The sequence below is a fragment of the Patagioenas fasciata genome, chromosome Z (genome assembly GCF_037038585.1).
Source record: "Patagioenas fasciata isolate bPatFas1 chromosome Z, bPatFas1.hap1, whole genome shotgun sequence".
NCBI classification, from domain to species: domain Eukaryota; kingdom Metazoa; phylum Chordata; class Aves; order Columbiformes; family Columbidae; genus Patagioenas; species Patagioenas fasciata.
This window is the reverse complement of record NC_092560.1, coordinates 50,068,237-50,129,184: the sequence shown is the minus strand read 5'-3', so window position 1 is coordinate 50,129,184 and position 60,948 is coordinate 50,068,237. Positions and strand designations below refer to the sequence as shown.

At 37.5% G+C, this 60,948-nt stretch overlaps 2 protein-coding genes and 1 long non-coding RNA gene across 7 annotated transcripts; 2 read left to right on the top strand and 1 right to left on the bottom strand.

Annotated features, from left to right (window-relative positions):
• Window positions 1–3,354: 3,354 nt before the first annotated feature.
• Window positions 3,355–32,393, top strand: LOC136114927 (uncharacterized). 4 transcript variants are annotated; one of them, XR_011736386.1, is made up of 5 exons: window positions 3,355–3,773; window positions 9,869–9,915; window positions 26,043–26,241; window positions 26,642–26,798; window positions 31,396–32,393. It is a non-coding gene; the product is annotated as an uncharacterized lncRNA (long non-coding RNA). The 4 variants fall into 4 exon arrangements; XR_010653157.2 differs by lacking the exon at window positions 9,869–9,915; XR_011736385.1 differs by lacking the exon at window positions 9,869–9,915 and having other exon boundaries at window positions 30,260–32,393.
• AP3S1 (adaptor related protein complex 3 subunit sigma 1) lies at window positions 21,779–55,842 on the bottom strand. 2 transcript variants are annotated; one of them, XM_071801899.1, is made up of 7 exons: window positions 55,595–55,746; window positions 53,192–53,283; window positions 51,152–51,263; window positions 43,568–43,639; window positions 32,439–32,546; window positions 29,375–29,416; window positions 22,963–23,081 (listed from the first exon to the last, which is right to left on the bottom strand). In XM_071801899.1, exons 1-6 carry the CDS (start codon window positions 55,661–55,663, stop codon window positions 29,381–29,383), a joined length of 489 nt encoding a protein of 162 aa, XP_071658000.1. In that variant the 5' UTR covers window positions 55,664–55,746; the 3' UTR covers window positions 22,963–23,081; window positions 29,375–29,380. The 2 variants fall into 2 exon arrangements, with proteins under 2 accessions (XP_065716725.1, XP_071658000.1); XM_065860653.2 differs by lacking the exon at window positions 29,375–29,416 and having other exon boundaries at window positions 21,779–23,081; window positions 55,595–55,842.
• Window positions 55,843–55,885: 43 nt separating this feature from the next.
• ATG12 (autophagy related 12) lies at window positions 55,886–59,277 on the top strand. Its single transcript, XM_065860652.2, has 4 exons — window positions 55,886–56,129; window positions 56,283–56,419; window positions 57,909–57,971; window positions 58,110–59,277. The coding sequence occupies exons 1-4, from the start codon at window positions 55,961–55,963 to the stop codon at window positions 58,167–58,169; spliced, it is 429 nt and encodes a 142-aa protein (XP_065716724.1). The 5' UTR covers window positions 55,886–55,960; the 3' UTR covers window positions 58,170–59,277.
• Window positions 59,278–60,948: the final 1,671 nt, after the last annotated feature.

The window sequence follows — 60,948 nt, the reverse complement described above, 5'->3', positions numbered from 1 at the left end:
CAGTATTTTTTTTGAGATCACTGTGTAGAGTAACACCACTCATATTTTGCTGATAGTCTCATTGTTTTCTCTGCATCTTCATCAAACTGGAGATAACATATTTCAAAGTAAAGATGACCCTCATCATGTGGTCAGGACACCCCTATTTTGCACAGATGGCATAAAACCATATTGAGCAAACATTTCCACTGAACATTGCAGAGGCAAAGGTTGAGACATCTTATCTACATTGAACAAAGAGTATTACCCTTCTTGTCTTCTATTCAGTGAGATATATGTATCCCATTTACTCCAGGAGATAAATTTCTGCTCTATACTGATACGCAAGAACAGTATTTATTCTGTAAAGGATGAAAAAGCACTGGTCAAAAATAATCACCTTGTGTTTTATTCATCACTTTTGTCCTCCAATCTTTTTTCTGTGCTCACTTCAGCATGTTGCTAACCCATGGCTTAGGCCCTGAGAACTTCTTTAGCTTGACAGCTCATTAAAAACTCTTCAAAGGCACCACTTTCTCTGTGTTTGTGTGAGGAGATTTTTGGGATTCCCAAAGCTCATAGGTGGAGCTGAAGAACAATGAAAACCTGACCCATGAGCCATGATCTAAAAAACTCCAGTTTCTTTTCTCTAGGTTTGTTTACTGGCATCATGCAACATGGACTAGCCAGTACAGATGTTTTTTGAACTCCCAGGATTGTTGACTTTTCAAAATATTAATAACCCCAAGTGCAACCTTTGACCCTTCTGCCAAATCTGGCTCTATTCTCCTTCATCCTTATTCCCCTTTCCATATTTTTGTTGTTAGAGATGTATTTTCTTTCTTGAAGTTGGTTACAATCAAGAGTACATTAGAACCCAACCCTTTACAATAATCTTTCCAATCTCATTTTGAAAGATATGGAAATCTCAAGTGTTGAACCCTAACATCTTGTCTTCATTTGGATTTGAGAAGCATAAAGGGCAAAACACAGACCTCACATCAACTGAGTCCTTTCCACAAGTTTCTGGATTTGTAATCCCTGAACAATGCTGTCATAAGACACCAAGAGGGTGCAGACTAGTCAGGAAACAAGTACAGACAGAAGTGCAATTAATATGGCATTATATGGGTGTACAGTATCTAACCACTGGTTCTCTGGGCCAGAAAGATGTTGTCAAATGGGAAAAGCAACACAGAGCACAGTGGACAGTACACCTTCCAAAGAAAGATCTCCACTCATCCTACCCTTTCCATTACCCCTTCAGGAGCTACCTCTCCTGATATGCCACTTTCTTACCCTTTAGTAATTAAGTTTCCCTTAAATAATTCTGTTTGAATGATAATGCACACCAAGTTACAGTGTTTTACTCCATTCTCAGTTTCCTTACTTCCATCTGTTCACATTCTGTACACTGTGGGATCAATCCTATTGCTAGAGAATCTTCTCAGACAATTAGCAATTTTTCAAAAGAATATTAGGGGAAATACCCCAGACAAACTTGTTGGACCAAATGCAACTACTCAGGACTCTATCTCTCAACACAACAATTGCATATATTCACTTGATGGTTTTTATTTTTCAGACTGGGAATATTTTCAAAGTTTAGTTAAAACAATGGTATTTAAAAAAAAAAAAGGCAAGTGAGCCAAATCCCTGCCAGCATGCCAGTTTTTTTATACTGCTTAATCAGACTTCTTCTTCACTCACGTGATAAACGAAGCTTGAACTGTATCCCCAGAATTACCTCAGTACTCTCCCCAAATTCATTGTGTCATCTCTGAAGAAAGTGGTGTGACCATCATAGGCAAGAACTAATGACTTCACCATGGGAAACGGTGATTTCATTTTAACATTACTACTGGCCTTCTGGAACTGCAACCAAGCTGACTGTTGCCCAACAAATGTGTTTATTGTTTATTGCTGTCCCTGTTGCCATGCTGTATCCCTTCCTGTCATCAGAGATGGTTGTATAAGACAGGTTCCCCGCTACCGCAGAACCCCACAGCATAGGGAAGATAGGGCCAACATTAAAGTTCAGCTGGGAGACATCTTACACTTGCACAGCCATCAGCTTTCCTTGCCTAAACTTTCATTAGAGTGTTGCTTACATATCCAGTACTAAAAAAGGAACTGAAAATGTTTATCATCCAAGTATCTAACTAGCAGTTGTGAAATAATAATACTCACCAGCAGTCTGAAGCAAGCAGCAGGACTCAAGAACCAAAATGAGCCAACTGCCTCATCTACCGTCAAACCTGCCACAGAAATGGTATCTAATCACAAACAAACACCTTACATTCAGGAGTCTGAGGTTACTCGATGTGGTTGACATAGTGGTTTGCGGTAACAGCATTTGCCATTGCCATGACTGTTGTGCCAAACAAAGAAGCTTCCCCGAAACGAGCAGAAGAGGACAGAGGTACTGTGTTGGGAACTGACTGACAAATTGAAAAGAAGTATGAGATGAAGGCACTGAGCAGTATGAATTTTACAGGTAAAAGGAAGATGTCCATATATCTCTAATCAGGGAATGTCATAGGTATTGCCAGTCGAGACACCATAAATTTCTGAGAACTCCTTTTTAAAAACTTAGTATTGCACTGCTATATTTCCACTGTTATTTTTCTTCTGGCTGATCCTGAAATAGATCTCAGTATGCCTTTACAAAATGTCACATATTTTGCACACACGTGATTATTTAAAAGAAAATGATTGAACAAGAACATACACTGCTGATTACAGAGATATGAAGATTCTCTTATTCTTCTTTCTAAACACTGTCAGAAAAGCACTCTTGTTTGCAATTGCATTGAAAGAGGCAGACAAGCAGCAAGACATTTCTGGAAATTTTAAGTTAAAAACAAGAATTCCAAGAATGCTCCAAACAATCGGAGAATGGTAACAATATATTTCCAACAGGAGGGGTAAAAGAAAAAGAAGGAAAGAAGGAAAGAAGGAAGGAAAGAAGGAAAGAAAGAAGGAAAGAAGGAAAGAAGGAAAGAAAGAAGGAAAGAAGGAAAGAAGGAAGGAAAGAAGGAAAGAAGGAAAGAAAGAAGGAAGGAAAGAAGGAAAGAAGGAAAGAAAGAAGGAAAGAAAGAAGGAAAGAAAGAAGGAAAGAAAGAAAGAAGGAAAGAAAGAAGGAAAGAAAGAAGGAAAGAAGGAAAGAAAGAAGGAAAGAAAGAAGGAAAGAAAGAAGGAAAGAAAGAAGGAAAGAAAGAAGGAAAGAAAGAAGGAAAGAAAGAAAGAAGGAAAGAAGGAAAGAAGGAAAGAAGGAAAGAAGGAAAGAAGGAAAGAAAGAAAGAAAGAAAGAAAGAAAGAAAGAAAGAAAGAAAGAAAGAAAGAAAGAAAGAAAGAAAGAAGAAAGAAAGAGAGAGAAAGAAAGAAAGAGAAAAGAAAGTAAATTCTGAACATCTGCTCGCTTATTTACATTATGTATTTCAATGTGTGTAGGAAAATTGCTGCTTCAAAACTAAAAGGGACTAAAGGTCTAATGTTACATCTTTTATGCTAAAAATTTCATGTAAACACATTCCTTTCTAGTTAACCTAGAAAGTCTTTGTGATTGCTTCCAAAAGTATCTTACATTTTTTCTTTTGTGTAAAACTGATTACCACAACCAAATGACTGCAGTATCAGATAATGCACATAAAGAGCTAACCAAGCATACAGAAAGGACCACCCCCTGCGAGAACCTCAGGGATCAGATCTTGACCATGCGATCCACTGGGACCATCTGGTGAAATGAAGAAAAGCTGTTCAAGTGGACAACATGCTGGGTTCCAGAAAAATGGGTGAGTACAAAATACATCAGTGATACAGGCTGTAAATAGCAAAATACAGCTAGGGGCTTGCATCTGGCATGCTGATACTGCAGCTTTTTCTTCTGTCTTTTATTTATTTGTATATTAGCATTTCTTTGATTACTCTTCAAAACTGAGAAGACGTGCTCACTCTTGCCAGCCATAGACAGCAATTCATAGTTACAGCTTCCTGGTTAGCACACCTACCGAGGCAAATCTTGCTGCATAGCAGTGGTAGAATATGTGTGTATTCAACAGCAAACAGGAATCATCAGTTTCTGTGAAAAATATCAAAATGACACTCTGAGTTACTATGAAGTAAAACATTTGAAAGTATTTGACTGTATAACTTCAAAATTATTTTGAAGTGTGTTTAAAATTGTTCACATTTTAATTTTATATAGATATTTTCTTTGTATTACTTTTTTTAATGTCAGTTATAAAACAGTGAAGAATTAAATACCTGAATATAATTTCACAACCTCCTTAATTAATTTACTGACTAAAATTTAATATACTTTATACCAAAATACATACAGTAATTCTAATAACAATAGTAATTATGAACAGATACATAACAAAATGACAACTTCAAAATAAATACTATAAAAACGAGGAATAATAACGTGTACAAAGCTCTAAATCTGAAACAAATCATTTAAAGTTCAGCAAAAAACACTTCAGCTAAAGTGAAATGACAAATATGTAGAAATGCTGGAATTTTTCACCAATTGGATTTATTGCTTCATCCAGCCCTGTGCTTTTTGGGGATGTGATATTTACAGGCAAGAATGTCACCATGTGACTTTTGGTATGTTAGCAAATCTTTGGCTCTGTAGTATCAAGGAGGGTGCAGTTTCATCTTACACATCTCTAGTGACAGCACTGGCTTTAAAGTTTCCCTTCAGTCTTGACTATTTATTGCTGCCCCCGTGCAGCTGTTCACCCCTTCTGTGCTGAGACAAAGTTATGGCCTGTGAGCATGATGGGGAAGAATATGAAACCCCCATATCCCTTAAAAGGGGAAAATTAGAGAGAGCAAGAAGGGAAGAAATGATGAACTGTTGATTGTGCACTTTCCACTAATATTTAATTAATTATATGCTTCTCTAAAGTCCATGTAAATGTTGTCAACGCCTGTACATTGTCACTCTCTGAATGCCCACAAGGCATGGTACTCTTCCCAGTTAAAATGTAGACATCCAAGGGCTGTTGACCCAGGACAAACCCTGAGTTAGCGTAACAAAACTGAATTCTTATCAATAATAGGATAAAGCCAAATTAGAAGAACTGACATGACTTTTCCTCCTAAACTTAATATTTATACTCTGTTGAATTAATGAATGAATGACTTGCATGGGGGATACACCCACTTCTGCTAGGCAGCTTTGGCTGAACAATACCCTTGTCAGTTATAATAACATATAACCAAGAAAGCATTCTCAGAGGAGCAGATGAGAAAAGAACCGAACCACCCTTTTCTTAGCTGCATCAATATTGCTATTTCTCCTGAGCCCAGAAAAGTCAAGAAAAAAACTATCCTCTACCTTTGAGATCTTTGACTGGGAAGCGCTGTAGGAATTCCCATAAATCATCATTGATTGTTAAATTATTGTATGCTGTTATAGAGCCTACAATGAATACTTCATGTAAAAGATGTTTGTATAGTCCTGAGATTTCTAAGGCAAAGGTAATAAGCTTAAGGAGCATTTTGGAGAGTCTTTCTCAACTGAAGAAACATGGTATAATGGATGGATGTTTATTTTTCAACTGAAGTCACTGTGAGATGAAATACTTTATGCCAAATGCAGATATAACAGAAACGGAAAATGTAAACCCTCTGCCTGTGAAAAAATGTAAAGGATTTATGGAATGGTTGGGAGGGCTTCTGCATAATGTATAGGCCATAACAAGCTTTTGGTTTTGATCAAGAGGCAGGATATGCTGAAACAGCCACAGGATCTTTGCCAGTACCTGGTAAGAAACACACATCAGTCAGTGGAGACACAATCTGACTTTACCATGTGTTTGGAGACATTTGGTCACAGACGTATTCACTTTAGCAGCATTTTACCACTTTAGCATTTATCATCTGGGGCTCCTTAATAGTGAGACCTTTACCCTAGTCTTAGATGTATTTAAATAAAAAAGATGCATGGCCAAACTTCTTGGGAAGATTATGCAGCATATACTGCCATAGAAGCATCACAAAAATGGCCACAATTTGTCTCACTACATATCAACTTGGTGTTGCATAAAATGGATGTCACAGGACAGATGTGAAGATTCAGAAAAATGCCCGAAAATGTATCAAGTAAAATGCCTGACGTGATCATCAGGTACATTCAGTTGCAACACCTGGAAAGACAAGAGGTTCCTTTGGGTTCAGTGATCCTATAGTTAAGTCATCTGGGTTTACAGGTGAGAGTATGATGGTAGTTGGACACAGCAGGAGGAGTTACAGACAGGAAATCACAGAAACAGAGTCTTGGGGACAAATCTTAGTCCAAGACTTACGTTCTGTTACTGTTATTCAGTAACCAATAAAGCCAAAACCCTCAAAACATAGCTAAGACATACAGTTACAGGGTACACTGTATTCCATGGGCCAGCAATTCTTTTCTGTGCTCTAGGGTAATGAAAAAGCAGAGACACTGTTTGAGGGTACATCACTGTGCTCCAGATCCTATAAAAAACTGAGGTAAAGCACAAGGTCGTTGTCTTGAATTACCCTTTCACACTTTTCACACTGCACCTGTCTCTGCATTTCCTCTCAGAAGACCCTTTTTACTTCCACTTTCTTTTGTGGCCTGTCTGCCTTGCCATTGCACTTTTTAATGGATTGCTAAAGCTGAACCCTCCTGAGGCTCGAGAAGGGCAGGAGAACCTCTGGTACTACCAGGCAGCACAGATCCTCAGACTGACAAGCAATCTGTCATGCACAAATGACAAAACCTAGGAGGTTCCTTTTACAAAGGAATAATGAATTGGATTATGATAAAATCTGTCCAGTTCTGAAGAGCATTTTATGATGCAGACAGAGCAAGTGGCTGCCCCTCTTCAGGCAGGCAAGTTGAAGTAATAATGGGTAGAGGCAACAACTACGAGAGGCTGCTAAAATGGCACAGTGGACACGGATGGTTCATCCATTTGTCAAACAGAAAATATGTGGTACAAAAGGAAAGAGAAGCACAGAAAATACAGGATTTGAGTATAGAAAAAACAGTTTTTCACCTGCAGAGAGTAGTAGATTTTGCTGTAGTCTTACTCAGAATTGAGTATCTCAGCTGAAATAGACAGATACTTAATTCTCTCCACGATAAATAGATAGATGATATATAGGTATTTAGTCTCCATAATTTTGAACTCATTTGATGGTAAAGAGCTGTCTATGAAGTAACTCTGTCATAAACAAGGGACAGAATCAGAAATATATTTTATCTGTAACTGCTGTAACAGCCATTATTAAAAGTTATTTTGTGAGCTGTAAGGAATGTATAAGTAAATTTGAATTTTTCAAGTTAGTTATTTTTACATGGTAATTACTTGTACTGAATAACTCATACTTTTGGATCCAGTTAAAACAGGCACTTTTTAAAGCATACAGTCTTGTTTCTTGAGACTTGAATATAATTGCCTTAGACACATGAAGTAAGCTCTCCCTATGTGATCAATATGAAAAGACCTCTTGAGGGTAATCAAGTTACATCACCTACAGTGATGTGGATTATATAAAAAGCAGGAGTAAAATTTTAAATCCTAGCAAGAAATAGTAGAAAGGACTTCAGATAAACCATTTTCTTATATGAAGAACCATAGTGATAGCAAAAATTACAGTGAATGAGAGGAAATAAATACATACAAGAAGAATCAGGATTAGTATTCATATAAGGGTTAAAGCACTCTTTTTCCTGTGTAGATGAAGATCTCATGATAATAGCATTGGCAATGTGGTTATGACATCATAGCTCCCATAAACATGATCTATCAGAATTTTTTGTAAATGATTGCATGTACCAATGTTTATTAACTAGAATACAGCTGGTATGGCTGGATAATGGAAAACAAATAAAACTTGCCAAACCCTAAATATGTTTATCCAATCCTAAATAATAACTCATCTACGAAGTCAGAGATAGTTTTGGTTACTCTGTTAAAGAGGGGAAAAACTTCAAGAAAAGGATCTGTAGAGCCGGAGTTTTGTTCTTTATACATCATGTAATTAAGACTAAGGAACTAAGAGCAGACAGTGAGTCCATTTATTTATTTACAAATGAGGCCTCCAGCTCAATGGCATGAGAGGGTAGCCTGTTGGCTTTTATGCTAAACTTCATACCCATTGAATTACCCAATGTTAGTAGCTGACTCATTTTTTAAATTTATCTGGGTTTCTATCCTACAATCATTACGTGCCATCTGAATGTCTCAAATAGCTTATGCTATCCCTATCAATGCCAAATGGCAGATTTTCTTACAAGTATAATCAGCATACCAGTCCAAGGAAGAAAGCTTTTTCAGTCACTCCTTCATGCTTCTGAACCTGTCAATTCACTTCAGCCTGTGTGGCAAACCTAGACATCTCAAAGATGTTTTATTACCCAGAATTTACACATCTACAGAGACAGAAAACTGAGGGCAAAGCTTGGGCAACAACTGTTCCCCATTCCCTTTGGTATGTGGTGTTGGGCCATTCATCCCACGTGTGTTGGTTCACCACTCAGCTCATGGCACTGCCTGGCTCACTCGCTCATTCCTAACTCCATCTTTGGCTTCTCCCCTCACCTCAGAAACACAGGGAACAAAAAGACCCAAACCAACAAACAAAACAAAACAAACAAAAAAAAACCAAATGAAAAAGAAAAAGACAAACAAAAAAACCCACACAAAAACCCAGACAAGAATGCATAGGGAAGTGCTGAAAAGGAGACACTCCCAGCACAGGAAGATCTCAAGTTACTGAGATGCAGATCTCATGGGATACTGGAAGGGAAGCTGGCTTGTTGCGGTGAGAGGTGTTGTCTGACAGAACATACATATTTGGAAGAAATCAAGCTTCATTAGTTCTGCTGTTCATGGAATAACTTGTCCTCCCTCCTAGTTTACTTATTGTGTTTCAGCAAGCACATGGAACATAACTACTCTAATAGCATCTTCTGAAATGGGCCAATATTTAGGACCTGCATTCTAATATAGATTCCAGATTTTTTTTTTTCTAGTTGTTATGCATTAGATGAAGGTGCCATGGGATACTGCTGCTCAAAAGTAATGCTTACCTAAAGCTGTCCAGATAAGAAAGGGTGATCATTCCAGTTCCAAGAGATAACACATACATGCAGCTGTAGGGGAAGGAAGATACAAATAAATTTACAAATTCCAAATAAGGAAGGCTTCAACTGGAAAAATGTCCCTTTTGCAACATTTAACTGCCTCCTCATCCTTAAAAAAAACACAGAAAGATAATTTCTCTCTTTTGCAGTCATTCATTTACCTCTATTTAATAGGTACTCCGTGAATATCATGCAGCTGTCTGCATTCCCTGTGCAGCTGAAAGAAATTGGTTTAGATATATTCAGGTTAATTTAGGGCTAGAAATATTAGTACAGGTTTAACCTTCTCAAAATCTGATGTACTCATTTGACACTTCAACCAACCTGTGTTTTGTTTGCCTTCACAAGCACCAATCAGCCTGGCAATGGACCAAATCCAAAGTCAGGATGCCCCAGTGCTTAGTGAACTGTGAAATGCACCAGCTCAGTGGGAGCTTCAGGGTGTGCAGCTCCTTCCAGATTCTCCTTTTTTGGTGTCATGGATGCTGGCACCTTGTCATTGAGTGGTTAACAGGACTGTACTTGACCATGTGATATGCTCAGGGAGACACATCCAATCAGACATTGCTTGTTGGGCTCTTTTTGATTCTTCACCCTCATTTCCTTCCTCAGCACCTCTAGTGAATATCTCCCCACACATTACCCCACTTTGGTGGATAGACTATCAGAAGCCCAGCTCTCCAAATCCACTGGAGGAGAAGCTGGGCTGTGAAATCCAGGCAGTAGGAAGGCACTCCAATCCTTTCTTTCTTGTTTTAGATCTTGTTTGACATTTTGGGTTTTCTGAACTCTGGAAGCCAATTCAGGTAAGTAGGTAGATGGAGACCTCCAATTTGCTATATTAAGGCAGAACCTCTTGTTACTACATTTTTCTACAGCTGAGCAGATTACAGGCAGAAGTTTTATCTGTGTGAAGACAGAACTTTAATTTAGACTGCTTCTCTGAGAACTTTACTGTCTGGAAACAGAAACTGCTACCTAGAAAAAAAAAAAAGGCTCAAAGCTACTTTATGAGCCTAGGCTTATGTCCATAGTAGTTAGGTGTTTAAATGTTTTTTAAACATGGCCTCACAGACTCGTTTAAAGCCTTCTTGTCTTTGCAGGCACAGCCATATTTTGAACCACTTAGGAATGTTATGATTTGTGGTTTGATACGGCCTGTGGTTTCAAAATGATACTAAACTTGTTATTGAGGTTACCCTGGAGAGACAGACAGATTTGTTTAGATCATTTCTTGCCAGTCTTTGCTAATCTTTGCACTCTCCAGAGGAGTTTGTGCGAACTGTAACATCTAAGAGGCTTCTAGAATTACAGAGGTCCCAAAAGAAAACAAGAGGACTCAAATACATGGAGCAATACTGGCAAATTTGATCACAGGGTTCAGTTCCCATCCTACTTTCAAGACTCTTTATGAAACTTGCACAACGCCTTAGTCCAGTTAAGTAAATACTCAGTTAAATAAAGCTACTCTGGCTTCACAGCAAGATCCAGCTTTCAGTTTTCATTGTCTCTGTCACAGTCCGGTGCACTGAGGTGCAACGATGTCAAGGAAGCTGCTCTGTCTCAGAAATGTAAACCACAGGTTCATTGGTTTCCTTCCCAAGGTTCAGCTATAAAGACTGATGGCTGCCACTGATTCTGTGTGGAGTCTCCAATGGCTGGCACGGCTGAAAAGTTCAACTCTATATTTTGATAAAACTAGCATGATTTTTTTGAAATCCACAATCTCTATGGTCAGAACTCTGTATTTCCTAATCCCATCATTTCCTGGTACCAAAGATTAAGGAAGAAAATTCTGCAGATGGTATAAACAGGCAAAATCAATAAAGAAACTGGCATGTAACCTCTCTCTACAGCCTTCATAACCTGGATTAAGTTGGATGGATATGAAGGGTGATATAGGGATATAATGTTTTAGAAAACCAAGGAATGGTAACTATAAACACAGACACCTTTCTCTCTGTACAACAATAAACACCACCTGAAATTAAGAATCTTTCCTATCTTTTGAAAATGTTGGATTTTACCATTGCATTATACAGAAAATAAAAATGCCCCACTTGTATTCGAGATGTTACATACTGAAACAATAATCTTTTATAGTCATTTTAATACAAAATAAATGAATGTGTTGGATGTTGTATGTTTTCAAAAGGAGAAAAAAAACATGCAAATTAAGTGAAAGTAAAATTTCTTGTGGTTGAACCCATGAAATAAACACAGAACATGTTTTGTTTGGATCTTGGGGGGAACAAACAGTTTTTAGGGTGGAGTAATCATATTGCACTAAAGAAAGCACTGTAATGTATTGCATTTCAAAATCACGTATTCATAAAATCAGGAATGTACTGACATCCAATATAATCAGTCTCAGTCACAAAAACTGGAAACAATTCTGGAAAGTGAAAACTTAAAAAAAATACACCTTTATTTTCAGAATGATTAGAGGAGGAAAAAACCCTGCACTGAATGCTGATGTAAACCTTTATATCACTAGGGTCTAATAGTGATATTATAATAGTGTTTTAGTGATATTATAATAGTGTTTACCATACATGAGTTTCTGATATTGAGTCTAATTCACACTGCCCATTCAAAATTGCTAGACTTGCAACATCCGGTATTGTTAAACCTCATTAACCTCCTCATGATCCGGGTCTTCATGATGCAGTATTTTACCTTAATTCCCACACTTGTGTTCCACTAGGAAAACATATGACAAAAATAGATGTTGTACATCATCTTTATTGAATATGACTTGGCAGACATTTTGCATGTTTTACTGGTAAAATTAAAAAAGATGGTATCTTAAGACAATTATAGTTCAGAAGTCGCTAGGAGGAGTGTCCTGCAGCTTTTCAAAATTTGCAAATTGTTCCTGTTCCATTCAGGGAGAAAACAAAGATCTTCTAAAATGTCCTGCAAAGAAACAAAGCATGAGGAGCTCAGAGAATAGCATTTTGTTACTGGAACTACGATTTGGCTGCCAGGCAGCAGTCCATGCACAGGTGCTGCTTTGGGAGCTCCTTTGGTCCTAGACAAAGATTGCATGCAGTGAACAGCCTCACCAAAAACTCCTGTCAACTGATTCACTCATTAACAGCTGTGGTTGCAACTAATCACCATTTTGCAAACCCCTTATTTTGCAAAATTCCTAACCTGCTGAATTGGTGCCTCTCTCCCAAGATAAACAAGCTGCTCTGTATTGATTTATGAGTGGTTGCATTTGGGAATTACTATGTGGTAAGGAATTATGACATTTCTGTATAAACAATGATGCTGAGCATGAAAATGCTATCCTCTGTGATCCACTGAAACACAAGATGGATCTCAATATTCCTAAAGGAGGAGTAAGTTAAGCTCATTAGTTTCAGGGATAAACAGTGTGTTTTGAATTATATCACTGAGTCACAGTAGAGTGTGAATTAACATGATACTTTTGTATGCCTGAAGGCTGTTAACCTCTTCAAAAACCAGTATGCTTGTCCCTCCTTCTTTCCTCAAACATCGCTAAGCAGCACTAGTCCATCAGCACAACTGGGGACAGTTGAGGTCACAACCCTTAAACTCCTTCATACGAGGACATTTATACTGTCACTACATAAGTGCTAAACAAGGCAGTAACACAGCCTCTTTGCTGGTTGTGCAATGTGGTATGAGTGCTGTGTGTGGTGGGGCTTAAGAAGTGTGTTACTACATAAGTAGTATGTACGTACTACATAAGTAGATCTGAAAACATCTTGCTCACACCTATACAGAACACTTCAGGCTCAAAAACATTTAAAAATCTACTTGTCAAGGCTATCCTTATAATAAAATGGCCAGAAAAGAGTAGAAAAGAGTACATATTTAAACAAAACTGGAACTTCGAAACAGGGATTCAGCTATGATGGTCTTCACAAACTCTTTCTTGTGGATCAACATTTTGCAGCCTATTATTTCTTCACTAGGGGCATAAGATTTTTCAGATTAGAAGAGCACTTTAGATAGCTACAACTCTAACTTCCTGATTGCTTAACTTTTGTAAAATTCTGTTCATTAGGATAACACAAGAAAAGGAACAGAGGTTACCTAAATATGAAGTTTTGTGTGGGTATCTTTTTTTGGGGAGGTTGTTGTTCTAAACTGGAGACCCACCATGATAAATTAATTATGACAGTTGTGATGATTGCTCAATCACCACATAACAGTAGACCATACGTACGGTGCATAGTCATCTTGGCAACACTGCCATGTGAGTAAGGCTATGGTTTATTCAGCTTGGAAGAAGTTAGAAAAAGAGTTTAGGGAAGTAGTAGGAAAAGAAATTACTGTACTTTTATCCATCTATCTGTCTGTCTGTCTATCTATCTATCTATCAATCTTCCCCCCTGAGCCCACATCCACACGTTAGCTTAGAAATTTCACAAATTAACAAATTTCCAGTAGATATTTGATCCCATTTTCCTCCATAAGCATCAGCAAGAACCCCTAGATTCCTTCCTTGATTCACATGCCTCTCTCTGCTAGTCCCTCCACCCAAACAGTTCCATGCAAGAAAGGCACATGCAATACCATTTAAGTGTAAGTTCATACTAAAACAATGCACTAATGAAAGGAACACAACTTTTATGTATTAACTCCAAGACCAAGACGTTTTATAGCTCTCATTTGGATCTGTACCCTTTGCCAAATACATTAGCATAACTCATAAAAATTCTCTAGCGTGATTAAAATTAAATTTATTCTGGAGCAATTACTGCATCCACAAAACAGAAAAAAAAAAAAAAAAGGGTTTGATATTAAGATTTCATTTATGGTGGAAAAGTCTGTGCACCTGGAGAAAAAATTCCAGAGTAATCTGAAGAGAAAATTTCCCTCAAATTCCTCCCCAGTGGCTTGATAGGATCCACATATTTTACCCAGTTATATGGCTCTGCATCAAAGTCACAGCCCTTCCTGATTTTCTCATCTGGCAGTCCTCCAGCAAACTTCAACCTGTGCAGCGGAGTCTCCCAGTAGCATCTTGATTCTTACTCTCCCATTCTTCATTTGTCAGTCACCTCTCTTTTTTTTTTCCTTCAGAACTTTCTCTGTATGTCCTCTCCATGCCTGTCTTCCTTCCCATTACTTTCTCCACCACATCTTGTGAACTTTTTTTACCCAAACTGTCCTCAACTACCATTCTCTCCTTGCCAAGAAACTTCCTTTCTCAGTTTCTACTCCCACCCCAAAGTATTCTATTTCTTTCTGTTGAATTCATTAAATTAATGGATTTTGTCAAAAACAGACTCTTGCCTGATTCCAAGTAAGGAAGCTGAATGGCCCCTCAAGCAGAAAAGCTGAAGTTGCAATTGCCTTTCCAGCTAAACGGGGAGCCTGCAGCTCCCCGTGTGCACTGTGATCCAGAGGATCAGAGGATCTGCCCAAACATGAAGCTGTGAACCCCAGCTGCCATTAGACCACCTATAAACCAATGCTCCTCCTGAACTGCCCCCTCAAACTCTCACTAAATATTTACAAAGAAGAATAAGATCTCTAGGAAAACTCTGAAGGGGAGGATAGATTTTTTTATATATATACTGAAACACAGAAACTCTAGGGAGGGGAAAAGAGAACAATTTTGTTAAGGCAAATGAAACATATGGTGTAGTAATTAACTTGAGGACAACACAAAATCATAATCTAATAAATTTGCACTGGCCCTGTGCTGAAACTCTGTGTGCTAAGCAGGTCTGTGTTTGGCCATTAGTCACTGAAACTCCCAAACCTTCGGCACAGTGTTTAAATGTAATAAAAAGACCAAATAAGTGGAAACCCACTGGCAGCACGTCTTCTGGCGATAGACGGTCTTTACTGTTCTCCCTAACTTGAAACCTCCCACATTCAGCCTCCCCACTGCTGTGCAGACACAGTTCTGCTTTTGCCATCTGCTGTGGGGTGGGTCTGCAGCCCAAAGCCCCAGCAGCACATCCTCAGCCCTTACTGGGCTCTCAGCCTTGCAGGGCTGCACAAAGACCCCACCTGAACTGGAAGGAAAGGGGAAGGAGGGCAATCGCGTGGCTGAGGCACGAGAAGCCAATGCGCAGACACGCGCTGTGCATTGCAGGGCTCATCGGAGGCTGCATTTTCCCCAGGTCTTCTGATGAATCCAGGTGTGGTGTTAATGGTGCCATCTTCAGCTAAGGGAGGTGTAATCCACAGGATCAGCCTGGAGGAAGTGTGTGCCTTCACTTGGAAAACTCACTTATAACCCTTCCCACCTCCATTAGCCATTCCAGCCCTTTCAAATGGTGCCATCTTCCAAACATACTTGAGCAGTTATCAGAATTTCATTGCTAAACAAAGATGAGGAAGGCCAGCGGGCACAACACGCAGAGGCATTTGAAATTCCACAAGTGTGTCCTCCTAAGTACAGGTACGACTGCTACAGCACACATCAAACAGTGAATGGACATTACATGTGTATACAGGCGAATTTGGAGGAACACACACCAGTGGAATTGCTAAATACACCTCTGGAGTATGAAACAACCTGTTCTTTCCACTCTAGTTTTTGATCAAGAAACTTTGCATTGCTTATATGCTTTCATATTTCAGTTCTTGGAAATAAAATATCTAAAAATTTTAAAAAACTGGATACCAAGCAAACTTACTGACTTGAAATATTGTTCATCCTTTTGGTGGACTAGAGAGAAATTTTATTAAAAGGCAGTATCTCACACTCTTGGCGCTGAAATTAACATACACACTGAAGAAATCCAACCCTCCTGTCCTCTTAGCCTGTCGTTTACTTAATAGGTAGTACTGGTAGGAGGGCGCTGGAGGAAAGGGGAAGCAAGGGAACTCACCTGTTACCATTATGCACCTTGAATACTCACACTACCAGCAGCTCTATTAACTGTTTTGCATCAGAAAGCACAAAAATAGAAGTAATTTCTTATATTTGCAAACATGTTTAATACTATGTAGCACTTCCTAAGAGCAAGTTTTATCTTTTCTTGTAATCAAATCCATTTGCTTCCTTCTTGTGTCTTTCTGTTTTACTGCTTCCTTAGCACTCATGCCAGCTTTAGATAAATGTTTGTCAGAAAAGTAAAATTAGACCAACTAGCAACTGTCAGAAAAAACACATGTATTTTAGAAACACTTTAAGGCTTTCTGCCTTTGTCTTTACCTGTGAAAGATCTGGTTTTGCAAAGGCTTGTCTATCTTCCAATATGTGTCATTTAATGGGGTGATACTTTCAAGCTTCTGGAATCTGTTCCACAGATGGCAGGAGGAAAAGCACTAACCATTTCTTATCTTGCTACAGATTTCCTGGGTGACTCTAAACTGTACAATGCTCCGGCTGTTCCTACGTGCTTGTTTGGTTTGGGGTTTCTTTGTTTGTTTTTTGTGTGTGTGTGGTTTTTTTGGTTGGTTGGTTGGTTGGTTTTTTTTTTTTTTCTTTTTATTATGGGGAGTGGGGGTGGGGGTGTCGCTGTTATTTTTTCCTGAAGATCATCTCTGTGATGGCACCTCTTGCTGGAGAGCTGCAGTTCAGGCCTTTTGTGTAGCCTCATACTGCCCAGGAGAACTGTGACACCTCATGAGTCCTGCACTACAAACTCATGTTACATGCTGGCAAGAAGGTCTCATATTAACTTTCTCCCTCCTCCATCTGTACCACGACTCCAGCATGCAGGTCTGTACAAAGGCTCGTCCCTAACCAGCATTTATCTGTCCATGTTTTCAAGTGAGCAGGGGAAATCTGAACCAGGATGCAGATGCTTATAGTAACATTTATCCATCTAGAAATATATTCTATATACTGCCAGCACAATCATACCTTGATTGAGTGCACAACAGTTTGCAGAGGGACAGCAGCCAGGATGTGAGCTGCTGGACTTTGTTGGAGGTATCTGTGATGACACCTGTCCTGAAGAGACACAATAGAATGACAGACAGATGGTCTGCACTTGTGAAGCAGCATTTGTACAGAGACACAGGCAGGATAGTCTATGACATATGAGATGCCATGGTGTCTCAGGGAGAAACAGGGAGAAACAGAACCATTAATTCATCCTAGGATTTCTGACATCAAGTAAAACAGCACCTCACCTGGGAATGGGATGGCTGTTTGAATCATGAAAGATCTTTGTTGTCCTGACACACTTCAGCACAACAAATTATTGTAAAGACTATTTTGAATGCAGAGTCCATTCCCATTTTGCTTCTCTACACAGTTTTGCAGACTAATTGGTCAAATTTGTGGGGATGGGCTTCTGGTGGAGATGATGTGAGTGCAAATGTTTCATAGATGTACACACAGAATACTGACCATGCAGGTATCCTGCCATACACGAGCCACAGGGGTACCGAGCAAACATCTAAAGCAGGGAAATTCAACTTATGTCCCACAGCGACTTTGCTGGGTGAGTGTTGAAAATCACACCAGAAGAAGGTCCCCGGACTGGACTGTGAAAGCCAAAAGGAAACAAGGAGACCATACACTCGTCCATCCAAGCAGCTTGTGGTCATCATTATAGGTCTGTTTTTGCTCCAGCTCTGGTGATGAACCTACAGTCCTGTTCAGAGAGAACGCAGAGTTATTTGCTCCAGTGCTGGTACAGTCCTGTTGGCTGGCCAGACAGCAGGGCCAGCCCAGAAAGGGACACTTGAAGCCTGTGTGTACTGCTGAGTTTCAGAAGAGCCAAGCTGGGCAGGAGAGCAGCGGAATATGGCACGTGTGCCTGTCGCGCAGTTTCATGGATGGATCATGGATCAACTCAAATGCCTCTAGCACTCCAGCCCCACGCATATGCAACCTGTACAAAGAGTAGATGTCTTGACCTCCGGTTCCTCCCCAGTCACACTGCACTGTCACAGCACTCCTAACGCACCACAAGGCCAAAGCTTCTGCAGACAAGACATGTGGCTGCTAAGCTGACATTGCAGTATGACTAGCTTTGCATTTCCACGTACGGAATGGAGGTAATAACATTGCCAACCTGATTGAGCATTTTGGGTAAACATTGAACACTAACAATTGCAAGGACAGATCATTTCCTTAAATGAAGAGAGGAAGAGAGATTTACAATTTGTTATGCTAATCATAGAAAGTAAATAACAAAAGATTTTTCTTTTGTGAAATTAATTGTTCACCTTTTGTCAGTTTTGGCAGTACTTGGCTGCTTCCCTGGTTCCTAGGAAAATTATGAATACTCTGTGCATAAGTTGAGAAATATATTTTGTGCAAGATTTAGGCTCTGTCTTTCTTTAACAATTAAAAACAGACAAGGATTTGATTTGTGACATTTTAATTTCAAATTCTTTCGGTATTTTATGCATCATATACTCTATAATTCAGTATCAAGGAGTTTTATGAGGTAACCCTTAGAAAATGAGCAAGTTCCCATTCAACTGTCAGCACAGCCCCAAGTAAAACTCAGGACTAATTTTTGCATGTATTGGAATGTGCTACTAGAAAGAAAAGGTCAAATGTGCTCACAGGAAGGCAGCGCCAGTTTGAGTTTCTGGTTTGAACCTGTTTCTGCCTTGCAATAAGTGACACTTCTCTTTTAGTGAAAAAGTCAAAAGATTTTTTCAGTAATACTCATTGCTGGTGTCCCAGCAGGAAAACTAAATGCTCTGTTTCAAGTCTGTGGGTACAGTTGGGAATGTCCACTTACTTTTTGATACTTTTATCCTTTCTGCCTTTTCTCCATTTCTTTAGCAGCATCCCTCTTGCAAGAAGGAAGAAAAAAATCTGTCTGCTCCACATGGTCCTTCAGAGAAAGTCTTTGGCTTCTGAAAGGAAAACGCTTCCAACACCTTTCCTCTTAATACTTGAGTCTCTAGCCCAGTACAGATATTTTCTGCTCAAAGAAAAAAAATTACTTGCTAGAACTAGTGATTGTTCTCACAGGCTAATCAGACTTAACCTTCTCCCCATTATTAAGTTTCACAATAAATACATCTGAATTTGAAAGGCATAATTCACAATGAGAGACACAGTCACAGTTTGGAGACAGGCAATGTGAACAGCCACTACTCCCAAGCCTCAAGCTTGCTTTCTGAGGGCACTTCACCCTGAAACCCCAGAACACAAACAAATATGGAAAATACTTACTTTGTGGAATATTGAGACAAGTAACCACCTGTGATACAGGGACTTCCAGACAATAGAAAAACAGGAGGTGTGGGGAAATGAAGGAAAAATAGATTAGTTAAGACATCCTGAATATTACTGTTTTGTATTAGTAATGTTACACAGTCTCCTTAAAATAATCTCTGTGTGATTTATCAAGGACTACAAAAAAGTAGTACAGAAAATACCTACTACATTTAAATTGCTGTGATCACATGAAAAGGTTTCTCCTTAGAGAATTTCCCCAGCAGAGAAACTGAACTGAACAGGAAAGAAAATCTGATGTGGTAAACTAACACAAAGTGCTTTCTTGGATACCATAAGTACTGAATAGTCTATGCTACTGTTTAATAATGTTTCATTTGCAGTTCTAAGAAATGCCCAGGGTTGGGAAAAATGGCTTCAGTGATTCATTTAGACATGCTGGCATCTTGATAAACATCACTGAAAAGGCAGGCCCTATGGAGCTGGGTATTGCAAACCAGTTGCCTGGCTTCTGCAGCTATAATGTGACTCAAGATGACCTTGTCTCATTTTTAACAACAGCTAGAGCAAAAGATTGATGTTATATATACATCTATACACACACACATACATACATATGTTAAGGTGATTTTGGTTTTGTTTTGGTTACAAGAGAATTAAGATATTTAAATTTCTAATCAGAAGCTTAATCATTTACAGCCCACACTTATTTCCATTTTAAATCCTATGCAGTAGTTAAGAGGACACTAGTGAAATAGAAAGAATTAAAAAGGCACATCGTTCTCATGTGGTGACGAATACAAGCAGATCAGCACTGTGGAAAAGCTTGGAATATCTGCAGTATAAGGCAAGCCCTAGAAGGTCAAGAGTAAGAATACAATTTCCATAATTTCTGTCAATCGAGTATCCCATATCTTCCTCTGACTGGTATTAGTTTAAGTCTTGTCAGTGTCAAATGACATAGTAAGAGGATAATATCTCCTCTGGCAAAGGTTTGGCAAATAGACAGGCTCAGCTACCCTGAGGAAGCTGAACCACACTGTCATACCATCTGTTTTTATTTAAGAAAAAAACACTACCGTTCAGGCTTTCTGTATGGTACCTCTTCTGTGTGCGAGAAAGAATTTATCTTTGAAAGGAATGCAATTTTGCTATGAAAATCTAAGAATTTTTTTCCATCCAAGAATTTTCTGAGTAACGAAGGTCCAGCTGTTAGTCACAGCCTTGCATTAAGTATTTGCTGGCCAGTCACAGACAGAGAAGCTTCTTGAAAAGTCTGGTGTCTATGGAAGAGCTGTCCAGAGAAAAATCCTTTCCAGCAGAAGCCATGTTGACAGGTAGGAAAAAGGTAGTATAAACAACAATAAAGCAAAACACAAAGCTAAAAAAAAAAAAAAAAAAAAAGCTTTATAATAGTCATATCACTGCTAAGACCTAAGATGTAGTTCACTAAAATGAATGAAAGCCTGTTCATTGACGGATAAGTGGTTAAGAAATTAATCTGAAATACACTTCATGTCAAGATGCATCTTAGACTTACTATTTTCTTCAAGGATTTGGAAAAATATTTGATTTGAATAAACCCAGCAAAGATTTCCCTGCGAGGAATGAAAAACGTTTTATCTACATAAGCTTACAAAACTGAAAATGAAACAGAGGAAAAAAAGACAGACAAAAAAGAGAAGACTAAGAAGAATTTCTGAAATTTTGAACTTTCATAGATAGCCAGAAAAACTCTGCAGGTCAGAGCACTAAATGTTTCAAAACTTCCCATTTATCCTTTGGCAGCAGCACTAAGTCCTCACAGGGGGAACAATGCCAGTAATTTTCAAGATCTTTACTTTGAATCCCACATGGTCTATACATTAAGTAGAAAAACGAAAGTTGGCAAAAGTAGATGAAATTATCACAGTTCCAGATTTGTACTAGCTAAGCTGTCTAACTTGGGCATAGTAAAGAATACTCCATAGGGAAAAAAGTGCTGCACTTTTCATTCTTTCAGTTTCTTCAGCGGAAATGAGAAAGTGGCTGTTTTCTACTTAAACCCCACCTGAAATTTCCTGAAGCCTCAAACTAAAAAGCTAACTTGGAAGAATAAATACTCTTTTCAAGAGGCATGGAGAGGGCAACACTGCTTTCAAAAGCATTTATAAAATAGTGTTACTTGATGCTTATTAAGTGTGAGACAAAAAATATACATTGGTGTGTGTCCCTCGCCCCCCCAAAGTACATTTAAATTCCTTGGATTGTATCAGATTTTCTACTTCAAAAGTAATTTCTCTTTCTGCTTTTGTCTCTAAAATGCTCTCAAAAGGTACCAATGATAGTCAGTATGGATCAACTGGAGAATGTGATGTGATTCTAAGTTTATCCTATGGGGTATGTCTTAACATTCAACTCATAGGAAAAGAATGCTTCGTTTATACCACATCCAAATTTCTGAAGTAACATGGGACCTCTCAGGCTACTCCTGAAGTGTTTGTCCTTAAAACAATGTTACTGTATTTCATATACTTTGTCAACTGCAATTCTTTTGGAAAATAAAACAAAACAAAACAACAACTTCACGGGAATTCTTAAATATCTCAATGATATTTTTATTATTCATTTAAACAGACTTGTACATCACACAGAGCTTAAGAGCATGATTATAAAAACCAGTCACTATCCCCTTTTATTTTTTTTAGATCACAGAAGAGTTTAAGAGCTGAGTAATTTACACAGAGGTGATAGCACAGATTCTCTGAGGTCTTAACAATAATAAGTATCTCATGAATCTAATTCTCAAAGTAGATAATCACAAATGTAACTAGGCACAGAAGCCCTATTAAGGTATCCTCATTTATCTTTCCAGAAGTCCTTTCTTATCACATTACTTGATACCCTCATGTGTACAGTTCTGAGTTGCCCAGTCTTCTCAGCCCACTCTGTACTTTCCACAACACACAGGGCAACTGCAGAGACCCTTTTTTCCAAAACAATGTCAGACCCTCAGGGAAAGTCTATCAGATTGTGTAAGTATCTTCTCAACACCTATGTGTAAACAGAAGTCATCAGATCTTCAGTAAAGGCAGTTTTTCCTTCAGAATAATAATGAACAGCTTTTGTGAGAAATGTAAAGAGCCAATATGCTCAATACAATACCATCGTGTAATTCCTTCAGAGATTAAATTACAACATTAATGCTTCCTACAACAGTATTCATATATAGTTAATTGGCTCAATGAATAGGAAATTACATGATTTATTGCAAAGAGTAGATTTCTGACAAACAGGTATTCAGAAGTCCAGTTTGTTATTATTTTATTTAGACAAAACAAGAGTTTAATGTTTTCATGCAACATTTGCACTTAAATAATCATAACTAACAGCAGAAGTAGTTAAGGAATGCACTAATTATAGATCTTAGTGAATATACAAAAAACCTCAGCATTATAGGTTATACAAAGTAAAGAACATCTTAAATACTTCCCCAAAATACTGCAGCAGCCGAGACACAGTGATATGCCTTACAAGGGCATAGGAATGTAATTTAGAAATCACACGGGAACTACCCATTTCCTTTAAATTTCACAAACAAGACAAAAGCAACATTCAACTCCACACACTGATTTTTTCAAGTTATGTCTATACAGTACCTTGAGTTTTATCCAAATAGTAAAAGTACAATATGTCGTTTATTTAGTAAACAATTATGCAGTAAATCTCTATTACATTTCTTCCTTGGTTTTACCTGAAGTAGCCATGTTATTTAAAAGAGGGCAGGTTTGGCACTTTTATACTGATGTCACCAATATTAATATTTCTTGGGATCTCTGGCAGATTCATATTCTTTACAGCTGAAACAGCCCGGGCTGGAGCTCCTGCTAAACCAGCCTGTGTATAAAGTGAGGGAAAAATGCAAGTGAGACAAATTGGTCACAAGTAGTTTCACTAGCAGTATACACAGACAACTAACTTTTCAAGTATTTCAGTGGTTACACAATTAGAAAGACCAGATGGTAATTGTGTTTGGGATGAAATGGGTTACTTGGAAATATTAAACCAGAAAGAGAAAACAGTTCACACATTCCTTTTTATATGGCAAAACACATAATGTCAACTTGATGAAAAAGTATACAGGGAGGAACAGGAGGCTTCTCCAAGTATGTGTAATGTGTAGGTTATAGAACACAGAATGTAGAGGTATTTGAAGTCCAATGTGTTGTCTTTGTCTCTTACCTATTCTGAAAGTTCACATGGTTCACAGTTCACTAACAGTGGTCACAGGTTCAGAACATGTAACCTCAGAGTAACAAGCTACTGAATGTCAGTTGTACCATATTACTAATCTAAATGAATATATACATGTATGTGTATATGAAAGGTACTTCAAGGTGGCTTAGCTGAAACTGAAAAGGATAAACACCTTACATTTGTGGGTGATAATGAGCACGCAGACAGATCATTCCTATAGACTAATTGGAATAATCTACTGTCCCACAGTATCTAATTATATGCTAACATATCTGCACCTTCAGGCACACTACAACAACATATAATAATCTGGTTATGCCAAATTAAATGTTGAAGGACCTATTTTCTATTAAAGACCTCTACAGCATGTAGTCTCTCTTCACTTAAAGCCAGAGGCTTTCTGTGTAAATATGCAAGTTCTACAATACCGAACAATGTTCATTGCCGACTTCCATCTAGTTCTACCTTTTAGATAAAATAACTGCCAAGTTTACACACTAGAGTATATCACTGAAATGTGAACAAAGATTATTTACAGCTCAGAGGCCTGAAGACATGCAAAACAAGATCTTTCCTTATTACTTCTGAAGAACACCTCTTCAAAACCTTTCCATTTTAAGGAATATTAGAAAAATGCCATTAATTTAGTTACTGTATTTGATACTGTGTAGAAGAGGTACTATTCATTTTAAGTATGGAAATGTTTCTCCTACAAGTTCAGATTTTCTGTGGGTATTTAGAATTAGTTGAGTGGTTTTCAATCAGGTTTGCCACAAAAGTAAAAATAATTTTGTTCTTGCTGGGAAAAAAATCTTTGAAGATTTTAAAAACAGAGTTCTTATTTGCATAAAAATACATTATATTTCAAATTCTGTGAATATGTTAAAAAGTTAACTTTTTATTTTGATGTTGTCAAAGTAGAATTAAAAATATTCAAAAAGAAAGAAAAGCACAAAGTGATTTTCAGAACGACTACAGTTTTAGAGTGTGGCATCTTGCAGGCCCAGTAAGATGGAAAAATCCACACAAAACAAAGCAACATGCTAAGCACTGGTTAAACAAAAGATTAAACCTGTAGAAATTGAAGGACTTTCACTACAAGTGTCAAGGACTGAATAAACCAGTGCATTTGTAGATAAAATAATTCTGAGCAAGAAATACAACAAAACAAAAGAAGAAAAACTCCTGGAAAAGTTAGCATCATATCTGTTAATTAAATAGTATTGGTAGGTGACTATTGTTCAAAGTATAACCTTTTCAGATTCCTGATTTTCACCGAAATTCACTGCAATTACAGGTATCATTACTGAGGAGTACACTGGACTTCCATGGTGTCCACCTGCACTACTGCAGAGAAGGACACAAACACCCCATATACTCCTCAGATAACAACTCTACTTACTGAAGCATGTTAGAAAAAAAAAAAGAAAAAAAAAATTCTTCCTTTTACTACTCTCCTGTAAGAAATAAATATAAGATTTCCATGGCATAAGATTTCCTCTTAAAATCCTACCTACTGTTCTCCTTCTCCCTTCAAAAACATAACCCATAATGAAAACAAAACCAATTAAAGCTTCTCATTTTGAACTAATCCTAAAACATCATAAATCCCTAGATTCTAGTCACAGAAGGATTCCCAGTACCAGGAACAGAGACCAGAAAGCCATGAGTCATACATCACAACACTCCCCCTGCCAGACACTCACACATGAGACATGCCGAAGTTGGGAGAGGCATGTGGGGTGGAGGAGAAAGCTCAGGAAATCTTAAATCTCTAATGCCACCAAGTAATTTGCTCTCACTTTGGCTCAAACATAATCCAAATTAACAGTTCTCAAAAGTGCAGACTAAATAAAACTCAAAAAGTGCAAAAAGCTATTTTCAAAGCCTCTTTTCCTTGGTTTCCCTTACTATCACCAAGACTGTCTGGTCATTCACTTCAGAGGCTGTTTCAATTGCAATACCTTCATGAAGGGAAAAATCTGGACCTAAGATTAGTAGTATTAAAAAATGCAAGTATCCTAAATTTACATTCCTGAATCTGCAATATCTTAAAGTAGCAGCATTAGACACTGCAATTTGGTGCTATTTATTAAAAAACAGTGCAGAAGACATGAAGCTGCTCAACACTGTCCTTTTATATTTGATAACTTGGAAACACTAATTTGAAATCAAGAGGTAACTACCAGTGAAGTTTCATCACATGAAGCAGTAAATGCATTTCCATTTTATTTGGTTCTAGCCTTTAAATTTTTTATTAGGTAACTGGAGAAAAAATTCTTTAAGCAAAAATGAAAGTGGGGCAATGTAAACTGTTTTCCATAGAGAAGATGAAAATACTAATAAAGTAGTAACAAAAGCAATGAATTATACAATTTGTAACTGAAACAATGGGAAACCAGAAGAATATCGTTAAGTGATAGACGTGGTCCACACAAACAGGCATGGCTGGCAATTTGAAAGAGAGATGCCTTCTAGGTGACTAGGATGGAGATTCCTTACCCTAATTTAATGGAAGTTAATTATTCTTAATGGACAAATAAAAGTTTTAGTATAACTGGTCATTATTTTTACCTACCTGCAGCTATCCTCTTTACACAGACTTACAGTCCCTGCCTCCCGCCCCAATGGCAAGGATACAATGGAGACACAATTGAGAATTATTTAAAACACCACAGTTGACATGACCATTGCCCTTCCACCCCCTTATGCAGTCACGACTTCCAACAGTCACATTTCACGAGGACCGTTCTGGATCAGGATCAGCGAAGATCCCTGACAAAAGTACTGTGAATTTCAGGTATCTTTTTTTTTTTTTCCCCCCAGTCAGATTGTCTTTCACTATCATTTGCTGGAGTAGAAATTTTTAAACTATTACATTCTCTTCTCCTATAATTCTCTGTATTAAGTGTATTTGTAATTTAATGTATACATAATATGCATATCAGAATGGTATTTATCAGAATTAATGTCAACCCTATCAAGCACAAGACAGTCATATAGTATTTCTAAGACAGAACAAACAGCCCGTAAAAATATCGAATAGATAAAATGACTGAAAAGTACTTAAACTCCCAAACTGTATAACTAATATATTATTTCAAATGCTATTGTATCTGAATGTCTTAGCATTCCTTTTTAGCATGTTGAAGAAGCAACCAGTATGCAGTTCTTCCATTTACTTATAATTTCTTTTACAGAAAGTGAACCGTATTTACACACATGAATGTACTAAAAGAAGTACTTCCAGCCCAATGTGATTTAAGGAGTTTTACTTAGGTACCTGATTTAAAGAGCCAGCACCGTAACAGTGAACTGGACAAGTTTCAACTGCCTTTTTTATCAAATAATTTGCAGGTAAGTTGGTGAAGTGCAAAGAAAAAAACTGTTTCACTTGGGGAAACAAAACAAAACCCAAAACAAACAAAAAAAAATCCCACCACAACAACATCCATGTAGCAAGTTTTAAACATGCAATGAATGGTGAATAGTCTGTCACAGCAAGCAAATGACTTAAGCAAGTGAAATGAAACTTCTAATGACATATTAATGAAATTTTGGAAATACAGTATGAATTGCATACAGGTGGTATTAGAATAAGCCAATACAATTTTTTTGCCACAGCTGCTTTGTATTCTCCATTTCATTTGTTATTGAAGGTTGTACTTTTATGTTGAAATGCTGTATGTTAAAATTTTAGGTTCAGTTACTGCAAAAAACGCTTCTAAACATGCTCATATACCTTTAGAGTGAAAGAGCAATGGCATATATGCAAAACAATAATGCTATTTAAAAAACTCAAATAGACACATTTAACAATAGAACTTTTATTCTGCTGGTTCTAGTCTATCAAGTGAGAAATGTGAGCTGTTTTTACTTTACTTGGGTCATTATTTATCACTACAGAAATTAATTTCCTTCATTCTTATCATCACCCTTTCTCATAATGCCCCACTGATAACTTTACATGAAAGTGATCCCAGAAACATTATTGTACTCTTTAAAAAGAAATTCAGATCATTTGGAGAAAGTATTGCACATCACAAATGTAGTTAATATGCATACACAAATAGAAAAAAAAAATTCAAACTGTCATCCCAAACAACTCTACACAGAGCTAGCTATCGCTAAAATAAACATATAAAAATATACAGGCTACTGGAAAACAAAATAATGAAGGCTAACACTTTGCAAAATAAGCCACCCTTTTCCAGATATTTCAGAGGTACTAGGACCTTTCTGCTGCTGATGTTTCATACCAACGCTTCTTTCCAGAACAAGTATGACTTCAAAGCAGCAGGGTTATGAAATCATGAAAGGATGCAATACATAATACAAAGGAATGATCATGTCCCCTACTTATGAAGTTAAATAAATGAACATAATTAGAGAAAAAACAAAATGAAGTCTGCAAGTATATCAAAATGAGGCCAAACAGATAAGAAGACTTAAGACATACTCTTGGAAATTTTAAGCACTTGAATCACAAAGAGAGTAATGGATGGGAATGATTAATTATTTGTTTCTTTGTTTTTAATTGCCAGACCCAAAAATAAAAACAGAATATGTGTGAGCAGAATAGAGAAAAAGAAAAGTAGCTTTGCACAAATAAAAACAAAACAAACCTGAAATCAAGCTCCCTAGTGTTATGATGAAATACACATTATATGTTAAAAGTACTGACATATTAGGCAGAGGAAGGTCATTTGCTTGTTTTTCTTCACGTGCTATAGCATACTTCAAATTTAGGTAAAATGTTTCATACTACCCAAAAATATTTCTTTTGCTAATGCTTTACAACTTAGTGCTACTAAATCCAATTACGGAATTATCTTTGTTAAATCTTAAAGTTATTACATTACCTTATCCTAGAAAGATCATATAAAAGTAAAGAGGAAATCTATTAATAAGTTAAACAAACTTCATCTGCTTAAGATTCCAGCTATTTAAAATACCTGCAGTTTGAATACACAGATACTTACAATGAGTGGAAATGAATTTTGAAGTACTGCTACTAACATCGACTAACATTGCAACTGTTGAGCTGAATTAAATGTTTCAAACAGCAAATGACAGCAGACAATGACCATAAGCTGAACTTCAAACATAAATTTTCCTCCTCCTTTTTCAGTTCCTTGTTAATATTCACATTCAGTGACAGCAGTTACCAAGATTTCTTAAAGCAAAATCAGTGATTCAGATTGCAAGGGCAGCAAATGTACATTTGAAGCTGCGTACATGCTGACAGCCCTTCTCATTTTATGTTTGATATACTTAAGGTTCAAAGATCAACTCTGGTATTTCTGCATAATTAACACAAATTCCACTGATAATTTTATTCTGTATGTAGAAAACTATTTGAGTTGCTTGGTTTGTTGATTTTGGTGTTGTGGGCTTGTTTGTTTAAGTTACATTCACCTGAAACTTATTCTGAGACTTGTCTTTGTAAGCAGGTAAAAGTTCAGTGTTTTCACTTGGAAATACTAAAAGGTGATGCTGTAGAGTTCATATTACCTATCTTAGATTATGAGGTACAAAACTCTCCCAATAGGGAACCTATTTCTGTTACATCATCACATCATATTTTGTTATCTGTGTGTTCAATTTTTATTCATATTAGTTTTACAGTTTTTTTGCTAATATTCATATAAGTTTCTTAAACAATGTTAGAAAGAAAAGTTAAATTCTAAAATGCAGGAAGAGAAATAAAATAAAATATATGATGTCAATGGAATGCTAGTAAAATACACTATAGCCAATAAAAAGATGAGGGAATTACAAGAAGAAACTAGCACAAAAAGTAGGCTACAAGGACTAGTATGGGTATTTTTACACATAATTTTTGAGTCTGGCCTACATAATTTATTGCCTTTGACATCATTTTGCTTTCCCTTTTTGTTAAAAGTACATTTTTTTCTAAAAGTCAGCAATACCTTTGTCTACCTGTCCTGTCTGGGAGACTGAAAGATAAAGGTCTGTAAGAGAGAAGAATGGAAAGAGCTAGAAAAGATCAGGAGGTTCGGAAAAAATGAGGTCCAACTTAAAAGTCTAAATCACACACAGTTGAACACTCCAAATAGAGAAGAGGTAGCCCAAGTTCACCTATGAAACTTCAGGAGGCTCTGGATAAAATCCCAATGATCCCTCTCCCAAAAATTCCCTCCCTTAATTACAATGATCCTTTGGCTTTAGGAGGATTGACCACAAATCCATTCACAGATAAACACTAAACTGAAAGGTAGGGAAATGCATTTAAAACAACATTTCTCAGGGTAGAAATAAAATTTCCTTTGTAGCCCATCCAAGCAATGTAAGAGCTGAATCAGAAATCAAAGCTAGGGACTCCCGCATAGTGGTTTAAGTAATTAATCTTTGTTGAAAGCATTAACAAATTCTTTTACTTGATAGCTTTGCTCAAGTATTTGTGAATTTAAAAAATGCATTTGACCTTCTACACTGAATTCTAACTGAAAGCCTGTTTAGAAACCTAATACATAACTAAACAAATACGTGATGTCAAATGGTTAAACATTCTAAACTAAGGGAAGCCAGGTGGGCACAATACAAAATTTACAACATTTCTGCAAATGTAGCTTATTACAACTTTATAAGCTTCATCATTTCAGCTACTAAAGACAATTTTAAGCAGCTATTTTAAGGATGCAAAAACTATGACGTAATCTAACAAGGCAAACAAACAGACTAAAGCAAGAGTGCTGTGGCATAAGTGGCAGTCTACAATAACACAATACAATATATAATTTCTAAATATAGAACATAAAAGTTCTAAATTTTTTCCTTTTTTTTTTTAATTAAAGAAAACTAAGAAGATCCACTAGTTTTGATTTCTTAGTGACCAGCATTCAAAAATATTATCAACTGGTTTGGAATTACATGAACTGGATTTGCTCGTATCTTGAAAATACATGTTCAGGAAAGATATGTTCAAAGATTTACAATCTTGATCAAAAAGACAAAGGGAAAACAAACTTCAGGAAACTTCTATGGATATACATGAAACAAACGATTAATGATCTGAGGAAATCGTTACCAGATATTACGAAGTATCTAAACATTACAGTAACTGTTAAATTTGAAAAGAAACAGTCACTGAAGTAACAAAAAAAAAATGCATTTGTGGTGAGCAGATTGTGAAATGTTCTACTCCATCCCAGCGACCAAGTGTTTTAATTTATCACTGCTACTTCTTTACCTTCTATAATTCATTGCTGAATGTAAAGGAACAAGTTGCTATTTGCCTTACCAAAAACACATAGAGCTCAGAGCATGTGTTTCTCCTACCACCTATTTTTATACTAGAAGCATCTTAAAAGAAAGAATGACTGACTGATGAAAAATGGAAAACAGCAAGTATTGCAGCTGGCTGCACTGAAACAATGAGTTTCAGATGACTAGTCAGAGACTGGTCTACCACTGATTTGGCAGCAGAATACACATAATTAAAAATAAATACTTTAATGAAGTATTTTTAGGTAAAACGGATATGCACATAACACAGCTGACCAGCTGTGTAAGTTCAGCTTTTGCGACACTATGTTACTCTTCCATCAAATAAAGAAAAAATATGTATCTAGAATTATTCAAATATAGTAAAAAAACTTATGAGAATAATTCCAAATATTCATCTCTGTGACCAATTGTTCATTTTGAGTTTGAGAAAAATATTAACATTAACATTTTAGACACCTTCATAATCTACAATACAATCCTTTTGGATGTATATTGCTATGCACTGTATCATATAATACCTAGCTTTTTCCTGTTTTTCATAGTGCTGTCCTGTTGTTGGATAGAGTTTGGAAGTTGTGCAAAACAGACAATTAAATGTATTAAAAGACTTGAGGTTGTGCAGTCTGTGTGAAATTGCAGCATTAGCAGAATAGTATGAATTCTACAAAAAAAGGTGAAGAATTTATTTTTCTCTTTGTTGCAGTTTAAACTAGGAGGTTCTCTGGGTCTTCTAAAATGTCATTTGCCTCATATTTATGCCACCTGCAATATTTCAATCTACTCAGCTGACTTCAACTTTAGAAACAGTCTCCAACTCAAGCAAAGGTTTGTTTAGAAGTTCTAATATTACACTTCAAAAATCAGATTATGTGTTCTTCTGTGGAATGACTCTCATCAACAAGAATAAATCACAGACTTAGCTAAGATGTACTAGTAGTATTTTGGCTTACAAGGCGTGTCTGGTGATGTTAAAAGAACAACAATAGCCTGTGTCATAGTTGAAGTAATTCTAAAATCCTTTCCTATCCTAAGTTTCTTTCCTAAATACAAATTCAACAATTGTTGAAGTGAAAAAGGATTCCTACAACTTATGTGAGTATCCCTCAGACTGTTACAGGCATACACAGAATACCATTTCTCACTGTAATCTGTTTAATTGAAGACCCAGTGTTCAGATTACCAAAATGGCAGAATTCAATTTTACTTTAAAGGGTCTAAAACTGGGCTTTAAAGTCTATCTACTCCATTTCAGGCCAATTTATCATTTTGTGTTGCAGTACTATTGTGACACTAAACATGTGGCGATTTATTTCAGGTGCTAGAAACATACTAGCAGACAGGAATAGGTAGTCTTTGTATACACACTTTGGTTCTTTACCTGATTTCACTTAAGTGTTACGGTCACTAGTCCAGCATAACAAATACACTGGAAATAAGATGCTTTCTGCAAGAGAAACTTAGAGAACTACAGATGTATCTCAATAGCAATGGTGCACAATGCTATTAAACACAAATAACAAAAACTAATCAGTAGCAACTCTAATCAATTATTATTTCCGATGAAAAGTACAACATCCTAGCCTAATGATACATTGTCAATTTTTAGCATTATAAGCAAGCAGTTACATATACTTTGCTACTGAAGGGCAAAAAGTATTATATAGCATGCATTAACTACAACCAGAACTACAACTGTACAACTACTACAATTTTCGGTTCCAAAACTACAGAGTGCATCACTCTTACCTCAGATTTCTCCAGTTTATTTTGAGCATCAATCTGAGTGACAATTTCATTCATGTTCGTCTCCAAAACCATTCCACCCATGACCATTTCAGCCAAGATATTATGGACCTAAAAAAGACCAAAGGAAGATTTAAAAACGCAAAATGTCCTACACACATGTGGACAGATGAGATCTAGATTCGTAAATACAGGAATACATATATTCTGTAAGTCATTTAATTGTTAGCTATTTATTTAAAACCATTTGGGAACAAAGTTCATAACTTAATGTTTGTTAATTCAGTATCTAGTTCTGTTACAAACTCATCAGAGACACCACTTTGCTTATCAATGCTAGAAGAAACTTCCACATTCATAGTTCTTTCAGTACTGGTTTTCTGCCCACAGACTATGGACAGGAGTTCTAAGCTGCATCAATAGTGGTAATACCTGTTGGGAGCAAGTTCTACAACATTAAACAAAATGCTCACAAACAGATGTGTAAAAATGACTTCAGTGTAGAACTATGATATTCACCCACTAAGGGTACCAGGACAAAGCTTAGAAATAGAATTAACATACCTTACCCACAGCCAAGCTACACCATAAAAAGCAGTTCTTCAGCATCTAGGACTAAGATTGAGAGCTAGGACTCAAACAGAAGGACTATATAAGCCATTTGGGGACATTAATTAAATGGGTATGTCTAAACACCCCTCTTCCCTGCAACCCCAGTTTGGGGACGGAGCTCTGTTTCACATACCTCTATTTCACAGTCTGTATTAGTATTTATCGAGAGACTATTTCCTTGAAAAAAACCCCACATGCTTCCACATACTTTCTAGTAAAAATCCAAAGTTAATATGTAACGTATAATATTTTAATCCCATTACAATTCTGAAGACAAGGAACACTTTATTGCTTTTCTGAAATAAACACATGGTACAATCTGATACTTCAAAGCATAGTTCTACTACTATTTTGGATATTCTTGCAATTTCCTGGTGGATTAAGGATAGAAGTAAATCTCTAAATCAAACATTTCTAAAGATGAGTTGCAAGTAGTATATAAAAAACACAGCACTTTCCATTTTTGTGTCATATCTCAAAAACAAAACTGAAGAGTTGTTTCCCTGATAAATCATTAGTGTATTTCAGTAGAAACTTTAAAAAATGAACAAATATTATAATAGACATCAAAATGGCATGTTTTTTTTCCTTAAAAAAAAAGTTAACAAAAACCACTAACAGCATTTAGAAGACAACGTATCTCTACCACCGGTAATGGTCATAAAGATTGACACTTTGAAGAGGTCTGGCTAAAGATGTTATAGAATCAGGGTCTAAGTCAACACAATATTAAGTTGGGTAATTCTTTGGGAAGGAGATGGCACAACAGATGTGTTTTAGAAGTGGACAGATTTGCAGGTTTAATCACAATCACACTCCCTTCCAAGATCAGCAATGTTTTTAACTTTCTGGACAGGTTGTCTACTCCACAACTTATAAGGCATGTGGGATACAGAATATTGAAAGAGTAGCTATCCTTAATACAATACACATAGCCACCAAAAATAAAACATAAAAAATACAAAGGTCTTTATAATATAGGATATATATGACAATTTTGGTTATATTTTGTCATTAATTTACTAAGCAGCTATTTTTCAAATGTTATGAAATGTAGGGTTTTTTTTCCTTTTCCAATTTCTGAATGGGCACTACAGAATGACTTATAGAAGGACTAATACATAAAACATTTCTCCCCACGCAAGTGGAAAACTTTCTGCTTAGTCTTATCTGAATGTTTACACTAAAGTGGTTCTTTTCCATCTCTCAATAAAAATATAGCATAACAGTGCAAATACCATCACTTGCTACTGCAGACTATACATCTGGATTTTATTTTCTTTTAAAAAATGCACCTGGCTTCAAAACAACAATCGCAGTCATCACCTCCAGATTTTAGGGGAGTATTTCTCATTTTGCTCTTTCTGTCAGAGCTGGCGATGTCCAGTAAGAAATTTCAATTTTAACTGTAGCCTCAACTAATAGCTTCAAAATTCAGAAACTGTTACTTTAAAGTCAAAATTATACTTCCATTGTTGAAGAATACACATTAATTTGTGGAAGATACCTGAAACTGCATTGACAAGTACACAAGAGACTAAATTCCAGCTTACATCCTGGAGAACAAGAAGAATTTAATTCAATTTCCTTTTAACAGTCTTCAAAACTTCAGTAAGTTCTAGAACTTGGTGTTCTATATATATTTCTGACTGAAGAGGCAAGAAATCACATCTCAGTAAGTTTTTGCTCATTTCACTCTTATTCAGCAGAAAACTTCACAGAACAAGCTGGTATTTATCTTTATAGATCATTCATTTGTGTTATAAAATACGACAAAAGATAATAAGTGATGTTTTTATTAAAAAAAAAGGGGGGGAAAAAAAAGACACCTCTTTTCTTAGGTAATCTCTTTCTAACAGCTTACTGATACGAAATACTGAGATATTAAAGCTCTAGGATATCAGGCTGAACTCTATATGAAACCTACACCAAAAAGACTGAAGAGATTGTGCATTTGATTAGGTTTTCGCAAGTGGTGTTGTTTCTCTGAAATAGATTACAAGGTGCATTTAAAAATAAATGTAATTAAATTATGCCAGTTTTGGTAGTTACTTTTCCCCCTAATAGGTACAGGTAAATAACTACAGTCCTGTCAACACCACTCATAACAGAGATCATGTTTTCCTCTAGAGTGCTACTCACTACTTCTCAGGTGTAGTAAATGCTTTAAAGAATAACTGTGGAAGCATCACAGGCTATGTGTCCAAATAAATCTCCAAATGTTTTAGAAAACAGTATCATTAATATTGTCTATCATCACTTGGATTGAAAGAGGTACTAGACATTACTGAACATATTACTTGATGACATACACCTTCAACTATGAATTCGCAGCACATGCAGCAGCACGTTTGCGTATGGTTTTAAAATACTGAAAGCATGAACAAAAAGACTGTGGACTGGATTTGGTGTGTGTGTGTGTGGGGTGTTGGTTGGTTGGTTCAGGTTTGGGTTTTTTTTCCAACCTGGTAGAAAATGCAGAGATATTGCTTAATAGGTGCCAGTAACAGATCCAGTTGGTAACATCACTTTAAAAAGGCGGTGGTGCAAGGTCTCTACAATGTGCACATTATATACAACAGCTCAGGGAACAACTCTATGACACGACCTATCTGATGCATCTTGTATAATATGAAGACAGACATAAAATCAAGAAGTTGCCAAGCTTGAGTAGAACTAGGTCGCATGGCCTCAAGAAATTCCTTCCAGTGTAAATTATTTTACAGTTCTAAGAATAAAGAACTTGAACTGTTTTAATATTTTATAAATTAAAATGAAAAAAAAAGGCTTCTTGAGCACAGAGACCACTGATAATAAAAGTAAGGTTGTAGCGCAACCACAGCAGCAAAACAAGGCAACCACTGCATGACACTGAGAGAAAGAACCCAGTTTACAGGTTCAAAGAATGCATCTGACCAAGGCATCAGTTCCCCTTGGTATAAACTCTGAAGGAAGTCTGAAACATGCCAGAAAGCTACAGATTAAGAAGCAACTGACAAAGGAGCACTGTCTGCAGATAAAAAAGCAGAAGGCAAACTTCGTTTGTTGGCCAGCTCTAGCACTGATGCCATAACAGTATACTTGTACAATTGGTCTTAATATCTGGCCTTTGGAAGTTATTGCCATTATCCTTATTATGATGGATGCAGGGAAGAAGTGGAATGAATACAGTTCTAAATACAGCTTCCTCACCTAAAAAAAAGCTCATAATTGAGATTGTATATGCAGATTTACAAATATGAGAATAAGTTTTACAGACAGAAAGAACAATGGGATTATATAATATAATATCATATCATATTATATCATATCATATCATATTATATCATATCATATCATATTATCTAAAGCACACTAGTCCACAGAAGAAGTCTTAGTATTCTACATCAAAACATCAAGAAAATACCTTCCTTAATATTTTTAGTCATAAAGAAACTATTTTATTACTGTTGGTGTTTTAAAAGATTGCTTTATTATCATCTTGCTCACAGAAAGTCCTCTAGTTAGTACACAGTACAAACTAAAACATCATGAATTACTGCTGAACACTTGTTTCAGTGTTTCATGTTCAGTGTTTCGCCTTACAGAAGATGTACATCATAACATTTACCTTTCTGACATGAAAATTGCTTTAAAAACATTAAGGTTAAGATTTCTATTTATGCTCAAACATGCTCAAAACTTATATTAAGTCAGAGGCAAAATCCAACTAGTTCGTTATCTGGTTTCAAAAATTCACCAGTTGACATCTAAAAAAATGCAAGAAATTTTAAGAGTGGTATTTATCTTGACATTAATTCTCTACTTCCAAATATCTCCAACTTAAGGATTCATGAAACACAGATTGTTTACTGTGTTTTCTGTGTCTTGCTATATTATTGTATTTCATAGCCTCTGTCACATTTTCCTTTGATTAATATGTCTAATCACTTTTGAACCCATTTAGAATATTCTTGGCATCCTATGATAAAATGGGACAATGCCATTCCATAACTTAATTATCAATCATAAAAAATACAATTTCTTTGTTTAAAACTTACCTCCTGAAATTTTGTCTGATACACTACTGCTCTTTAGTTGTGAGACACACCGTTGTCAATTTTCTTAAGTTCATTCAAAACTTTATATACCTCTTAATCTCTGCCTCCAGTATCTTGAATATTCAACTACTTTTTCCAGGCAAGCTGTTCTGTCCCTTGGATAATGTTTCTTACCTTTCCTCTGTATTTTCTTCCTTCTTTTAGTAAGCAAAATGCAAGTCTAATATACAGGATTTTAAAATATTGATAAACCATGGATTAACACAATGGCTTAAAAGATTTTATTTTGGACAACTTTTTTTATGATTTTCTAAGAAACAAAATACAATTAATTTTACTTGTTAATCTGTAATGAAAGGAAATGATGACTATGACCAGTAATATTATGTAAATATTGTAATCCTTTTACTCCTTTCTCTTACATAAACTGCAAGAATAAAACAGTGCTAGCAAATATTTGCCCAGATATGAGCAACAGCAAGACATAAGTTTTTAATATTAACTATTTTTCTTTTTTCTTTGCAAACACATATTAACAAATGAACAAATATGCATTATCTTATCTACTTTTCAAATTAATAATTTCACTAATTATTTTCCTAAAGAAACAAAAAAAATTGCTGAATTAAAAAAGCATTAAGTTGCAATGAAATGCAAAATACACTTCAATAGTTTATTCAAAATAGTATTTAAGACTGAAGGCACAGGAAATATACCTCTCACATTTATATTCTAAAATGCATCAGACTGTTGAGAACATCAACTTTTCAAAACCTGAAATTGCGATTTTGCAGTAATAATTTTGAGGTGTTTTTACAAAAATCAAGCATGCTTCTTATGCCTGCTCCATGTGCTAAAAGTATGAATGCGTGCTTTAACAAATGTGAAGGAATGAATCAAGAAAAAACTCACACAAAAATCTTGCAAACACAGTTTTTCTTATCTTCAAGCTGCAACCCGATTCTGAAGGGTTCACTGTTCCAGCCAGATAATAAACTCTTGGAAGAAATAAAGACTCTCCCATTTCAACAGATGGCAAAAACTTATGGAAAAATAAAAGTATTTCCTTACATCAGTTACTGAATGTATTCTACTATTTTAGTTGTAATAGATGCTTATGAAGTTTTCTGTGACCGCTTTTCCATCACAAAGTTCTGTACTCCTGGACCGTGTAGGAATCAGCATAGGACTGAAATAAACCTTCTCCATCTCGGGAAAATGTAGTAAGTTTGGTTTGTTCTAATACAGCTGATCTGTAAAAGAGAAGCCCAGTTCTCTCCTGCATGAACTACACTCCTTGACACCACAAGTCCTCGTTCTCACTTACATTCCATTCTCCAAATGTATTTCTAGTACTATAACAATATTCTTCTTGAACAAGTATGTATCTTGGCTTCAGGTTACTACAAGCCATCACTGGGTCTTGTATTATGTCTGCCTGATGACGGTAATGTTTCCATGTAGAAATTCCACATAAAATGCTACTAAAGAGGCAAAAGCTCTTGAGATGGCACAGTTTAACTCTTCTACATGCTACGTAATTTCTTACAAGAAAGGCTTTTTTTTTTTTTTTTTAGGTAGTTGTAGCAACAGTATTGGAAGAAAGTTACCTTCCACAACTCCATTGAGAACTGAAGACACAGATAAACTCTCACACAAATCGGTCAATCTCCACTTTTCTCAACACCAGGCCACTCAAAATACAAATATTTGAAATGTTCCACTCCAAACAGCTCCCACATGTAAGTATCCACTATAACTAAGATTGTGTCTAGAAGAAATATCCAGCAGGAGTTGCTGCTTTTCCCTAGTGAACACTTGGAATCTATTCACAAGCCAGGCTGCAAATATCTGATAAGTAAATGTGTTGCAACTCAGAAGACTTAATCCATTTTGCTTCTTGACAAGGTGATCTTATCAGCAGTTTGAAGATAATTTAATTCTGTAATTTCATTCTCACAGATACACCTTCCTGGGTTTTGTTTGTTTGTTTTGTTTTTCTTACGGATCTACAAGAATGCTAATGAATTTGACCTGCACTGAATCAAAATTTTTGATCCTATGTTATAAAGTCTTACAAACCAATTACATTGGAGAAAAAAAAAAAAACAACGAAGACATCAGATTAGTCACAATTGCACAATTAATACTATTGCACTGCTGATAGTAGCCTTGTACTACTGCAGAAGTTAAGCTTTCTATACTGTAGCCTGCTGTTGGCTTATGTTCAAGTTAAAAAGCACTGCACTGGCTAATGACATGTTCAAAAATTTTTTAACTCAAAGGGTTTCACTGATCTTTTATTTTGGAAATGGGTCACTTTTGCTAAAATACCTAATTAGTATTTAGGGTTCACATTTTCCTCGGGGTTTGAAGATTCTAGTCTAAACGTTTAAAGGGATTCTCATACAGTTCTTTACTAAATCAAATTAAACACTTAAATTTTAGCTTCTGTTTGACAATTTTAAAGAAGAAAATACCATCTCATACCTGGTAAAAAGTAAAATATTCTTCAAAAAAATCACTGCTTTGAAGCACCTAAGTTCTCTACAATTTATTAGAAAGATGTTTCTCATACGAAGTGTAAAAGACTACTCACGTTAAGGAACACTACTGAATGAGACACGATACAGAGCAACAGCTTGGACTTCACATCAGCTAAAGTATTCTGCAGCTAAAGATGAAACTCCATGCCTCAAAACAATTGCAATATTTGGGTTCTTCAAGTTCAGAAGCCAATACATAAACCACTCATTAATTCTTTTGTACTTTAATCTGCTGGTTTGGAAATGGAAAATGTGTTCCAGCCAGGTTAGAAACCCTAATGATTTGTCATGAGCATGGAATCAGTTCAAATACCTACTCAAGGTCATGTGCATTCCACTGCTTGATCAAGGTACAAGTGTTTCTTCCAAAACAACTTTCTGATTTTGAAACAAACTAATTCAGTTCCAAATATTTCAGATACTTGTTACTATTTTTTGTACACTCTAGTGATTTTTGTCTTATTTTCTTTTTGCATCTTTTGCTGTTGATGCAAAAAGATGTTCACAGATGGGGAAAGGTGACTGCACAGAAAGCAACAGTAGGCATAAAATGCAACTGAAGACATAAATTCTGTATATACCTGAAATGCTAAGAATTACATAACACCAAGAGGTGCAAATGTCATTTTAAATTAAAGATTACTGTAGTAACAGCGTTTCTCAAAACTAGAGTAATAAATAAAACACTTGTTTCTTATAATTTGGAATATTCAAACAAGATTGTTTCTAAACGTTTGAAAAAATACATGTCTGTTTGAAATTCAGAAAAGAGAGATCCACGCAGCATTTAAATTACATAATAATAGCATTTGAAATGCAACTGCCAATCTTAACTGGAAAACCCTATAATAATTTCAGTTCTGAGGAATATAACATCAAACCATAAACAAAATAAAACAAATTACTTCTTGAAACTAAGTCCTATTCTGAGAATATTCAGATGTCTCAGATTTTGCAATTATATTTGCAAAATTGCTATGCATATCTCCCACCTTATTTTATTTTTCTTCAGAAATCCATGTTTCACCTTAGCTTTCAAGTCTTAAAAAGAATATGTTTTCTTAAAAAGAATATGTATTCCTGGAAAAAGAAGATGAGATTTGGAAATAGGGCATTTCCCAGGTGAAGAATGAAGAGAAACACGCTCAAAGATCTTTCTCACTCCCTTTCCCTTCACTCACTACCCATGTGTTCTCCCTTTTCCATTAATTTTGTGTCTTGCCAGTAACTTCCTGAGAGCTAATTACAGTGAGCTAATTACAACTAATTGAGTCATGCTCACTGTCTCTCACCAACTCTTCTTGCTACATGTTGGCCTAATATATATATCAGCAAGATCATAGTCTAGATTATGCATACTACTGCACACACAGTCTGAACCACATTACTAGTAGGGAATGGTATCCTCGCTGAAACAATAAAACAGGTTTGAATTTATTCCAACCATTCATTAAACTCCTGTGGATACTCTCATTTGCATGTTCAAAGGCAAAGAAGTCCCAAAAGAAGTAACATTTTAAAACACAAGAACCAAAATACTGTTGTTTAAATCCAGACAGGTTTTTAGAGCAGTCATGAGAGTCTTACTGGTTTTCTCTGCCCTATATATTAATGATGGTTTCTAAGGGGAGGAGTTAACTTCTCTTTATTGGATATGGCTGAGATGTTTATTCCTGGAATAAACTTTGGAAGTATTTGTTCCTGAAATAAATTCTCAGCCAGTTCTTAGAAGAAGCAATTTCTCCAAAACATCCCAATAATATTTTAGCTCCCAGAGATTTATTAAACTAAATATTCTCCAGTCAGGCCTCCTGGTATGTTGTGGGGCTTTTTACTATCAGAAAGTAGGCATATGCCAGTTTTTCCGTTTCTACATCACTATCCCAGTTCTGAACTGAATCATGGAAGATATGGACCATTCATAAGCCACATGGGAACATAAAACCCTGAAGGGCACTGTAAAGACTCCATGAGTCACACTAACCACACAGCAAGAATGGGGAAGTTCAGCATTCAGGTTCCACACTTGCTGTGTAGGATAAGAATGTTCTCCATAGGTGATACAAAGAGAGTAGGTGTGAGCAGTGGCACAGATCTGTGATGCTGATAAGGTGGTTAGAGAGGTGGTGCAGTCTCTCCATAAGCAATGTCTCTTGTGAGACACACAAGACACCCAGGCTCCAAAGCTGTTGTATCAAGATTTTGAAGAACTTCCACACTCTTTTGCACACCCTTGTGTCAGGCAAGAGAAAAACTTTGAAACATCATAGGCCAGATGTCCTTCAGGAAAATATTCAAATGCAGCAAAGAGCAGTTTATTTTTAGGCAAATTGCCCTGGAATGCATGGTGTACATCTAGTGTTCTCAACATATGTATGTCTTTTCTTCAGTAATATGTTTTGAAGGAACTGACTAATTTCATCCACATGAGAAAGAGGAATGGAGTTCCTAAGGATATTAAATTGCCCCATATATCATGAAAATAGGCAGCTAAGCGAATGGGTACTTTTAAGGATTTCACAAAGAGAAGGACTGCTGATTACAAAACAAAGCATCCACACAGGAATATTCCCCTCAAAATGTAAATTCTCAGTAAGCTCAGTTTTAATTTGTTCTGCTGCTGACAGGAATGTGTGTTTTGCTCTAGTTGTGTAAGCCTCATCTCACTTTCCTCAGCTTCTTCCTTTCTTTACCCATCTGCCCTTCCTCTGCAAGGAAGCAGGGGCCTGTTCTTTTATTTTTTCTCAGACTCCAAACTGGAAATATGGCATGTGAATAGGAACCACACACACGCTGGGCCAAGACAGTGACAGCACCAGTGTCAGGAGCTGCTAAAAAGCTTTATGTTTGGGAACTTCATAGTGACAGACCTGAGGGAGATGGGATGTGGGTATCTCCAGACATGGACAAGCAGCAGTAGGGAGCAAAGGCAGGTAGTACTGACATACTGTGATATGTGCTTTGAGACAATCTAGAAGTAGCAAAGTGGTCCAGGTATGACATAAAGCAAACGGTACTCGCCCAGTACTAACACAAACTAGCAGTGTGTAAGCCCAGAGAACAGAGGTGAGTGTTTAGGAAAGTTTCTCAGCAAGGCCAAGGGGCTGCAGCTCTGCTGCTTCAGCAGTACTCGTACGGTTTTCAATAAACACCACCATTGCAAAAGACCAATGTGCAATTACTTATATGTTGGACAAACCTAATGAAGCCATAACTGCAAGGATGCTCCATCCCTGGGAGTGTTCAAGACCAGGTTGGATGGGGCTTTGAAGGAATCTGGTTTAGTGGAAGGTGTCTATGTTGGAATAGCACAAGAATGGCAAAGAGGCTGTTAATACGCTTGCGCAACTGCAGCTGGGGTATAGAAAAAACACATACATTGCACTGATTGTTTTACTGACCTTGTGTGCTTGACAAATAGAACCTCTGTGTTAGAGAACATAGGCCTGTGAGAAATTCTCATTATGCCTGAGATTCCTGCTTTATTGTGAGAAAGAGCAGAGCACAGCAGAAGGCTGTGCCTGCCTGAAGCCTTTAAATACAAGGGAACAGAGCAGGCCAAGTGATCTACCAGGGCTGAATTCTGCAGCACTTGCGTCTCTGCTTGTGCCACCTCTGCCCAGGAGCTTAGGCTATTTCAGACATCCCCCAGTAGCAAGGTAACAAAAACAAATTTGCTCTTTGCAATTGCATTCATGGTCTCTGGTTCTTTCTTGCAATCTGCCTGCATTGGCTCACACAGTGTCCCTGCCCATGGCAGGGTGGTTGGAACTAGATCTTTAAGGTCCCCTCTAACCCAAGCCATTCTATGTTGACAGAAACTGTATATATCTGACTGACAATAAAGTAGAATAACTGCAGAGTTTAACACCAAGTATCAGTTAAACTAAACATTTTACTTGACAGGAAATATTGCAAAAGCTCATCACAGTACCTTGTCTACATGGAAAATTAAATCCAGTTCACAGACATTTTCAAAACATTTGTCTAGTGTTTCCACAAATACCTGCAAAGATGAAGAAAAAGCCAGAGGTCAGGCTTTAACAGAAACCCATTCGGTGTGTGGTTTAACAAAAGCAAATATAGGAAAACAAAACAAAAAACAAACAAAACCCCCACAACAACAACAACCAAAAAACCAACACACTGTGTAGATTTTAAAGCATTAAAAGAAACTATAGAAAAGATGTGGTTAACATTATTCCATCAACAGCATGTTATCTGTAGAGGGCAAAACTGTATGAACAAGTCAGTTTATGTAATAACTCTGCTAAAAGTCACACAGTTTTAAACAATAGTTACATCTTGAAAAAACAGTAACATCATCTATGTTACATTTTTATGAGCTGTGATTCAGTGTTCCTTCCCATTTCATTAGAACCCAATTATTAAGCAAATATCGGCTCATTTTTTCATTATTATTATTAACAATTACTACATTGCAGGCATCTCCTGGCTACCAGACTACTGTTAACTTTGCTATACAGAAACACATGTGCAATGCAAACACTCAGCATCATGCAAGTTTGTAAGCATTATGGCTTCCAGCAACAGTACAGCAGCTTTCATCTGGTTTAGACCTGCTGAAGTCAGGATGTACTATGGAAAAAGGTAGCTGTCTTACCATCACACCTGCTGATCCTGCCAGGCGTACCACCACATAAATTTAGAAAAGTCCAGCAGTTTGTACCCATGTAAACCACCCCTCCCTGAATCTTGAAGGTAAATTCACAAAGCAGAAAAATCCAAGCAGCTGCTGAAGTCCAGCCACTGCCAGATATGGATTTCATGTTACTCTGCTCTGGGTGTTTCTGAAACAGATTCCTTGGCATTGATGTTAGCCAGCTTTGGTACACCAGGAGTATCCCACCATTCGGTTAGGCCAGATAATTAAAAGATGACTGTATTTGCAATCCCAGACTCCTGAATGCCAGTCACCATGTGCTTGTGGTGAGTGCTGACAAAGTTTTAGAGAGGTACAAGCACAGCTCCCTTTGTGCAAGGGATAACTCCTACTGGCTTATATGAGATGTGTCAAGATGTTCAAGCTAAACACATGCTTGAGTTTGAGAGCTTAGGGTCCTCAAATTTAAAAATAATTTCTGCAAGAATTTAAAGATCATTTATTAATGGCTAGTAAATAAGCTGCAACTTGTGGAAAATTTTAATTGCACGGTTTATATGTTTCAAGGCTGTTTCATCACAATATGTGTTTAACATTAATTATTAAGTTGTCACTGTATGTATTTTTTTTTTTTCAATTCTAAACTCAAACTCTAAAGCAGCAATATGGAACAAGTTAAGCATCTGGTTTTGATTGTCTCTCTTTTCAACAAGGTTTATTAATCCCATCTTAGTCTTTGAGAGGAACCAGGCTCCAAACTGCCTAGGCCCAGAGAAAGAAGATTGAGAAGCCATGTTCTGCTGACAAAAATAAAGTGGATAAAAGGCCTGTTTCTATAGGTACATATTTATGTCTACAGACCCACTAAAACAAGTCTACTTGACATCAGCCCCTTACAGTTGTCTACCTTGCATATCAAGAAAGATTACTTTTATATCTGAATAACCAGTCTCAGAGCCTGCTTACACAATAAAAGAGGAACATATTCTGCTGTTGCTATTACAACTATTATCAATATCCATTTTAAAGTCAAACTACATCTAACTGATGTTCCATGCATTTAGAACAAGGATTATTCTCTAATATCAAAATACCAATTCATAACTTAAACTAGGAACACAGAGCATTTTCACAGGTAGACTCAAGACAATAAGGTTCACTGGCAACAGCTAAATAATTAATATGCTTCTGTTAAATTATATTGAAGTTAAGTGAAGCAGATATTTCTTTTTCTTCAAGTAGTTGTTAATTTGTTGTGATAGTAACAGTCTTCTATAAAGAAGAGGTGCAAGCAAACAAAAAGCCTTCTATATTAAGCAGAAATACACAGTTCATAACCATGTACAGCTAAACAAATGACCAGAAATACTGTCTTACTTCCCTTGTACCTTAGGAGAATGTGGTTACAAGGACGGTGCTGTTTGATATTAGCTGCAGGCAGAAAATTGGAAACAGAGTGTAAACAAAACCTTTATTCAAAGGTTTTAGTTACAGGAGCTAACAGTTTGACACTATTTTTGAAAGAAAACGTTCCTCATATACATCACTAAATTTGCACATGAATTTATGTACTGACTTTGACATCCATCTAGTTTATTGGAAAATAAAGGAACAAGTTAAAAACAAAACCAACTCAAAAATCCCCAGAAAAGGCCTCCACAGGTGTGTGTATTTAGTAGCAGTATGTATACCCACAGATCAGAAAAACCCAAGTTTCATCTTTGTGATCTTCTTCCAGAAAGTAGGTTTTCTCCTATAACACCACTTGATTCATTGTTACTACAGTAACTTCTAAACCTTTACCCATTACACAGCGACAACACCACAAACTGAATGAACTCACAGATTTCTGCTCAAAATGCACAACCAATAATGCACACTGAACTTTTTTTTAATCTAAGGGAAATCAGCTGGCACTGAGTATTCTTCAAAGAGATTTTCCACCAGGATTTCTCAAGGACACTTCCTCAATCCTCCATTCATGGGGGAGAGTTCACTCAGAGCAACATCAGCACTGACAAGCTATACATGTATTATGAATCTATTACAAATAACTAGTCTTTACAATTATTAATCTGCACGGTAAACTACATTTTTTACACTAACATTCCTTCAACGATTTTAAGATGCCTTCAAAATAATCAATATGGTACATAAAATCAGGGTTCCTTTCGTCATAGTTCTAGTTGAGAGTCAAATGAATTGCACACTATGGTATGCAGTGCTGGAATTCCAGTACTTCAGTAATTACCTCTGATGCTGCAGACTTGTCAATTAAAATAACCAGAGGAGAAAACACATAAACTGTTACGGGACACACCCCCCCCATGTCAGTTCAAAAGCATTTTGTGATGTTATTGGAAAAGAAACATAAATAAATAAATTAGTTAAATAGCAGGAAAAGAAGGATACGTGCACAACGAATGACGAGCTCCCCCTTGTGCTTTATTTTTGAAATTGTAATCCTTTATAGTTCAAAGAAAAACCCATTCACATCTCTATGCAAATAAACAGGAAAAGATGAAAAGACAAAAACACATCACCAACAAAAACTACACAAAAAACCACCACACCTTTCTTTTGTAGTAAATATGCTTTAATAAAGACAGATACACACCTGGAGAGTGAAGTACAGGAATGAAAATACCACATTGTTAGTGGAATAAAACATACATTAATACTGGGAAGATAACAAGGCTAGCAGAAAAATCAGAACACCTAATCAATTATATGCCTCTGACGCCAGGCAACATCAAATGCTAACAAAAGCAGGTACAAAAAATAAAGGAACAGGAGTAACTCAGGAATATCCCATCCTTCTTTCTAGGTTAAACAGCAACGGTAAACTTTAAGACAGAATTAATTCAATCTGCCATGGAGAGTCCTCTCCATCAGTGCTTCTGACTGTTCAAATGCTACTTGAGACTCCAACTAGGTTAGAACGTAATAGTCTGATCATATAGTGTGATCAGGCTAGGGGCTGAAAGAATTGAGAGCAGCCCTGCAGATGACCTGGGGGTGCTGGTGGATGAAAGATTGGATGTGGTCTGACAACGTGGGCTCACAGCCCAGAAGGCCAATGGTATCTTGCACTGCATCAAAAGGAGCATGGCCAGCAGGTCAAGGGAGGTGATTGATTCTGCCCCTCTGCTCTGGTAAGAACCCAACCTGGAGTTCTAGGTCCAGTAGAGGAAAGACACGGACCTGTTGAAGAGGGTCCAGAGGAGGCCACCAATATGATCAGAGGGCTGGAACAGCTCTGCTGTGAGGACAGGCTGAGGGAGCTGGAGTTGTTCAGCCTGGAGAAGGCTCTGGGGAGACCTTACTGTGGCCTTTCAGTTCTATAAGAAAGATGGGGACAGACTTTTGAGAAGGGCCTGTTGCGACAGGACAAGGGGTAATCGTTTTAAACTAAAAGAGGGGAGATTCGGGCTAGACCTGAGGAAGAAATTTTGTACAATGAGGATGGTGAAAACACTTGCACAGGTTGCCAAGAGAGGTGGTAGATGCCCCATCCCTGGAGACACTCAAGGCCAGGCTGGATGGGGCTCTGAGCAACCTGATGTGGTTGAAGATGTCCCTGCTCATTGCAGGGGGGTTGGACTAGATAAGCTTTGAAGGTCTCTTCCAACCCAAAATGTTCTGTGAATCTATAGCCAGCTCTCCATACACAAGACTGGTTTCTGTTACGAGTGACCTTTATTAAGTCATCATTCAGTATCATTGCAAGCATATGAAATCAATTACAGCATTTCCACAGCCTTTCTAATTGGGAAGTCCTTGGGTCAGCCACTGTATTTTCCCACACTTACACCAACATCCCTGTTTTCTTTCAATATACTTGTTTTAAAAATACTCATAGAGAATGCCAAGATTACAGCATAAGGGAAAGACTGTACAAGCCCTGCTGATTAGTCAAAACAGAAGCATGCTACGTTTTTCAAGCAGACCTACCAATAGACTTAATGCACTACCAAAAAGGCTTTTTAGGGCAAAATGTTATTTGTTCATAATTCCTGCCCTTTACTTTCCACCCAACCCTAAAATAAACCAATAGTGATATCAGATTTATTCAGTTTACACGACAGAAAACTCTTAAGTGCATGAAAACAGCTCAATATTTCTCAACAAAAACCAGACAAGCTTATTTGCTTGATGTGTATGTGTACATACTGCCAGTCTGTGTTGCACATGGGATTGAGATGTAATAATAAACTTTCTGAGGGCACTTTTCCAGTGCAATATATGTTTAATTCTGCTTGCTAAGAGGATTAAACAGATCCTTCTTGTGAGCCAAACTGGAAATTAAAAAGGTTTAATTAATCTCTGTATACTTTCTATGATAATTAGCAGGTTGAATTATAATGATCTAGAGAAAGGGGAATACTGAACAGCTGCAGATGCTGTGGCGAGGATGTATTTATAAACCAAATCATACAGGTCAGAAAAAAGTACCTCTACTAGCATGTAATTAATGCTCAATGGAAAAGCTGTGCAATATAAAGACTGAGAGATTGAAATTCATCAAACTACTTCTGGCAAAAGAAACACTACCATTTTAAGAAAAGTTTAAGATCTCCCGCATTCAGAGAGTTTGAAGGCTGTATAAATATAGGTAGTAGTAAGCTCAAGTAATTTGCTTCAACACCTTCAAGTAGAATCTATGTTACACTGTGTAACTGGAAGTAACTGCAAGTTACTGATATGAAGTTTTTAATATACCATAATGAATAAATCATAGTTGAACTAACATAGTAGTCCTGCAAAATATAACAGGTCAGACCTGACTGACCTAGATAGCCTAGATAGCCTTTCCTATACTTTCCATCTGATCAAGCATAAGATACTTATTACATCCACTTCATGTGAAAAACATCCGAAAGTCAAATGAAATATTAACATACTTCTTTTCCCAGTTCATAAATATTTTAGCACTTCCAAGTAAAAAGACACACTATGCAACTAAGCAACTGTAAAACAAACTGCTAAGAACAGGTAAGGCCATTGTATCCCTCACTCAGTAACTTGCACTGTGCAGATATTGAAGAATGTTTCTATGACCAAAGACAATATAAGAATCTACAAAAAGAGATTCCTTCCCTGCTAAACAAACACACAGTCACTCTGAAAGACAATTTGGATCTACTGTCCAGAAAAGCACTGTACACTGAAGAGCTGTTCTGAACACTAACAGGTGACTATGAGAATCTACTTAGCTCCAGGAAAGGTCTGCAGGGAACTATGAGGCCTTTAAAGCTCACAGTGCTTTCTGCAGTGAAATAATCAATAGATACAGAGCCACATCTCAGGATAAAACAGATTTTACTTACACAATAAATCAATAATCTTGATGTGCAAGCTTATATATATAAATATATATATATATACACATACATACAAGACCCATCTTATGTAATGACATAAATCACTCATGGTGTGAAACTATTTTTTGCCACATCTGACTACACTAACAATCATCAGTGAAATTGTTTATGTGCAAATTTGAAGTTGAAAAATCCCTGGTGTCATCAGAGTTCTCTTCACATACATGTGTTTGTATTACCAGACATGATTTTTGTTGCTGAGTTGACACAGGCATATATAACAGTTTAAATCATACATACTGTATTGGAAACCTTGCACAAGACACTGTATTTGAGGATTCAGTGATCTTGAACAGGTCATATCTGCTCTACTGGGCTTGAAAAGACTATATCTTATTCATGTAATCTCTAACTTATAATGTGTTTGGGAAAGGTACACCATAGGTGGATCAAGGAGTGAAACGTATTGATCCTGACTAAGTGGCTGTTGCATGTTTAGGAGTTAGTGATCCACATAATACTTAACCTAAGTAGATACAGGCCTGTGCTGCACTGCACAAATTCCTTGGCTGCAGGATAAACTCAGCCAGCTCACTGTAACAGAGGAGCCTGCAGGCAGCTCCCACTTAGTACTGGTGATTACACCACCCACATGGCCTTGCCTGTACCTCAAAGTGTAGCAAGAAGTTCCCATGATAACATTCTTTAGGAACAGAGTTGCTTTCTTGTGAGGAAATTATAAAAGAGCTCAAAGGTCAAAAAAACAGATTTTCTCTCCGTGGACGTAATATACTCTGTACAGCACACTGTGGGAAAATTTACCTGGGCTCCATTGGATGCTGTATGAACATGGGATGCCTAGCACCTGAAGGGATGAAATATTTACTACCTACATTTATCTTCCTATTGTGTGTTATTGAACAATTATTAAGCCATTTTGCTGTTGAGCCTTTCTTACTAAGATCCAGAAAGAACTTGTACTGGCTCTCTTCCTCCTCACCTCTCTGCACCCACCCCATGGTGCAGAACATATTCCTAGGGCAGCATTTGCATTCATTTTCTAGCATAGATCTGTCCAAAAAGGCTCATAAGCCACAAGCAAAGTTTCATCTAAAGCGGTTTTAAATGTGTTAATCCATTATCTGCTCACAGTGAATACATATATATATATATACATGTGTGTGTGTGTGTGTATACCCACACACACAGACAGAGCTTTACATATCAAAGTTCTCATAATCTAAACTTGTCTAGGAAATGTTTGAACTGCACCATTGCAGCCAAAACAAGGCCTTGAAAATGTGCAGAAAAGGTAGCTGCTGATTGTTCAGTGCATTCCAAACAGTTTCCGTACTCTCTCACTAACTTGGGAAACAAGTTTTTCAAAGACGGTCCAGAAAACTGCTAACAGTCTAAAAGTAATACTCAGCACTTGGGGTGTGTTCACAGCATGAAAGCCACCTTCACTTTCAAATATTGCAGAAAAAGGCACAGCTAAATATGGGAGGTCTAAGGTACTTAACTGTAAAATTCCACTTATTAAAAAGAAACAAGCAGCAAAAAAACTTACTTGTATAAGGTCTAAAATGCCAAGCTCACTTTCTGAAGAATCCACACAGAAGACAAAATACAAGGTGGCATAGTGTCGGTAAATGAGCTTGTTATCAGACCCACCTATTAATCTAAACAGGAAAAAAAAGAGGAAGGCTTAAGTTCACATCTCAGGATAAGCTGAGCAAATCCTCACAGTTATTTCAGTTAATAGAAGGCCTATTGTTAATGGATGCCTGGAGCTTTCCCAAATACAACTGTACCACAATTTTTATTTTGTGGTATAATCACAACAGAATACTTACCAAGACAGGTCAAGTTACATTTACTATACAAGCACAGTTATTGTTACCCATATGGATAATAATTGCATCAACATATGCACCTTTTTCTTAAAAATACTTCAAACAGATCATTCAGTTTCATAAAAAAATGGGTATTAAACTCACTTCCATTCACACTAGTGGGCACTGTACAGGTATTAATCTGCTTTACACATTAACAGAGCCTTCACTGCCCTTCTCCGAGGAGCATCAACAGAAAAATAAAACTATAATGCAGACTGGCATTTGGATTACAGAAAAAGCCTTAAATTGTGCTTATGGTCCTCTTAAAAAGGAAGAATATGTAACACACTTGTGCTACAAAATGTCTGATATCTTCAGAAATGAGACTATAGTATAACTAATAGTTTGTGATGCAATGTTAAAGTCACAGAAGCAATTAAATTTTTATGGACTCACTACTGAGTTACTGACTGAGAAGAGGTCTCAACAGGTATTTCCTTCCACTCTTCTGCTACATAATTACCAAAGAAGGTACATAAATCATAAGAAGATATATTCTTCAGATGACTGACATTTGCTTTGAGCAGCAGGAGGTCCACTCAAACAGAAATGAAAATACTTTGTAACCTAAACCTACATGGCTATGAATATCATAATTCTCCCTTAATTCAATGGCAGAACTGAATCACCTGTTTGGTAAATTGTAACTCATCCCTTCAGTTTCTGCCTTCATCATAGAGATAATACACAATAAGTAAAAAGAACAATAAATCTTTTAGGTCACTTTTGCTTCAGCACATTGCTTTGCATTGATGCTTGGGTGTGGGGAGGAGGAACCTTTTGTTCCTAAAGAGCATGAACTATGGTTAAGAAGTACCAGACAAAAATATTACAAACAAATATGGAAGAAATGGCAACTGAAGCTTCCTTTTTTGTGCTTTGTTTACCAATTCTTTCAAATTCTTCATTCTACAGATTTAGTATATTATAAACTGTTGAGGTCTTTGGGTAAATGGCAAACTATAAACCAATCCCTGCACTGAAAAAAAAAAAAAAACAAAAAAACACTGAAAAAATATATTGAAATGGAAACTCCAGAATTGAGCACTAGGAGGAAAGCCAGAATTGTGTCCTCTGTCTTAAGTTTCTTTTTGTTGCACAGCTGTTGTTTTTTTTAAAAGTTTCCAAATGGCTTCTGTCTTTCACTTACAAAATTCAAGCCAGTGTGTTTCCAGCTTATAATCATCTCCAAGAACCTAACAGTAGAATCACCAGTTGAGTAGTTGGAAGAGAATTATTTTAGTTTCAAAAATACTCAATAAATTGGGAATCATCCTGATCAATAAAAAGACATAATAGCTGACATGGTACACCTAAGCAAATGCCAATGCCTCCTAAAATAAAACCAAAAATCTTTAGATTGATTATAAGGAAACTGATTAGACATTATCTGCCTGTTTTTTCCCCCATCTTGTGGCTGAAACGATTATAGTACTAGATAGGATGCTGTGTCAGTTACAGCACTGGGGAAAAAAAAAGTTTTATTGCCTAACTCATTTTGGTACACATTTATTTATTTATTTATGCTCCAGTTAGTAAAGAATATATATACCTGGTGGAACGTATTATTCTTTGTGTATTAAAATATCTCAAGTTACATTATCAGTTATCTCAGTTACATTACAACTGTAAAAACAGTTATGCTACAATCAGAAGTAATAAAATCTGTTAGTGAATAAGTATTCGGCATTTATTTCAAACTTGATACTTACAATCCTCCTTCTAGGAAATTACAGACATTTTCGTCACGTTTTGATACTAAATGGAAAGTTTCTCTGATAATTTGTTGCTGCGTATCTTCACTCTATGAAAAAAAAAATATTTTGGTATGAAGCTAAAATGGATTAACAATGCATAGCACACACAGCTAACAAATAACACACAAAGTATATCAGCACCCTCAAATTATCTACTTCTGAAGCTTTAAATCTGCCACCTAAGAAGCTGGATATTGGTTTTGTAATTTCAACCCAAAACCACATTTTTACAAGTTGCAGAAGAATACATTACTGAGAAACAACTGTGAAAAAACTGTGTTTATAAAGCAAATTCTGAAAAAAAAAAAAAATCTCAAATAGTTTGTTCAAGTAAACAGGAAGTCTTCTCAAGTATTCTAAAATTCTTCTATTTCCACCATAGCCTGAACAGCTACTGACATGCTTTGAAACTACTTTCATCTGTGAACAGGAGAAAAAACCAACAAAACACAAAGTATCAAAGGCTTGAAAGGTTTGGGCACAGGGAAGATAAAAATCCCACAATACATAATTCTTACAGAAATAGTTTAAAATACACCAGGTTTTCTTAAGCCATTAACTTCCCATCTAGCAGATTAGAGATATCACTGCTGAATTTGAATTTGCTTGACTCTTCTTGGATCCCCACTACAACTCCATCATTCCTACACACTTGCTTTTGCAACCCTTCTTAAGAACAGACCTATTTTTAATAAGTCTGTACTTCCACAGTAAAAAAAAAATTAGATACCATTCCTAAAATCGTATATTTTTTTTATACCACAGAACCCTAACCATGCATAGATAGCCCTCATCCCTGGACAAACGTGTAAGTCAGTATTTTAAACAACTATGTGAAAAAACACTCTAAGCAAAACTCATGCATGTATCTTAGATGATTTCAGCTAGAACACTGCAGTACTCTGCACGATTGCTAATCAATCAAAGCCTGGCATCGGTGTAGTTCATGTGTTGTTTTACAAACGACCTCTAAAAACCACCAAAAGAAATCAGCAAAAAGTTCCAGCAACACTAAATTGTTCCATAAAACACAGAATAAGAAAGTACAGGTTCTTCTGCTCCTACAGTTTGTGTTCCGTAAATTGTGCCTCCCTTGCGCTGCTGCAGTTACCTCAGTTACTTGCCTGTATTTCTACAGGAGCAGGAAAGAGACAATGTCTTTTCTCCTTAAGAAACTGAGATACTGAGTATTATAGTGACTTTCATTTTCAGAATATGCCCCTATGCACAAAGTTTTAAAAATGTTTTCACAAACAGCCATATTAGAATTTCCCAATACAGCATTTCTAAAAGGGGATCAAATTCAGTCATCCATAGCAACGACCTGTATCAGTTACAGTCTCTTAAAGGCCTGACACTGCAAGCTGAACTATCACAGTCACAACTTCTGCTCTGAAATGTAGAAGCAAGATACATCCCTTCCCATACAGTTAAATATGAACACAATAATAGCCAGAATTGCAATAAGTGGCCACAAATCCACATAAGTAATAGCACTACTGAAAAATAATATTTTGCTTATATAATTCTGGGAAGCATCATTTGTTCTCTGATGTTTTAATACCCAAGGTCAGCCCAAGCAAAGCTTAGCTTATTTGCTCAGAAATACACAATCAAAACATCACCTTAAAAGCTCTTAAATCCTTGAACTGAATCAACTGTTCCCACTTTGCTTCTTAATTCCCTGTGGCTGCACTCTCCATTCAGATCAAGTGCTTGTGCTGCATTTTCAGGGCTGCCTTGCTCCTTGCTCCCACGTAACGGAGTATACTGCGCTATTTGATCACATCACTTTTTCATGTCAACCGTATTTTTACAATATTCTGAAAGTTTCCAAAGGAAACTCTGCTTATTGAACTTGTGAAACTCACAAAACTCGTCTTCCCAATTCCAATACCTCTTCCACAGCACGATGGCACACAGCCTAAAGTCAGGCTGGAAAGCCTGGCAGAATTCAGAGTCCTGCTTCCACAAATGAGCTCGGTGAACCAACTTTGACGTTGGACAAGGCCCCCTTCCTTCATCTTCGGCACTATTAAAGGACAGTTTCCAGTGATAAGCACACTGGCTGGGAGAAGAGTGTTCTTCGAAATCTCGTTTTCCCCAATGAGGGCTCCCACAAGGTTTCAGTACCCCCCATTTTCCGCCGCTCCGGGCCCACGACCCCGACCGCGGCACTGCGCCACAGGACCTGCCGGAGGTGCCGGGGCAGGCCCAGGCCGGCGGGTCCCCACAGTCGCACCCCGCCACCGCCGCTCCCGAGGAAACCCGCGGGCTGCACCCGCCACCTCAGCACCGCCGGCCGCCCTCCGCCCCCGCCCGGGAACCAGCCCCCGCGCAGCCCCGGCCCGCCCGTACGTAGCGCTGGTAGAACTTGGAGAGCCTCGGCTTGCCGTGGTTATTGAAGATAAGGATGGCTTTGATCATGGTGGGACGGGGTGGGGGGGCGGCGGCGGCGGCAGCCGCCGACCTCGCTGCGCTGCGCTGCGCCCGCGCTCCTCCTCCTCCTCCTCCTCCCCCTCCCCACCCCCCCCGCTCTCGGGGCGGCGGCACCGGGTCACGCGCACCACGTCGCCGGCAACCCGCAGCCGTTAACGGCGGAACAGCTCCTGCTCGCACGTGACGCGCCTCACGCCCCGTCACCTGACGGGAAGGCGGCGTCCCGCAAGGGACAAAACGTCTCGAAGAGCGCCCTGGCGTAACTTCCGCCAGGCGGGGAGAAGCATGGCGGAGGCAGAGGAGCAGCCGCCTGCCTCCCCTCAGAGCGAGGGCCGAAGCGAGGGCGGGGAGGAAGCTCCGGAAGGCGGAGCTGCAGCGGGGGCTGCCGACGCGCCCTCCGCTCCGGCCGGCTCGCCGGGCACCGAGGAGCCCGCCTGCGACACAAAAAAGAAAAGTAATGGGGCGAGAAGTCACCGTCAGGGCTGGCGGGCGGGTGAACTGGTGCGGTGACGGGCAGGCCCACTGGCCAATGGGTGGTGGGAGCGGGTGGCTCTGGCCAATGACGGGGCGGGCGGTGGCGGTGTTAACTCTGGTTGGTCCCCGGCAGTTGACATCCTGCTGAAGGCCGTGGGCGACACCCCGATCATGAAGACTAAGAAATGGGCGGTTGAGCGGACCCGGACCATCCAGGGCCTCGTTGACTTCATTAAGAAGTTTCTCAAGCTGATGGCCTCCGAGCAGCTGGTAGGGGTCGCGGCCCGGCCCGGCGTGCCCTGCGCCTGGCGGGGGAGGCCGGGACCAGCCCTGGCAGGAACGCTGTGTATCCTGGGTCCCACTGTCAGCCTGGCAGGGACGCTGTGTGAATCCAGGCCACGGCTTTTAGCAGGAAACTTGATGTAGGGGCACCAGTAAAACTCTTACAAGTATGTGCTGCAGTGTAAGGAGGAGACAGGCTGCAATGTCACTGTTGGGTGTGCCCAGCACCAACTTTTCACGGTGTTGCCATTTCTTCTGGTCCAATCCTGATGTGCAGAGCTGTGTGCATGGTGTGCAGTGGTGTGTTTCAGTGAAAGGTTCATATGCACAGTGTAACTGAATGGAAGGAGTATTTGCTAAAAAACTCTAAAGCATTTGGGGTTGACTTTCTGAATATTGGTGTCAGTTTCCTACAGAACTTACTTCTCAAACATTTAATTGCTGTCATAGGACTGACTTCTAAAATGGGTACCTTGGAATGTTTGCAGTTTGGCAGCACATTACCAGTACTGGTTATGTGTCCCTTCTTGTGAAGCCCAAGTGGCCTTCTGATAACATTGCAAAGCAGGAACATTCAGAAATGTCGTTGTACTCATTTTGCAATTAGCAGTAAATTCTTAAGATCCATACACTTCAAAGTTTTCATTAAAGATATAAACTTAAAGCTAGACTCGTTAATATAGTCAAATGTGTAGCTACAGTATAGGTGAAATCACTCTTCTTGGTCTGGAGGCTCTTGTTTAAGCATATAGGTATAAACAGTTTTACTAACCATCTCTTTCACCTGGAAATCATGCATGGTTTCTTTTTCAGAAGGCTTAATATTTAAAAGAAGATTGATAGTTCAGGTATTTACTGTTCATTGATATTCTCAACAGTTTAATTCCTTAACTGCCATCTCATTATCCCAGGAAAAAAAAAATACATATATATATATATCGGAGCATGGAGTCTTCCATTGTGGTTGGAAATAGCACATGATACCCTAGTATGCATTGACACCTCACACTGCAGAACCCAAGGCCTTCTTTGACATTATGGGCTAGCTACTATATGCATATTCACATTTGGAGCAGGAAGTGAGAAGGGTGACTTTAAAAAAAATAACTAACTTGTATTTCTGTGACTGTTCATCTAATTGAGCAAATTTGGAATAGTGAGAATGGTTTGGAAACTTGAAACAAGAGTGAGAACTAAACCAGTGAGTGCATTTTGTGCTGCTGTATGGAAGACTAATGGGTCAACTTGCAGGAGAACACAATCATCACGCTTACTTGGTCTGTTTTCCCAGAAATTACTCTTGGAAGTCACATTGCCCCTCCATACTGAAGTGAAAATATTAATCTTGGTATTTTGGTGTGTACTGTAAAGATTATAAAATAAATGCTTAACAGAGGATGGATTTACCCACCTGGCTGCAGAATGTTTCATCTGAGGTCTGCTGGAGATCTCCATTTTCTGTTTTCTTTTCTTGCAGTTCATTTATGTAAACCAGTCTTTTGCTCCATCTCCAGACCAAGAAGTTGGGACCCTCTATGAGGTGACTTTTATCTTAAGTTATCTGGTGGCAGGGGGGTGGTTTGTTTTTCTTTATGTATATACTAGCTCATGAATAATCTAATGACTCTTGGATTTTTCTTTTTTCTTTTCTTTTTTTTTCTTTTTCCTTTTCTTGCAGTGTTTTGGAAGTGATGGCAAGCTTGTACTGCATTATTGCAAAACTCAGGCATGGGGATGAATTACAAGCAATGAAGCTGTCTAGGTGTTGTCTTCAAAAATGGAGAAGGGACAAACTTTTTTAAACTCAACATGTAAACACACAGAAATAATGATTTTTGCATTTCTGCTTATGATTGTACGTTTATAAAAAATATACAGATGAATAGCATATGCAGAGAGCTACCAAAGCTATCTGATCAGATAGCTTGTGTCTGATGTAAATATAGGGTACAGAAAAAAAATCTGCATCTACCCCCTATAGAGTACAGCCAGCTCTCTTGCTGCTTAGTTGTCAGTTGCTGCATCTGAAGGGAAAGTATTTCATAGTTGTCTGGAGGTCTGGGCAGCTCTGTCATTCTATATGCTGTATTGAAGATAAAATTTCCTTTTTATTAAAAGGGATACTTATTGTACATGTAGCCTGGTATTCTGTTAACTTCTGATGTGTTGTACATCTGCCATATGCGTTCTATTCTTTTTGAAGTCTTCATCTTGAAAATGCATTATCTCACGTCATTTCAAGACAGTATTTTGATTTTTTTTTCTCATAATTAACATGTAGGTTTTAGTATATACACTAATTACTTCACCCTATGCCTTCATTGTGTCAGTAGTGTTATGTACATCATTTATATGGCACAGCATAATGACAGGCCTCAGAAATGCTTTCCTCCCACCTGAATTGTGTAGTGATTTGTTGAAGGCTGAACACTTCAGCAGTTGCCGAAGTATTTATTCTGGCACTCTCTAATGATGAGAATCATTATTTGAATGGTGCAGCTGGCTGTTCCAGCTTTCAGTTAATGAGAAAATAGACATAAGATGGTAAAACCCTACTGTAATCTCCTTTTGGCTACTGTTATTTTCCTGTTTTACCAGCTGCATGTTCCATCAATAAAATAGAATGCACTTTACATCGTTTTACTAAGCCACATAATACAGATTTTTTTTCTTTTTCATCCTGGAGAGGACTTAGTACTTTTACTAGGATACTGACCTTTGTTTTTATTTATTGGATGGTTTGGTTGTGGGGTTTAGTTTTTCATGGGTTTATTTTAAGTGTCTTTTGTATAATCTTTTATGTTTGTTTAAGCTGAACTACATTAAATGTTAGCTGTTTGCTTGCAGAGTGTTCTTATGCTGGATGACAGTTTTGATCCCTGACATAATTCACTTCTTCAGCACGTACAGGCCAAACAGCCTGTTGTAGTTTAAACCATTCTTGTATGATAGTCTTGAGCCGTTCATTGCTGTTCTGTGTAGAATGGCTCTTCTGTGCTCTTTGCAACCTGTGTATGAGATTGTTTCTACTCTTAGAGGACTTCTGGAGAAGAAACACTCAGCTGGAATAATAATTTTGCTGCAGTTTGCATGTAGCCTCTGTTCGTGGCTCAGTTACACGGGCACATTCCCTGAATGCTCCCTGTGTGAATAGCTTGATACATTTTACCACCTTTTAAATGGAAACCCTGAATTCATTGGATTAAGCTAAAAAGGCAGAACTGGTTGTAAGCTTAAACACTTCAAATAATCCATACTTTTGCCAGCTCAGAACCCTGATCTCATGTGTCTTTGCCTATTTAAGAGCACTATTACAGAGGTAAGCGCTCTGATTCTGTCAGTTTTTCAGGAACTTGCCCGCTGAGTTACTGTGAGTCCAGTATCAGCTTGCGTGGCCACTAGAGGGTACACAGGGACAAAGGTATTTCCATCTTCTTCATAATATGTCCACTTGCCGGCCTTACAGATATTAAGTAGCTTGTCTCCTGTGTGGCAGTATGTTTACCTAAGATAAGTTACTGGCCTAGCTCTCTTTAAAGAATGTTCTGTTGGTGCCTTTTACCTCATTTGACCTTAACAAATGAAAACTACTTATGTACTGCAAATGCTCTCTTCTGAAGTGATGCAAGAAGGTTGGTCTGTGTGTTTTCTCAGGGTTTTTGTGATTTAGCTTGGTTTTGTTATTTTGTGGGGTTTTTGTTTTGGGTTGGGTTGGGTTTTTTTGTTGTTTGGAGTGGGGTTGTTTGTTTGTTTGGGGAGAGGGGGATGGTGGTGTTTGTTTGTTTGTGTTTTTTTAATAAAAGCCCACTAGGATCTTGAGGTAAAGGAGAACTGTAGGTCATTGTATCTTGCCAGTTAATGGTAGGAGGCTGTGCTTCATGTTGAATCTACAGATAATTTTTATCCTCTAAAGTTGGAAAAAAAAATGGTTTGCCTCAATCCCTTCCAAGGTAATAGTCCAGTAATGGAAAACCCACAGTAATAATTTGGATTTCTTTTATTCGCCACATGCATTTTTGAACTTGGATAACTCACTCATGCGGATTTTCATTATTCGTTTATTTAGATTCAGCTTGTTCCGTGAACAATATTTATTTATTATTGTTTGTTCCAGCATTTTTTCTGCTCTTAATTTTTCTCCAAGCCAAACTAATTATTTCCTGGCCCCTAGTTTACCAATGTAGTGACTACTGATCTGATCAAGCTCTTGTTTTCTGTTTCCTGAATGCTCTAATAGAATGCCTTTATTCTGTTCCTTTCCTTTTAACAACTGCCAGTTCCAACTCTACTAATTCCCCTGTGTAGCTTCTGTATGGAGAGAGTCCTCCTTTTTGCCACCTTCTCCTGTAGTTTTCTACTTTCTCACATCAGGGAGGCAGCCAGTGCTTGTTTATCTCTGGTAACTCCTTAAGGACCACATATGCTCTCTGTCTGGAGCCAGGGTGTGACTGTTTTAAGTGGCAGAAACTTTTCCTTGTGCTTATTCTTAAATAACAGACTAGACTGCAGGCATGTCA

Coding starts and splice junctions, on each gene's coding strand:
- AP3S1 (XM_065860653.2), bottom strand. CDS start 55,663: ATGATCAAAGCCATCCTTATCTTCAATAACCACGGCAAGCCGAGGCTC. Junction 51,264..53,191: donor AATTTCCTAGAAGGAGGATT/GTAAGTATCAAG, acceptor TTTCCTGTTTAG/ATTAATAGGTGGGTCTGATA. Junction 23,082..32,438: donor ATAAACTGGAGAAATCTGAG/GTAAGAGTGATG, acceptor CTTTATACACAG/GCTGGTTTAGCAGGAGCTCC.
- ATG12 (XM_065860652.2), top strand. CDS start 55,961: ATGGCGGAGGCAGAGGAGCAGCCGCCTGCCTCCCCTCAGAGCGAGGGC. Junction 56,130..56,282: donor CTGCGACACAAAAAAGAAAA/GTAATGGGGCGA, acceptor GGTCCCCGGCAG/TTGACATCCTGCTGAAGGCC. Junction 57,972..58,109: donor AAGTTGGGACCCTCTATGAG/GTGACTTTTATC, acceptor CTTTTCTTGCAG/TGTTTTGGAAGTGATGGCAA.